The sequence below is a fragment of the Molossus molossus genome, unplaced genomic scaffold (genome assembly GCF_014108415.1).
Source record: "Molossus molossus isolate mMolMol1 unplaced genomic scaffold, mMolMol1.p scaffold_m16_p_20, whole genome shotgun sequence".
Taxonomy (NCBI): domain Eukaryota; kingdom Metazoa; phylum Chordata; class Mammalia; order Chiroptera; family Molossidae; genus Molossus; species Molossus molossus.
This window is the reverse complement of record NW_023425356.1, coordinates 32,851,088-32,903,075: the sequence shown is the minus strand read 5'-3', so window position 1 is coordinate 32,903,075 and position 51,988 is coordinate 32,851,088. Positions and strand designations below refer to the sequence as shown.

Sequence of the window (51,988 nt, the reverse complement as noted above, 5' to 3'; positions counted from 1 at the left end):
CTTGTTGTCTACATACAGACATTGTTTGTCTTTGAGTAATCAAGAAAAACTAGGAAAACAGTATTAAGTGGCAGTTTTTTCAGAAATCAGGATGAGATGCTGAGGTGTGTTCTGTGCCATCTCCCAGTGGTGTCAGGTCTTCATTCGCTAGTGTGACTTCTCAGTAGGTGAGAAGGATACAAAAGATCTAGAGTTCAATTTTCATCCTAAGGAATTTACAGCCAAGTTGGAATAGAGAAAACATGCAAGTCGACAATTGTGAAAAGACATAAATACAGTCTAATCAACAATTATTCCCTCAATATTTAAGAGTTCTTGAATACCTATGACACCAAATGAATCAACTTTGGGATTGCACTAGTTGAAGAGTAAAGGGAAATTTTTCAGAGTGGTGTTTTGAGCGCAGATAAAGCAGCCATGGAAAATTAAATGGTAGAGGATTAAGCATTATGAATGGACAAAGATTCATGACAAGTTCAAGAGTTTCTCAATGGCACTGAATCAGTGTGAAGAACCTTGCAGCCCAGCACTATGTCTCTGACAAAAGCACTAAGTGGTAGAAGGCATATTTGTTAACCTCAAGACTTGGTTTACTATTAACTATCTGAATTAAGACTGGTCCATTAGTAACTATCCAAGTTCTTCATTCACTACTTCCTTTTGTCTCTGCAAAGGGCACATGTGAAGTTACCAACCTGGGTTTCATGTTTTCCCCTTTAGGCAAGCTGTGGATATTTGTTGCTTGAAGATACATAGATATTCATCCACAGAGTATGGTGAACACTGAAAATGACCTTCATCACCCTGCTGATCTGTAATGAGGACATTATGAGGCCTATAACAACCAAATTGCTGAGCTCTCAAAAATAAAGAGGAACGTTCTTTGGAAATAAGTGGACTCCTCTGTAATAATGATGACTGAACAATTTAATTTCAACCCTACTAGAAAAACAAAGCAAATAAACCCAACATGTTGTTGCTTCAATTTATAAAGAGGAACTAAAACAAAATCTGAATATATCACATTAAAAAGATAATTTAAAATAATTTAACAGAAGATTCTTTTCTTTAAAAAAAACTTCTGTTTATTAATCATGTTCTTAATTTTTACATAAATCATGCCATTTAATTTCTTAGAGCAAGACTCTAACATAGCTATGTATTATAGCCATATTTTACAGATAAGGAAACTAATTCAAAAAGACTGAGAATACTTTCCAAGAACTTTCTTTATCAGCTGCATGTCAGTTTCTGAACCCAAGTCTAGTATAAATTCCAAGCTCTTTTTACTATACTAAGCTAATTTCCATTTAATGGAATCAGACTACAAAGTTTTCTGTGCAGGACCCTGTACCTGTCATTTGGGAGACCTTCTGTTTCTACTATGGTGGAAAAGACCCCAGACTACCTGCTCTCCCAGGAGGCCAACTCCTTATGTAATTAGAATTAGCCCTGTGGCTTAGCCACAGAACCCAATAATTCAGGCCTCGGTGTCCACATATGATTAAAGAAGGGTTTGGGACTAGAACGAGTTCTATTATATTTTAAGTTCAGAAATTCCAAGTTTTTGCAATCATGGCAAAACATGAAAAAATAGTATTAATTATCTTAAATAAAGGGCAGGAACAAGGTAAAAAATCTTAAGGGATGAAACCCTACTTCTATGGCCCAATTCACCATGAAAAGATCACATCAGCACCTACTGAATGAACAAAATACATGAATGAATAAGAACTTGCTACTTACCTTAGCCTGCCAAGAAGCAGTCCTTGAGACAGGGATTTGAGTGCATGAAATTTACCTGAGAAGTAATTCTAGAAGATACCATTAAAAGAATAAGGATAAAAATGGAAGAGAAGGAAATGAATACAGCTTGCATTGGTGAGCAGGTTATTTCTGTGGACAACTGAGGTTAACTCTCTTAGGGAACCTCGGTTAGAGATTGTGGAGCATGTCTCACGTATGTCTTATCTGTGAGACAAGAAAGCTGGCATTTTACTCTACCAATGTCCATTATGGTCTCGTATCTCAGGGAGGCCATCCAACCACTTGACTTTTCATCATGGAGGATACAGTGATTTTTCCTTTCAACAGTAGATTTTGTCTGGGTTTAAAGTTACCATCCCTGTGGCCAGGTTTCTGCTGGCCAAGCCACCTGTGGACTTACTGGATGCCTTATTCCTTGTCATGCTATGATATTTCTGATCAAGAAAGCCACTTGACAATGAAAAAAGGAAGCCAACCTTATAAAATAGTGAAATTGTCTCCCGAATGCTCAGTCCGTGGAGAAATAATACCTTATGAATTTTGCATATTGACCAACAGGACATAGTGTATCTTAAAATATCAGCTGGTAGTAGGAGCTATCCCAAGAGGTAAGACCAGTGAGACTAAGGACAAACATCATATAAAGACAAAGATGCCAGAGGAGCCTCAGCTATTATAGCCCCCAGCTGCCTGACTCTTCCCAGCTCAGGTACTAGACGTGTGAGTAGCAGACTTTCAGATGACTCTAGTTCCCAGTCTTTGAGTCACTCTGGCTGATACTGAGAAGAATAAAGTTGTTCCCCCAGAGCCCTTCCCAGATTGCTGCTTTATAAACAAAATAACTATTATCATTTTAAGCCACTAGGTTTGGGGGTAGTTTATTTCTCCTAAATGTTTTATACGTCAAGCTCTTACATTTAGATTTAAAATCCATTTTGAGGTCATTGTTTTTTGTTATTGTTGTTGTTGGTGGTGGTGGTGGTATTTGCTTCTGCTTATTCTAATTACTTTAATTTTCACTCTTCTTTTACTGCCAGCTTAGGTCAAAACACAAGTCAGCCAAAGAGAAGAGTGGTTGAAATAATGAATTGACAATCAAAATAGTATTATGCCATGTTCAACAAAGGAAGAAAAGAATTTCAAGAAAGTAGAGAACAATGACAGTTATCTGAGGAGAACTAAGGCTTGTTGCTTGAAAGACTGAATAGAAGGTGACCAATATCTCCTTTTCATCACATCTAAAGATCACTGTTCTCAAAGATTGATGACAAGTGAATGAAGTCTCCAAAGAAAAACTTAACATTTTTGTTGAATGTGTACTCTGAAATTCAGGTCTCCTCATTGAAACTCCCCCCCCCACACACACACACACACACACATTATAGGAAATCTGGCTTACTTCCAGCTTCTACTTCTAGATGTGAGGCGTGGGCAGAAGAACAAACCAACACACTTGTATTTTAGAATCAGTCAAAATAACAACATCTTACACTTCTAAATATACTTTACAATGTCTTGCATTGGTAGGCATCATTCCCCTATCTATTAGTAAACAGTTAAATCTTTAAAAATTTAGAAATACTTTACAAAACCCATTTTCTTTCTACCACAAAGTACAATAAGCCCAAAATGATTTCTAATGAACAGACACTTGAATATATCTGTCTGCTTTACCCTTTGAAACCTGCACACCTCAAAGTTTGAAATACCAACCATTTCCCCAAGGTAATCTGAATGGTTAGTAAATCACTGACTTACAGTTATCTGAGCAAGAAGTTGAAGACTGTAATGTTGCCTTGAGTTCTTTCTCTCAGAATAAAGTATCTTTTATCTCTGATATTCTGAGCCCCTTTCTACAACAGAATTTACCATAACACCCTTGCCTTAGGAACAATCACTCAGATAAAAATCCTCTGAGTTCTAGCAGTGTAGTTGGTGGTCAGCTAGTCAGGTGAGAATAAATGGGAATAGATGAGGAGGTGCAACAGTTGATTGTCCCATCAGATGATTAATAGCAGAATAAAGCTTCAGTATATATTTAATCTCATCCTTTCCCTTAGCTAGTCCTCAAGTTTGATAGCATGCCATAATAATTTTCTCCTCTACTTACCTTTACCATGAGAGACCATTGGAAGGGTGGTTCTATTGACCTATCCAAGAAGAAACACAGTGTTTATTGCACAAAAATGCAGAGCGGGGGTATAGAAAGACTGGGTCTGAGATCTTTCGGTTCTGGAGTGTCAACCTTTCTTGCTCAAAAAATGACAGCATTAAAACTTTCTGCTCTTAACTTATCAGAATGTGCCAGAGTCAAAGGAGCTAGATAACTGAGTTTATACAATGCATAAAAAATACCCACATGAAATCCAATCTCACCAGCAGTGAACAGCAACTTTGAGGTGGGCCATAATTTCAAAGAGTAATAAAAAATAAATTCCTTAAATGTATGCCATACTTGGGCACCTCTGGGCACAGCTTTTGTTTAGTGAGTAATACACCAGGATCCAAGCCATCAACTGCAATAAATTATGGCAGTTTTCAGGCCAAAACCCTGTTTTCTGGCACAGAGATATGTTGAAAATATATTTTTGAGCATCTTATTCAGGAAAAGATATCAAAAGAGTATAGGATATTTAGGGGACAGAAATACTAATTACAAAGTATACATAGGTACTGCAGATTATTCTTGCTATTCATTCCTTTTATAACAATAATATTACTAATTATAATAACAGTTATTGAGAATGTCTATGTGTTAACCTATATGCAAAATATTGATTTGTTAATTCTCTGAGGTAGGCACTATTACTCCCCATTTTATCAGAAATAAAATCAAGAGACAGAAAGTTTAACTAGCTGCTAATGGCTATATAGCTTTTAAGTGGCGTAGCCAGAATGTAAACTTAGACTTTGGAAATTTATCTATGCCAATTGAACGTGCACATTTCACATCCAGCATGTGCACCAAAAGACATGTACAGGAATATCCATAGTTGTGTAATAGCCAAAAAAATCGAAACAATCTCAACTCTATCTTCAGTAAAACAGATAAGTAAAATATGCTTACACAATGGAACAATATATAGCAATGAACGTGAATGGACTAAGCTATACACAACATGAAACAATCTCAGAAACAGGAGCGAAAGAAATCAGACACAATATGATAGACATTGAATGATCCCATTTATAAAAACAAATAACAAGTCAACACTCAGCTAGTAATCAGGGATGCGTGCTTATTTTGTAAAACGACAAATAACAGAAAGGAAGTGATCACCATACATCAGGAGAGTAGTAATATTTGGAGAAAAAACAAACAAATGTGATAAGGCAGAGTTGTGGTAAGAAATAAGTTCTGTAAGAGTGAGTTGGGACAGACTGAGGACTGGCATCTTTCTGGAGTACATTAATATATTTTGGAGGCAGACAGAAACTGAAAAGCTGGATAAGATAAGAACTATTATGCTATTAAGCCATGGTTTCCTGCATGCTGAGTCATTGTATATCTATGGATACTGTTTTAGTTTCCAAACACTCACGAAAGAGTTGAATTCAGAAGTGAAGCTTGATTAAAACCAAACACATTGGTATATCAGTTGTACTCTAAAACCGAATTTGTTGCAATTAAAACATAATACAAATGGTATTATTAAATATTTGTTTCCTAAAATATTAACCATAACAATGGCTTTCTATTAGCGCCCCCTTGCTGTAGTCAGATCTTCTCGGGGGTTTTGTAATTTAAAAATAAAGGTAGTTATGCATTTTCAGATGAGATTGCAATACTTTCTTCCTTATAATTTCAGAAGTAGGGATAAGAAGAAAGTCATTGTTCCGAGTCATTTCAAAGTAAAAAGAAAAAGGAAAAGTAGGGGTAAGAATCCCCTCTGCTCCATCTGATTCCCACTGTGTCCCCTTGACATTTCCTTCACTGTCTGCTCTTCCGGCTCTTCCTCCTTCCGAGATAGAACTCTAAGGAATTTTTGAGGATTTGCTTTCTCCTACTTACTTTCTGTTTTTAAATAAGTCTCTTGAGAGCACTCTAAATGTCCATAAAGAGTCATATACTTTAGGGATATAATGCTATTAAAGGTGTAAACAATTCTATTTAAGCATTCTATTAAAGGTGTAAACAATTAAAGGGAAAAATGATTAATTTGAATATAATTTTTTACATCGCCCATATATGAAACATTGCTAAGTAAATGTAAAGGATATTAAAATGTATAAGAAACTGCTTTATTAATTATTAAAAATAAAGCTATCAAATATAGATGTAAACAAAGATCAAATAAATTAAAAAAGAAAGAAAGAAAGAAAGAAAGAAAGAAAGAAAGAAAGAAAGAAAGAAAGAAAGAAAGAAAGAAAGAAAGAAAGAAAGAAAGAAACACAAATGTTCAGGAACATTTCATAAGTTAGGCTCCGTGGGAAACAGACTTGGAGATAACGGTTTGCAGGGAGGTGGTTCACTGAGAGTGTGTTCAGGAGCATCACCCATAAAGGAATGAGGGGAGCAGGAAAGAAAAGTTGAGCTGGGAAGCAGTTGCATTAGAACCTCCAGCAGGTCCCCAGCTCACTCTGAAACTAAAATGGCTCTTCAAAGATGTCCAAGACTACGTTACGGGAGGTAGGCCTTTGATCCACTGTATCAACCCATCAAAGGATGTAGGCTGCCCCCAGGGGAGAGACTGCAACCTTGGGTGAGGCAGTTCTCCCCAACCCCCAAAAAGCCTTGTACTTTTAAAAATGCAGGTTCCCAGGCCTCGTCCCCTGATCAAATACAACTGGCAAGGCTTCAAGGATCTGAATTATTTTTTGAACGCCCCAAGTGATTTCTCATATGCAACAAATTACAAAAACAGAGATGCTACTCACTCATTTCTCTATTCAGTTCACTGTCCATTGTTGTTTCAAAATAGAGCTTTGGTAACTATGGGTCTAGATAGCAGTAACTTTACTCCTTGAAAAGTGTCAAACTCAACTAATGTTTTAGTAAATCAACTCAATTCTTATAAAACGCTGATATATTTGGCTATTAGAAGAATAGCTTTGCAATTGGTGATGGCATTGTCCATTAGTTATTCACTGTCTCTTATAAAATAACCAGAGAGACAAATTGCAATTTTCTATTTTAACATTATTTTAATAAAAGCAAATAAGGTCCTCTTTCAGAGCTATATTTTATTTTATCAACCAAGAGAAAATATATAATCATTATATTTCCCATGAAAATAAATCCAAATAAAATAACCATATAAGTCTAAATTTTAATACGTTTGCTGTCACTTTCAGCATCTTTGTTCTATTGGTATAAGTCTAAACAATTCTTAAATTTTTTTTACTTTGTGTTTCTATTTCAGCAACTTTAAGTTAGACAGGCTGCCTCGGTTTTCAATGTATAGCCTTTTGGCAAGAAATCCACTGTTTATCACAGTTCTGTGATAATGGACTGAATTCCTTTAAGCATTTCTCTTTTAAGGTGAGCATGATGTTAAGCTTTCTCAGTAGAGGGTGCTAGAGAGACATTGCGGGAAGAAAGAACTCTCCTTTAATTTTCTGCTGCTTCTGGTGAGTTAGCAGTATGAGTGTGAGAATATCCAGTGGTGCTCTGCCCCAGCTATGTGCTCAGAATGCACGGTCCCAGGGCAATCTGGCAGGCCTGAACTGGCCTGCCCATCACCTACCTGTGGTTCTCCTGACAGGAGGTGCTGCTCCAGGCTTCTCTCCACACCTATACTCCTTCTGCATGCCTGTACACCTGGCCAACAGCTGCTGCTTACTTGCATCCCATCTCTGCCTTGAAGGCTTGACACAGGGGTCCCCTATCACGCTGCACATCTGCACATCTGGCTACCATCTATGTTAACCTTACAGACATCGAGTGATCCAGTGCCCCTGCCCCAGCTGCAGGCCCACATGAGTAGTCACCATCAGCAGCTCACTCTGCTCTGCCTGCTGTGGAGGGCTGGTTGCTGCAGGTCAGCTCTGATCCAGCAACTAGTGAACGTCTATGGCATCTAGTGAGTTGCAATTATACCTTTTCCTAAGAGATCTAAACTCCAACCTTGGAAAAGAGTCCCTTTTGAAGTTTATCCTTCCTTGAGCTCCTTTCCTCTGCTCTAGGATACCATCTAAACTTTTCCTATATTCTACAATTTCTCTTTTGTCACAGTTTAATTATTCTTTATATTAAACTTCCCCTGTTTAAATCATTGTGTGGTATTTATCGCCTGATTGGACTCAGATTGATACCTGCCCTTCAGATATTTTGATGTACATTAAAAATAGATATATTTTAAAACTTGTAATGCTCAAGTTTCTACTTGGTATAGAACTAGATGATATCCACATCAAAAAAATTATATTTTAGAAATAATTTTTTAAATTACATTAGTCCATTCAGAGTATTTAAATATATTTTGAATATAAGAGACTTCATCATATTTTAAAATCTGCAAATAAGTTTATAGTCAGTATGAGCTGATTATTTGCCTAAAATTGGTGAAAACATAGTATTAGAAACTGTACCTCCTGGATTCAAAGGAATTGTAGAAAATAACATATCCCCCTTTTAGCTCCCATAAATACAAAATGGCAATATGGTTTACCAGTTTCATTCTACTTGTGGTTATTAAACCTAGAATTTATTTTATTGTATTTTTCTGGAGTCAGAATATTTGACACCAGAGATATTATGGTTCTCTTGGGCTGAACTAAACTTTAGCACGAAATTAACATTTCATATAACTTTATACATTTTTTTTTAATCAGCACCACTGTGGACAAATTTCTGAGGGAAGAATGAAAACAAATTAGTCATAGTGGAAGGAAAAACATTTCACTTAAACCAAGCAGATGAATGCAAATGCCTTCTAGGGATGGGAGTAATTATTTCAGGAAAGAATAAAAGTTCTCCCAATGTTAATACTACAAAAATAATGGAAATAGACAAAGGAGTAGAGGGAGAAGACAGAATTCAAAAAAATGTAGAGAAGCAGTAATCTCCTCATCGGTGCATGGTAGAAATTCAAGTTGTGAATAAGCAGTCAGAAAACCAGAGAACCTTTCTCTAGAGAAATTGAATAGCAACAGAGAAGACACTAATAAACACATCATTGGAGAGTCCCCTTCCTGAGAGAGACAGGACGCTTGAAAACTCAGTGACTCAAACCAACTACAGTCAAACCTCAGATCTCAAAATTCCCCGTCTCCAACAATTCAATTCTTGATCAAGTTGTTCATGGAAAAAATGTCTCGGTTGTCAAACAAAAGTGTGGTTTTTCACCTGACAACACTGTCATGCTGACTTATCAGCATGACAAAAAAACGTCTCTCAGGCCACAAAGAAATGAGAGAATGTGTAAGTACCAGTCAGTTTACCGCTAAACTGCGCGTTGTTAGTATCTCTGGAAATGGTGCTGTGAATAGTTTTGTATTTTGGGTTTTTGTTTTGTTTTGCTTTTGTTGCTGGCAAGATGGATGATTAGCACTATTTTAAAATATAAAGAGGCATCAAGAGTGCTGATGTTGCTAAAGGTGTGAAAGTGCTCATGAGAAAATGATCACAGGCAATTTTAGAGGTAGAAAAACTGTTGTTGATTTGCATTAACAAAAAGCAGCTACCCCATGACAGCATTTCAGAGGCAGTGATATCTGGGGAAGCAAAGATGCCGCATTCTGACCTCCTGAAAGACACCCCTGGATGAGTACTAAAGGTGATTCATTTAAGCCTAGTTCAATAAATTTAAGAAAAGAAGTGTTTGTTTATAGATTAAACAGTACATTAGACATGTACTGTATATAACAAAGTTTAAAACAGGGAATCATTTGGAGGGTCTGGAACAGATTACATGATTTCTAATGGGGAAAAAATGATTCTGTTTTTAAACAAATTGTTTCTTGCACAGCTTACCAGAGTGAACTAAGTTTGAGAACCAAGGTTCCACTGTAGAACTTCATTTTTCTTTCATGAAAAAAGAGGCATTAGAGCATTTAGGATGGACAGCAGCTCTGCCCAACATTGTCAAGCAGAGACCAGATCCCTAATCTTGCTGGTGGAAATCATGTTCTTACATGGGATTGCAAGGAAAGCATCCCAGGGACCCACTTATAGGAGATTGTGATCTGGTAAGAGTTATTTGGATGGAAATAGAAGGCTGCCCCCAGATTCCCATTGTCTCATCTCCCTCCATCCTGCTGTGGAAAAAGTCCAGCCTTGTCTTCATCAAGCCCAGAACAAAGATTGTTGTCTAGAGATTCTGAGCCATATTAAAGCTTAGTCCTTTGGAGTCCACGTGGTCTGCCATGGACCGCAGGTGGCTGCTAGACCTTCATGGCTGCTACAAAATGCACAAACAAATAGGGCAAGTGCATGTTACCAAGCAAGAGGTGGGAGCTTTGTTAGGCTGATCATGTAATTTCAAGCTTGGGATAAACCAGGCACTTCTTCAAACTTATCAATCAACTTTCCAGGCTTTCATGGATTTCTGGTGGATCCCCCCGCTCACCAATTTATTTCCGAGATCTTCCAGAGTTAAGTGTCCCTTATCTAATTCTATCCTTTTCCCAGGCTAGACAAACAGGAGTCTATGCTCACCATCTTGGCTTTTACTGTGCATGCACCCAGCAGAGGAATTTCTCCTGCTATTTTTATTCCTCACTGCTATGCCCACTTTGGGGAATCGGGTCCAAAGGGCACAGGATGCCCTGGGGAGCGTGTGAAGCTCTAACTTCCTAGTGAAGCAGTTCCAGTTTTGGAGTCAGCTTCCCAGTTTATTATGCTTACTAATGTCTGATTCCCTTTGCTCTCTTCCTTCTTTAATATCTAGCTACCTATGCTAACACTTCCTCTTCATTGCTTCAACATCCCATGGGGTGCTCTTCTCAGCATGGCAAAGTCGGCTTATCAGCAACCTGTCAGCATTTCTTGTGGGGAAAGGGGAAATTGAGACCAAGAAGTTTTTTTTTTTAAAGAATGTGAACAGAGCCCTGGCTGGTTTGGCTCAGCGGTTAGAGCGTCGGCCAGCAAACTAGAGAGTCCTAGGTTTGGTTCCCGCTAAGGACACATACCTCAGTTGCGGTTCATCCCCAGCCCAGTCGGGGTTGTGTGGGTGGCAACCAGTCAGTGTGTCTCTCTCGCATCGATGTTTCTTTCTCCCTCTCTTTCCCCCTCTCTCCCTCCTGCTCTATCTGAAGATAAGTGCAAAGAAAGTCCTTAGGTGAGGATAAAAGAAAAAAAAGAAGGTGAACAAGAAGTTGTTCCCATTCAGAGGTTGCTCCAAGGAAGCTCCAGCTGAGGAGCCATGTGTCCTGTTGATATTTAAAATGATGAAAGTGGTTCTTTACTAGAAAAAGGAGGATTAATATAGGTAAACAATTAGCAGTCTCTGTTATATCCACACTTTAATTTTAAAAGACTCACCATTTCATCACTCTGCAGTAGGCCTACATCAGCCAAGTTTGTTCATATACACAGAACCATAAATAAGATTATTCAGGCCCCATTTTTATAAAAGTGTAGACAGTCAGAGTGCCACAGAGTCTCCTCCATTGACCAAGATGGCATCGGGGGAGGCTCTTACACTAGGCATGCCAAAAGCTAGGAAGATGAATGGACAGGACCAAAGGGTGCCAAAAGCTAGCAAAATAATAAATAGAGAAAAAGTCCTCCTCTCTCTATACCTATAAGAACCTTGGACTTGAGCAGGAAAGGAAAATGATCTTTGAGATGGGATTCCACTATCTTCCCAGGTTGCATGGTACCTGAATAAACCTCTTTCCTTTTGCATCAGCACCTGTCTCATGAGTTTGGCTTTTGTTGTGGCAAGCAGTTGAACCCACATTTTTGGAGTTGCAAAAGAACAACTAACCAATGATTACTAGCATAGGTTTGCCGGGGGGGGGGGGGTAAATAATATGTCTCTACTACAAATAGCTTCATGGAGACAAGAATGAATCTAAGTAAAAAGGTCAGGATAAATTTTTTAAAAGAAAGAAATGAAAAAATCTTTTGATAATGTTATTAAGTGTTCTTAAAAGAAATTTTAAAAATTCAACAAAAGGGTTAGAATATAAAGCCGAGGGAATTTTGGAGAAAAGTCCATGAGAACGAGGAAAAAGTTGATAAGCATTTGGTGTCTCCAGACACTGAAAAAATTTGATAGAGTGAAAACTTTATTAGAGCATTTAAGAAATTAGAACATTGGAAATGGAAAACTAAGCAAGCCAGCAAACATCACTAACAAGGGCACTATCACACCAGAACAAAACAAAAGCAAGTTTGTAAAGAAAGGAAACATGCTCACAGAATACTACTTGATTTAGTGCAGTCATAACATCCAAAAGTTATTAATGGAACTAAAATCGTGCAATAATTATTTTGGAAGAAAGGAGAAAAGGCAGATGATTAAATTAGAAGATGATTAAATCTTTGTGATTTATAGATAAATGGATGATTTATTTAAAAAATAAAAAATATATTACCTAAAAATATGGTGATAAATACCAGGGAGAAAATAAATACAAGAGGTGACAATGGTTCTCTGGGAGTAGGAAAAAGGAATTGCGTGGGGCTGGTTAGTACACTAATTTGTTAAATATTTATATATTTTTAAAATTAATTTTAAAGATGAAGTTGTAGGTCAAGAAATAGTTGCACTTGTAATGTGGTTTATAATAAATACAATTAGATACAAAAATTAAAATTTAGATTATGAAGTTTAAATTTAAAATGTAAGTTAAAAAAATGTAATGGACTTGAGCTATTGTTATTTTAATATTTATTTGTATATATTTGTATTATTTCAGATAATTTTTAAAGGGAATTTTAAAAAAGAATAAAAATTGGAGGAACAATTCATATCAGTGTGAAGGTCAAGGGCATGTACCTGGGTTGCAGGTTCCATCCCCAGCCCTGGTCCGGGGCCCTGGTCGGGGTCACACAGGAGGCAACTGATGGATGTGTCTCTCTTACTGATGTTTGTCTCTCTCTCTCTCCCTCCCTCCCTCCCTCTCTTCCACACTTTTTAAAAATTAGTGGAAAAATATCCTCAGGTGAGGATTAACCAAAAATAAAATCAAATCATAAAAGCCTCAACTATTTCTTTTCTATTGAATTTATTGGGTGACACTGGTTGACAAAATTGCTTAGGTTTCAGGTGCACAATTCTACAACACATCATCTTGGCACTGTACTGTGTTCACCAACCCAAGTCAAGTCTCCAGCCATTACCATTTATCTCCTCTATACCCTCCTTCTCCTCCCCCTCCACAACACCCTCACCAGTGATCACCACACTGTTGTCTGTGTCTGTGAGTTTTCTTTCTCTCTCCTTTTTTTTTTTTTTGCTCAATCCCTCTACACCCCCAACCCAGGTTCCTCACCCCACCCTGGACAGCTGCCAGCCTGCTCTCTCGGAGTCTGCCTCTATTTTGTGAAAGCCTCAACTATTTCTTCTGTACAACTAACAGAATGAAGCTTGAGATTGATAACTATTTATCTGAGCACATTAATAACATGAAAATATAAACATACTTAGCTTTTTCACTTTCCCAACCCACTCCAATATCCAAACCAATTTCTCTATATCAGTAAATCATTCTTAAACACAGCTACAAAAATCTACCAAGGATTTCTACCTATATAATGCATTTAAAATATCGACTATATAATTATCTAACAGTCAGCTAACTCATTAGTAAGTATAATTGCACACACTATGCAATAATACTACACAGTATCAAATACAAATTAGGTTTTAATCTATTCTAGAGGAAGCATGTACTATAACTTAAAAAACAATAAAATAATGTGACAGTAAATGATAATGTAATAGAAAAGTAATTCAACTAGTATATAACAAAATAAAATGAACAAAGTCATGTTTTTTAAATTATTACTTAACAAATGAAGAGTTTTCTAGGTGAGGTTGGTTGGCAAGGAAGGCAGACGGAGGGTTATAGACACTCTTGCTGATGAAAGAAGGTGAGTGAGAATTGGTGAGAGCCAGTGAGTGAATTACCAATTACATGACATCAATCCACATCTAAGCCCAAGGAACTGGTCAATGTTTTTGTTTCCAGATCCTACTAATGTTGGAAGTAGCTACAGACATAAACAAAATGGGCATCTGCTTGTGTTTCCTTTGCTTACAATTACACAGCTCCTACTAACAGAAGACTATGATGGGAAATCAATTTTTTTGAAATGATTCATCATCCCACTCCCCCTTCATAAGGCAATGGTAATTATTTTTCTGTGTGTTTTAAATTTTGGGTATGAAATATCCAGGCTCCTTTTCCTCCCTTCTCTCAAATCTTCAATGAGCACCAGGTTGAATAAGTTTCTCTCCTGTAAATTCTTCTCATATAGCTTTTCTAAGCCTTCTCAGGTTACCCACATTCTTAACAGTATTTTTCCTTTTTTTTTTTTTTAGATCATATTTTCAGTGAATAATGTGAAGATGGTACATATAATATCTGAGGCATTAAGGAATGAGAGCAGATGACAGCGATGCAACCCTATTCACAGACTGTCTCAGGGCATCCCTGTGGCTCAAGCTATATCCTCATACCCCAAACAAAAAGGGGAGAACCAATATTTGTTATAGTGGTTTGTTGACTTGTTGGTAAATTTTAGTTGTTTTGTAGGCAGTGTTAACAAATATTCTACTTGTGAGAATTCAGATAACAAGAGATGCCAGAATAGGCACAGAGCCCAGTGGGGGAAGGAAAACTAAATAGCTCACTCTCAAAAATGAAGGGAGTTACGTTAAGGCAACTAAAGCAAATGTTTGTAGGAGTCTGGTAAAGACAAATGAGAGATTTGAGTAGAGAAAGAGTGATAGAATAAAACCACACATTGGCAGAGAGCCATAGAGAAAAAACAACTGTAGAAGAGGCCCTCTGTGCTCTGCCCTGGAGGTTACCGTAAATAAGCCCCATAGTGCCATTGGCTACTCATGTCTCTGTTCCTAATGGTGATCCCAGTCCTTGGGAACCTTCCTAGCTAGAATATAGTATAGATTAGATGTGCTTGAGAGTTAATGTTGCCAGAGCAAGCCTTTACCAATGAGGAGAGAGAATTGGTAGATAGTACCAAGATCCTTGTCCTTGGAAAAACAACTCACAGTCATGTTCTACATGCTCTCAGAAGGCAGTCGGCATAATTGAGCTTCTGATAGCACCAGCAATGACCTCCTAATAATGATCTCTTTTTAGGCTGTCCTCCCTCCCTTGTCGTACTACTCCACTCAGGTACAGAGGAAATTAGTTACCCACAAACACTTGTCTCAGGGGAAACCCAATGTAAACATCAACCAAAATGAATTCCTAGTGGCAGGAATAGGTAATGGCTTTTAAGACCTTGAATAGAAACCTTCCAATTTAAGCTGGTTCCTCAAACAGTTCAAGCCCCTCTGTGATATCTGTAATTCAGTGAAACCATACTATACACCGTAGCCTCATTGCAATATATTTGGAGTAATTAAACCAAAGAAAAAAAGCCAATACTGCTCATAGAGTTCTATGTACAAAAGAGAGATGAGACAACCAAAGAGTATGAGATATGAATGAGAGAGAGATTTCAGAAGCAAAGTTGGAAAATGTGGTGAGTTGAAGGAATAAAGCCTCTAAAATACTCTGAGATATAAAAGTGACTCATATGGGGTTTCTCCTCATGTGTGGGGTAGTTGCTCAAGGTTTTTCATTTATTTATTTATTTATTCATTTATTCATTCATTCATTCATCCATTTATTTGTTTTTGTGAACCCTCAACCGGAAATATTTTTCCATTGATTTTTAGTTAGAGTGGAAGGGAGGGAAAGAGTGGGGAGAGAGAGAGCGAGCGAGAGAGAGAGAAACATCGATGTGAGAGAGACATACCAAATAGTTGCCCCCCACATGACCCCAGCCGGGCCGGGGATAGAACCTGCAACCCAGGTACGTGCCCTTGACCGGGATTCAAACCTGTGACCTTTTGGTGTGTGACAAGGCTTTTTACTTTTCTATTAATGACAATGAGGACCACATCAGATAGAGGACTTGAAAATACATAGGTGGCTGCCATGTGGGCTTCACATTCATCAGTCCTTAAGAGTTTGCTCTCTGAGGATGAACTAAGTGGGTCAGACACACAGATGTCCTCCGTGTGAGACAAAAGTCCAGAGGTGTTAGTGGGTCGTGGACCAAGTGCATACAGGTTTAGAACAGGGTAAAACTCCCTTCAAATAGGAAAGGCTTTGGGAATATGTTGATATTTCACCTAAAAACTGAGGAGCTGAGTGATTTGTGCATGTGGAACTATGAAATAAAAGTGATCCTGATGAAACTGATGTGAACTCAAGTCCATGTTCAAGACCATACAATAACATTAAAACTGTATATCATGGGTTTGTTTACCAACCTCATTTCACCAAGAGCTAATAACCACAAAGACAAAATTGTGTTCAATAAGTAACTTTTTAATGGAAAAAAAAGTGCACTTTGTATCCAAAAAAGCAAAAAAGTGAGGCATAAAATGATCAATAATTCTATAATCTCAAAGCACTAACAAAAAAAAAAAAATAGCAAATTATCCTTTCTAGATATTTATTACAATGAATTTTGGTGCCAAAAAGATGGGAGAGTTGCTAAACTAAAGGGATCCCTAATGAATGGAAGGTACCAAGGTACCTTTTTCTCCTGGGAAAAAACACAGCGGTGACTCCGGAGAGGATTTCCTCGCCTTGTCTAGCTGTAGTTTGAGGAGTTCAATTTCCAAAGTCAATTTATGTAACTCCAGAGCCATCTTCACATCCTCCACTCTTGGGAGACACTGCATGAGTTTTCTGCCTGGTAGAACTTGCTCACAGCCTTCAGGGAGCTCCTGAAAGAGACATAGGTAGTGGGTGTGGTTGAGAGGCTTCTCTCCAGGTCATGACAATGCAGGATTACAGGAGCAGGTCCAAGACCAGCTCCAGGACTGATGGGTGAGCAGGAAAACCAGCAAACACCTCGTCCACCACCATAGTCTTCCCAAAGGATATAGATCTGTTCTGAGACAGCTTCCCAGAAGACCTCTGTGGGGACAGAGGCTCCTTTGGCTAACCACCCAGAAATGGAATACAGTGTGTTATATAGTCTAGAATAGAAAACTAGGAAGTCAGTATGCCCAGCTTTCTGAGAACCTCCTGTCCTTAAGGGGCTTGGTTTGTCCTGTTCTCAATTGAGAGTATGAAAACTTGCCACCCTAATGGACCAGACTACTTCAAGAAAAAACAAGAGCATTCTTGTGAATGACTCGGAACTGAGTCCTGGCCAGTCAGATCTCGCCTTTGCTGGCTGGGACAGTGCTATGGGGTGGCACCATTTTTAGGTAACACAAAAACTCCTAGAATTGTTCCACTTACCCACTCACACTTGGGCACCTCTGGGTACCAGGTCCCGTTCTCTAAGCAGATGATACTTTCAGGACCAACCACACTATAGCCAGAGTCACACTGGATGGTGACATTTTCAGATTCAACAAACTGATTCTGATCCCCAGACAGCTTTCCATGTTCAACCTCTGGTTTCGGACACAGAGCTACAACAAAAGCACAGTTAAGCATTTGGAAATCTAACGAAAAGACATGATAACAGGCTAGGATTATTCAGATGAGCTACATGTGGGTGCTGCTAATTGTATCTTTTTAACCCTTGATAGCAGTCATATTAGCTCACATGTTCTGTGAGCATCGGCTCACACAGTCTTCAGAGCCAAGCATTTTATGTGATTACCTCATGTCAGTCTCACTTCTCTCTATGAAGTGAGCACTGTTATTATTCCCATTTATCTAGGAGAAAATGAGGTACAGAGAGATGAAGAAACTAGTTTAAGACATAACAAGACGTTAAATACCATGACCGGGCATAAAAAAAGGCACTTGAGCCTAGACTCTCAGCTGTCAAAGCAACTATCCCTCATATTGTGATCCCTACAAGACACTAAGGATATTTTTTCTCTTGCCTATTATCCTACCATGTGCAATGGAGACAATGGTGGTAAATAATTCCTGGAGTTGTTGATGGCAAAGTGATATTAAACCTGTGTGCATGTAAAATGCAGACCTGATCTTAACTCTTCCTGTCCGCACAACAGGTTGCAAACTGGGAATCCCACACCACAGGCCCCCATGGTTGGCAGGGGTGCCCTGCAGGGCATGGGGCTCTGCTGCAAACACCTGTCACTTCCTGGTGTTTGCAATTAGCCCCTGAGAGCCTACATTCATACCAGAGCAAGTTCCATGAAAATTTTGCTACAGGCCACAGTTACACCTGTAGACTATTTCCAGAAAAATACAAGAAAGTCGGAGGAGGCTAAATTTTGTAACTGGAAGAAAGAAGGGGAGATTAATTTTTTCTGTATGTCCCTTGTACTTTCTTACATTGGGTACTTTTTTTTTCTTTTAATCCTCACTCAAGGATACTTTTCCATTTATCTTCAGATAGAGTGGGGGGAAAGGAGGGAGAGAGCAGGAGAAAGAGAAAGCATCAATATGAGAGAGACAAACCGATTGGTTGTACCCCGCATGACCCCGACCAGGACTGTGGACAAACTGCAACTGAGGTACGTGACCTTGACCAGAACCAAACTCGAGACTCACTGCTTGGCAGGCTGACGCTCCCACCTCTGAGTCAAACCGGCCAGGGCTCAGTACTATTTAAATGTAGTATTTATTTAAAATAAATAAATTAAATGTTTTTGTACTCTGTCTATCTGAAAAGAAACTTTGTTCTCAATCCCTTCATGACAGTTCCACCCTCTTAGCCATGGGCTGGAGTTACCTTTACATTGAGGGGCTGGACCTGACCAGCGTGAATAACTGCAGGACAGTGTGGGCTTTCCAACCAGAGCATATCCTTCGTCACATTCATATTTAATCTCATTTACGAAAAAGGTTGAAGTTTGTTGGTGACGTCCGTGAGCAATGTAAGGAGGATAACTGCAACCTTGATGGTAAGACATGAAGTGAGAGAGCTTGAGCTAATAGAATGTAAAAAGCAATGTATCCTAGAATCTGTGTGGCTTGTAGAAGGCTTTGTCCTGTCTTGACATCTTCTCTGCCCACAGGACCACTTAGCCAAACACGAGTACCTGCACTACCCTCCTGTAAGCCTCAGGCTGAAGAACCATCATGGCACCCTACTAGACCACATGGTGGTCATTTCCATTATCTTCAAAAGTATAATCTGAATAAACAAAATTGGTAATTGGTCCAATATCCATATTGGTTGTTGACGAAGGATTAAAAGCAATCATATCCAAAAGGCCAAGTAGAAGCCATTGATCTAACCTAGATCCCTCCTTCTTGAAGCAAAGAAAGTAAATTTAAAATATTTATCATATTAACCAATGTCACTCCAATAAATTTGCTTTGAAATACATTAATATATATGTAGTAGAAAAGGAAGAATTAGTGCCACTCTTAAAGAACTAAAGATGCAGAAGTGGTCATTCCCCTCATATATCCATTTATTTCCCCATTCTGTCTACTACAAAAATCAGAACTCTGAATGATTACAGTAGACTATTGAAAAGTCAGCATTTTAGCTCCTGTTGGAGCTAGTATATCATACGCAGTTATCTTTTTTAGAGCAAATTAATATGTCTTCAGGTACATGAGGCCACTGATTGAGCAAAGGCCTTCTTGCCCATCCTATCAGGAAAGAAGATCAGAAATAGCTCACATACACATGGAAGGGTCAAGATCATACATTTTCAATTTTAGCCCTGGGCTATGAAAACTCACCTGCATCTCTCATGATAGTCTGAAATTTTCATGAACATCTGGACATCCACAGAATTTCATGTTAATCCGGTATATCAATGACATAATGTTAATTTTACTGAATGAACAAGAAGATGCTAGCATGATGTGAGATCATCAAAACTATTTCTGCCCTCAGTTTCTGGCACAGAACTCCTAAAACCCTTGCAATTTCCTACATTTTAAGAACACTAGGAGCATCTTTTGTTGTAATGAGGTCACTCTGGGTGGGGTCCTGGATAAATCCTATTAGTAGGGAGTTTAAAGAGCTTCCAGGTGGGTGAACATATCCACCTACTGGGAGGGTAAAGCACCCCAACTCCATGGGCACAGGGGCTCTATGCTTGGCACTGTCCCAGACTTTGCTCTATGTATCTTCATCTGGCTATTCATTAGTATCCTTTATCATATCCTTTAATAAACGGGTAAACGTAAGTATTTCCTTGAGGTCTGTGAGCCACTTAGCAAGTTAATCAAACACAAGAAAGGGGTCAACGGAACCTCTCATTTGTAGCCAAGTTGGGGGTAATATGGGGACCTACTACTTGTGGCTGGCATCTGAAGTGGGGTGGGACCAGTCTTGTGTGAGCCCTTAACCTGTGTGATATGATGCTATCTCCAGGTAGATAGTGTCATGACTGAGTAAATTGAAGGACACCCAGTTGGTGTCTTGAGAATTGTGTGATGTGGGGAAAACTACCCACATATTTGGTGACCAGAATTACTGTCAGTGTTATGTGTGAGTAGTAAAGGAGACACAGGAGAAGTACAAGATGACAAAGACTGGGTTTTTACAATTTACATGATGATGTTCCAGAGTACAGAAGGTAATAATTCAGAAGTTTGCCACATCAGTAAACTTGTTAGAGGTCCAGGTTTCAGGGCATGCTAGGCTATCACAACTACACTAAGGTCAAATTATTCTAAATTGCACATCCCACCACAAAGAAAGAATCACAATCTCTAAAAGGCCTTTTCAGATTATAGAGGCAGCATATTCCACACTTGGGAATACTATTCTAACCCATATGCTAGGTGACACAAAAGATGGTCAGGTATAAATGGAGCACAAGTTAGGAGAGGGTTCTGTAGCAAGTTCAGTCAGCAATCAAATTATCTCTATTGCTTGGCCCTAGGACCCTGCAGAATGTAGTGTAATGAAGTGGCTATGGTAGGAACAGATTCAAATGTCAATGGGACATTCACACCATAGACCAGTGGTTCTCAACCTGTGGGTCGCAACCCCTTTGGGGGTAGAATGACCCTTTCACAGGGGTCACCTAAGACATAACAATAGCAAAATTACAGTTATGAAGAAGTCACAAACATAATTTTATGGTTGGGGTCACCACAACATGAGAAACTGTATTAAAAGGTCGTGGCATTAGGAAGGTTGAGAACCACTGCCATAGACCTTCGAAATCCTGAAGCAAGGCCATGCGCTGCAGCAGAGAATTATATATTTATTGAAATATAATTTCTGGCATGTTGCTTAGTCTTGGGGTTTGTGGCCTAGAATGAATGGTTCATCTGTTAGAGCACTTAAGGACAAAGGTTGAAAGAGTGAGCACAAGGAGATCTGGGGTAGAAGCAGGTGACTGGGCATGTGGGAGTGGCCCGTAAGTGTCAAGTTTTTATTTTGCCTGTTAACACCAGCCAAGTACACCCAATTGAAGAGGCATTAAACAACCGAGTAAAAACAATGTCTCAGCCAGTTGAAGTCCTCCATCCTCTGTCATTGGCCTCAGCAGAGCTGTCACAAGAGGAAAAGGATAAAGTGGCCATGTGGTATGGATGAAGGACAAGCATCATCCCAACATCAACTCCTATTTATCAAGGTGACTAGCCATTGCTGTCACTGAATACCCAACCTGTCAGCAACAATGATAAATCCCTGATATGACACCATCCCGTGAGACAACCAAAAAGTCACTTGGTAGTAAGATTACTATAATGGATCCCCTTCCACCTAGGGACAGCTCTTTATTCTCACAAAAATAGACAACCCATACCTGGAATAAGATATGGGTTTGCCTTTCCTGCCGGCAGGACTTCAGTCAGCACTGTTATCTGAAGGATTACACAGAGTGTTTAAACAACTGGCATAGGATCCCACTACATGTCACTCATAGCAGAAGAGGTGTGGTATTGGGACATGACCATGAAATGCACTACTTATATTATAGACTGTGTCACCCAGAACCTGCAGACCTATTAGAACATTGGGACAGCCTGTTAAAGGCTTACCTGAAGTGTCAGTTGAGAGACAATACTTTACAATAATGAGTCTTTACAATATTACTTACAATATCTTTGAGAACACAGTATTCACTTTAATCAAAGATCGACCTTTATACGGTACTGGGTCCCCAACAAGGAAAAAAAAATGAAGTCCATGAGCCCAGAAACCAAAAGCCATAAGCATGAGTAGTCCTACTTATATTCATTCTAAGTGAACATTTGGGTAAAATGTGCTTCTAATCCCTGAACTCTGTCATCTGCAGATAGAAAATCCCTGGTAGGCAAAGTAGAAACACTTCAATAAGGGAAGATAAGGTTCCCACTGATTTTTAAACTGCAACTGATGCCTGCTCACTTTGATGCTCCTTTGGGCTCCTTTTCACAAGGCAAGAAAAGGAATCACTATTCAGGTAGAAGTAATGTTTTTGATCATCACTAGGGTTATGGAAAAACAATGGGAGAAGGAAGGATTGTGTTTAGCACTTAAGTGCTCTTGGTGAGAGTCTGAAGAAGGGCTTAGAAGCATCAGGAGAAAGGAAGTAAGTTTGGAAAAGCAGATTCAAACATATTAGTGAGTCTTGTTCTGCATGTTAGCATATGGACCAGAAAGAAAAAAGGAGAAGAGAATAAATACCAAGAAACAGAATGCAATAATTCAAAAGTCTGACTGATCTATTAGATGTGGCCTAATTTCACTGATTCAGAAAAGGAAACCAGGAAGGTCAAGAAAATGGGAACCATTGGGTGAACAAAGAGAGAGATTTGGGCTGGAAACAGTGCTGTTGAACAAATTTATCCACTCCAAGCATCATGCAGAGGAAACAAATTCTTTTTACCTAATTGGAAACCTTCCCTTAATAATATCCATTACTTTGATATGAAGAAACTTCTAAAATAGCATAATTTCATAAGCTCTTACTCTCTCCACATGTTGGTGTTTCAGGACTCCAGGTCCCATCTCCTTGGCAGGAAGCTTCAGAGTGACGTCTCCCATAACATGAATATTTAATTACGTCTCCAAAGAAATAGACACAGTTACTGGGCAAACCACGTGTTCTATTTTCAGTGATTTTGCCATTCTTCAGCTCTGGTATTGGGCAACATAACTCTAAAAAATAAAAAGTGAGGTTAATAGTTAGTAAAGTCGCTATGAGGAGGCTCCTAAGGCTAATAATCTCCTTTCCACCTTGGGAAGAGCTCACCACAGAAGAGAAATTGGGGAGGAGATATGTGATTTGCTAAAGTAATTCAACCCAGTCATTTCCCTCCAATTAAATAATTTGATTAAGGAGCCTTCAAGACAAGAGCAAACCTAGAAGAAAATGTAAATTTTCAAAATTATTCAAGAGCAATGACAAATGACATTTATCCCCTTATGGTTGCAGTAGGGTTACATAATTAATAAGCTTTCAAATAACTTATACTTCCCCAATTACAGAAGAAAGAATGTTCTCAAAGTTTATATCAGTTTCCGGTCCAGATGGTGGCATAGGTAAATGTGGTACTTGCCTCCTCCCACAACCATATCAAAATTGTAACTAAACTATAATTAAATTGATAAGATATTATTTAAAAGTAGTTTCTTAAACATGTATAAACATTCACTTATATTAAAAAATAAATATCTTTATTACATGTTATTTTTCATTCTTTAAAGAAGGTCCTCAAAGGCTTATATAAATCAATACTTTGCTGTTTAAGTGGTGGCAATAATTTTTGTTAAATATATTTTTAATTCAGTAATTTTATTAAAACCTTTTATTCTATTTCCCCACAATGAGTCTGAATAATTACAATTAAACTATAAGTCCCAATACAAAATGAATAATTTTTCAATAGGTTGACCTAAGCTCCCAGTTTTCACTATTTATGTATTTCACATTTTTCAAATTCCATTTTGTAGAATAAAGTTTCCTGTCATGGCAAGGTTCTGATAGATACGCTGAAGGAAATATTTTCTCCCTCTGCTGTCAATTCCACTGAGACCCATAAAATTGCTTCTACGTGTGTTCCAGCCCCTCGCTCATCTCAGAAAATGAAGGAATGCCTTCTACTAATGAGACAGGAGAAAGTCTCCTTTCTATCCTACTGAGGCAAGAATACTGGGTCACGGTCTGTCTGCTACGGACAGTCACAGGGCCCAGTTCTTTCAGTCCCATGCTCAAGAGACATGACACACAAGTCACCTTGCAGCTGATTGAGTTTGTGACTCTTTCACAGACTTCCTCGTACCAAGCACCCCGAATTCTGCAATAGGATTTAAAGGGCTAATGGGTATCTGACTCTGACTCTGGCAATAGTTAAACTGTATTCTCCTTCTACCATTATCAGTAATGAAGCTAATACTAATCAGCATGATGTTTGACTTCTGAACTGGGATTAGGAAGGTTATAATTTCTCAACCCCTCAAAGACCCAGCCCTTTATGGTCTCTTCTGGCAATAATAGTCATTCTGTTGAATTAATATAATTATAAATTTATCTTGAGGAATACAATTATATTCATTTAAGGTAGAAAATCCTAGAATACACTAGACATTTAATTTACTAAAATATTTTAAAAACAGAAACTCACCCTCACATTCTGCGTATGGGCTCCACTGCAAATTTTTCTGACAACTCACAGTCGTAGGCTTATCTCCAGCAGGTTTATAGCCCGAATGACAACGGTACTTCAACGAGGTCCCAGCTTCATATAGTTTGTCTTTTGTTGGGATTTGATAGCCATATCTTTCCCAGGAAGCATGTGGGATAACTGGTAAACCACGACAACTATCTGCTCATAAAAGAACAAGGATAAAGGACACTGTTACTAGGGATGCAACATGATCAATGAGCTAGTCCTGTCAAAGAGTGTGATGTGTTCATTTAGCCATTAACCAGCCTGCCATGGCTGATAAATCAGCCACCCTAAAAAACACACATAGACATGTGCCCAAATAGACCTGTGCGCAACACCAGAGAGGTTCTTACTAAAATTATTACCAAATGGTTTGTGTGTCATGCCAACTATCCAAAATGGTAATTCTCTTTCCTCCTCATTGTACTTCAGAAAGTTGAGTCTCTGAATCAAAGCATTAGGCTTACTAGGTAGATGTGGCCAGAAAACTGCCAGATAAATTCAAGTTTCTTATTTCCTGACTGACTGGGAAAAATAGACAAGTCATTCCCCTCATCCAGATGACACTAGACACTTATTCATTAAAGGGCTGATCAAGAACAAAAATACTCCAAGCATCTTCTGAGTCTGGACCTTGTGTCTTGTCCTCTTTATCTTCCCTAATACGACTGGGAATATAATCAAATATCTGCCAAGTTGAATGTTTATTACATTTTATCTCCAGACATTTTAAATGGTATACAGGGTAAGGTTCTTTTCTAACACTTTTATTGAGATACAAGCCATATAACATAAAATTCTCACCCATTTAAAATATACAATCTAATGGGTTTAAGTGTGTTCACAGAGTTGTGCAGCCATCATCCCTATCCAATTTTAGGATATTTTTATCAACCCCCAAAGGAACTCTGTACTCATTAGTAGTCACTCTCTATTCTCATCCCACCCCAAGCTCTGGGAGTCACAAATATACTTCCTCTATATATGGATTTACCCATTCTGGACTTTTCAAATACGTGGAATTATATAATGTGTGGAGTTTTTTGGTAACTGGTTTCTTTCACTTAGCATACTGTTTTCCAGTTTCCTCTATGTTGCAGCATATATCAGTACTTCATTCATTTCAATTGCCAAATGATATTTCACTATATGCATGTGGCACTTTCGGTTTATCCATTTTTTAGTTGACAGGCATTTGGGTGTTTGGCTATTATAAACAACATTGCTGTCAACATAATATGTTTGTGTGTGGACATCTGTTTTTATTCCTCAGGTATTTACCTAAGAGGGCAATTGTCGGGTCATAGAGTAACTTAAACTTCTGAGGAACTGTGAAAACTCTATTCCAAAATGGCTGCACCATTTTACATTCCCACCAGCAGGATATGAGGCTTCCAACTTATTCACATCCTCACCAACATTTGTTATCGTTTATCTTTATTATTATAGCCATGCTGATGGGGGTAAAGAGGTATCTTACTGTTGCCAGAAGACCACTTTACAAGAGATACTAAAGGAACTTCTTCATGGTGAAAGCAAGTAACACCAGTTGGTCATGTGAATCTTTGAACATACTTATAATAACTCCTTTGAACTTCTTTTCTGCTAAGTCCAACATGTGGGCCCCCTAAAGGCATTTTGCATCATCTTGTGTGTGTGTGTGTGTGTGTGTGTGTGTGTGTGTGTGTGTGGTGTGGGTCACTCTTTCCTGTTTCTTTGCATTTCTGGTCGTTTTGTTGTTGTTGTTGAAAACTGCATATGTTAGATAATATGCTGTAGCAACTTAGGATATTGATTCCCCTCCCCCACCTCAGGACCTGTTGTTATTGCTATTGTCTCCTTATTTGCTTACTGACTTGACTGTACAAGTGCATTTAAGTTTATTTCCCCCAAATCATGTAATGTATAATGGTGCTCCCAAGAGAGCACAACCTACTAGCAGTGATGACTGGTTTTTCTTTGTCTCTTTCCTACTAAGCTTTTTGCTGGTCTGCCTTTATCAGTATTACATACAGCTGTTAACCTTCACGAATTATTAGCTGATTGCTCTGTTGTTTTTGACAACTCCCTGGGGGCATAAATTGTTTTGCAGTCAGATCCAATTAAAGTCAAATTCCTCAGCTGGGGCAGGGAGGGCATTGATAGACTTTGAGGCTGGCTACAAATCTTCTATGGCAGAACCCTTGTGCTATGGATCAGGAGATGAAAACACATGGGAGAATTGTTCTTTACCAGCTGCCCCACCACAGTCTTTCCTATGGTGTAGGAACTGTGGGCAGGAAGGAGGGGAAGTAAGAACTGGTACTGTCACTAGACTGTGCCCATCAACAAACATAGCTATTCCACAGCCTAGAGCCAGGGAGAATGAGATCTGCCAGTGTTCACTGGCTGTCAATTCTTCCCATAATAATCATTCTACTCTAGGAAGCTGGGAAAGATGGGAGGTGGCTCTTAGCTGCCAAATCCACTGGAGCAGCTCTCCTGAAAGGCAGGAGAGGGCATCTGAATTTGTCACCAGATGCTCAACTTGGATTCTCTCTACACAATGAAGGTCAGGGTGGAGGAAGAGATGCTAATGTCTGGCTGCTGCCACCTGAAGCATGGAGCTCTGGACAATGCCATCACAAGATGTTCACTGGAAGCCAAATCCATTCTAAATAGCTATTCCACCCCAGCAAGTTGGGGAAGATGGAAATTGCCACTCATGAGCCCACTGAAAATAGTCCTCCCACAAGACTATTGGGGACATGGGGATACACCTTTGCTCTAATGTAATGCCCTCCCACTGTTTGTTCTAAGTCTCCATACATTTTGCTAGATAAATGCTTATTAATTTACAGTAACTCCTTTTATCAATCTCCAGAGACCTTAAATGGCTGTCATTGTTAATTATGACCACTTAATAGACTGAAGAGAGATTTTCCCAAGCTCTTTACACCACTATTCCAGAAGTCCTCAGGGCAAGGTTCTTGACATTGAATGAGGATACAAGTAAGAGCACAAGGCATAAGTGGCTTCCTCTCATTTCTAGTTGTATGACTTTGAGCAAGTCACTTAACTTTGATAAAGAGATTCCTCTTCTATAATAGTGTCCACAATTCTTGGGAGGATTCATTGAGCAAATTCTTGTTATATACCTAGACTAGGGCCAAATTATCATTATTACTATCTACATTATTGTTTTATTTGTCAATCACAGTTTACAGTCAATATAATTCCTTATTAGGTTCAAGTGTACAGCATAGTGGTTAGACAATCATATACTTGACAAAGTGGTACCCTGATATTTCAAGTACCCACCTGGCCCCATACATAGTTATTACAATATTACTCACTATATTCCCTGTGCTATACTTTGCATCCCTGTGACTATTCTGTGACTACCAATTTGTACTTCTTAGTCCCTTCACTTTTTCACCCAGTCCCACCTCCCATCCCCTCTGGCAACCATTAGTCTGTTCTCTGTATCCATGAGTCCATTTCTATTTTGTTTGTTTGTTTTGTTTTCTTCTTTCGATTCCACATATAAGTAAGATCATATGGTATTTGTTATTTTTCACGATCCACATGAGTTTATAATTTCAGAATGTCGGAATCATAGTCAGTCTATACAGTACTTTTGTGTAAGTTTGAAAAAGGCATTTTTCCCCACTCAGGACACTTTATTGACCTTTCAAAACAATAATCAAAATACAATTATTTTGTCAGAACAAAAGAATTTTCTATTAACTGCAAGAAAATGGTTGAAATCAATATACTGACGCACAATGTCTACAGTGCTAATGTCTGCCCTTAGAATGTGCATCTGCCCAGCTACCTGTGGCAGCCTTTTGTGACCTGGATGACCCTGCACAGTGTACTGTAATCAGTGTACTGTAATTTTGTTTCTTCCAACAAAAATAAATAAATAGATAAATAAGAAAGAAAATCACCAATCTAAATTTAAATTTTTACTGTGATTCAAGTAGGCTTAGGCATATGACTATGCCCTCAGCAACATTTCTGGGTATCTTTAGATGCCAAACATTGAAATTCCTATATGGCTCATACTTACTTATCTCACAGATGGGAAGAGGGGGATTCCAGTTGTCATCAGCGTCACAATGGACTACACTGCTGCCTTTGAGGGTAAAACCTTTATTGCACTCAAATGAAACAGTGTCTCTGTAAATATAGGTGGGTCTGAATCCAGTGGCTATCCTTCCATAGTTAATATTTGGCTGAGGACAGGTGACCTCTAAAAAATCATAAGAAAAGAGGAGTGGATTGTAAAAGAGAAAATAAGGCTATTACCGCTATTGCCAATTTCAAGTATAATGCAAAAGCCTGATATAGCACATGTCAAGTAGATACAAGGAAAACATGTTTAAAAGTATTATACACACACACACACACACACACACACACACACACACTCAGTAAAATGAGGTCTCTGGATAACTCCAATGTCCTCATACTTCTCAAGAAAAACTGGCTATATATAACCCAGAAGAAACACCTATCTCAAAGTCTTAAATCTTCCCCTTATAATGACCTACTTTCTTGGATGATTTTGGTGTTGGGTCAGCGGCCAGTGGTAATTATATGATGTTCATGATGATGCAGCAGCCGAGGCATCAGCGATTGCACCCTCACAGGTGAAGAACAAACTACCCCCGCTCCAGCCGTCAGTCAAGTCTTACCACCTTATTTCCTCTACAAACCCTCAACTTCTTTCCAGGCCCACTGCCATGGCTACAGTGGGAGCCATTTTCACTTCTTGGCTGGATGGTGCCTATGGGTTAAAGGTCATCCTACTTCAAACTGTCAGCCATTCTGCTGCCAGTTATCTTTGTAAAATGCAACACATTAAATCTTCTGGTTAAAGCCTTTCAATGTCTATCACCTTTGTACCAAACGCCTGAGAGAAACACACAAGGCCCTTCACAGCCTGACCCTGATAACTTTCCAGCTTCAGTATCTGTCATTCCCACCTCCTGCAGTCTAGACTCCAGGCATTTTGAACTGTTTGCAATATCATGCTCTCTCATCCCGTGATTTGATTGTGTCCTGTGGGGAGTCAGAATAGTTAAGTGATACTGTGTAGGCACTGAGGAGGTAAGAAAGATGAGCAAACTAACAACACCACAATATATCTTTCAGCTCAATTACTGCTTGCTTTGTCCTGCTGACCGTTAGTAGGTTTAGCTTGCCCTGTAGGGATAGGTGGTTGACATTATAAGTGCTAACCAAAATTTCTAGCTCAGATTCTTGATCAGACAAGGGATGACATTCTCAAATTCCTTTAGGGTAGGTAGGGCCTACACAGTACTAGTTTTGGACTAAGGACTGCAATGTAAAGTGATATGTGGTTACTTCCAGGTCAAAGCTCTTAAAAGCCAGAGCACAATTTGCTTTTCTCTCTTCCTCTACTGAAGACATTGTAAAAGTGCCTTTTGATTTGGAGGTGCCACAGATCAACCTGGAATGATGAGCTGGTTGCTAACTAACACCCAGAGAGTCTCTCGGACATGCCTTAGACTCGGTACGCATGAGATTCAACTTCTACTTCAAAAAGCCAATGAGATATCGGTGCTGTTTGTTACTATAATGGTACAGCATACATCAGTCTTGGATGACCAAATAAATGACTTTCATCATTGCAATCATGATTAAATGAATCATTTCATTCCCCCTGTAAATGTATCTTCCTTGCTCCTTTCAAGAAAAAAATTCAAAGGAGAATTCAACAATTCAACTGCAACTTACTTTTACAAGTAGGAGGGCTGGGGCTCCAGACACCTTTTGTTTTGTTCTCCACTGTGCAGGAAATGGAAGGTTTACCTAACAGTGAAAAGCCAGGGTCACAGCTATAGGTGACAGAAAAGCCATACGTGTAGACATCTTCATTTCCAGCATTGTGCCTTCCATTGCTGATGTCTGGAGGGGTCTCACAGTGGGCAACTGGGGTGAGTAAGTGAAGAGGAAGAAATAATTAGGGAAGGTATCTTTCCAGATCTCATATGCATGATGCAAATTCTCATGGAGGGTTCAAAAAGCAGCACACATGCACAGGAGTTTTATCACCTATCATAGTAGAAGGTTATAGTCAAATCAGAAAAAGTCTTTACTTACTTACACATTTTGGGAAAGAATCACTCCAGCCAACTGTTCTATCTTGGATCTCACAATAACTAGTGGTTGGACCAACTAAGACATATCTGAATGAAATAAGATAAAAAATGTTAATGGCATTGTCCCTACCCTAAATTAAATTACATAAAAGCATCTGAATGAGTAGAATTGTTACTCAATATTAAAAATGAAGAAATGATGTTTTCTCAGATAACACTTCTCACTGAGCACTCCATTCAGTAAAATTTCACCACTGAAATGAGATGTGTTTGTTCACATATTCTTTTATTCTGTAATTTATTATGGAGCATGAACTAGATGTCAGTCATGGAGTTCATCCAGAGTTCAAGCAGGACAATATAGGGCAAAAACAAAAACAAAAAAAACTCATTTCAGTGTGGTATGCAGCTTGCACGAGAATACCAGCTAGATTACTGGCTCCAAACACTCCTGGTTTAGTTTCCTTTTGATTTCCAGATGCTTCCCTCTCCTGTACACCATAAGCTCTCTGTTCACAGCCCCCATTTCTATGCTCTTGACAATTTCTAAGTTTTCTGCCCTCTACGTATTATGGCAACAGAAAAAAAAAAAAAAAAAAAAAAAGATTGTTAGTATGATTTCAAATTGTATTATTATCAAGGAATAACTTATAATATAATTGAACACTAACATATATGCTACCTTCAAAACTTTAAGAGCCCTTAGAGTTTATTTAATCATAACTTAAAGAAAATTTTTTTTTTAGAAAAGGGGACTTTTAATAAGATAAAATTAGTGAGAATTAAGCATGACTTTATTTTGAAATTTTTTTAAAACACAATGTTTTTAACCTAGCTAGGGAAACAAGTGAAAAGGACTATTTCTGGTTATTGCAATAGGAACACATCAATGTTCCAACAGCACCACAGTGCTGAATCTTCTCACTTTCCTTCTTAGCAGCTACTCACAACAAGGGAAGTTGAATAAACATGAAAAATTAAACAAAATGAAACAATAACATGAACAAACATAATTAGAGGGGAAAATGTAAGATGACATATAGATGACAACAAGCAAAGGAGATTCAACACACACTGAATTGGAGAACCTGAAGAAGAAACACAAAAAAGAACAAAATAGCTATTTTAAATGTGTTTCAAGTGATCATTGCAAAAGTAGACTAATACTTTAATCTACATTTTAAAATTGTATATTACACAGCAAAAAAAAAATTAAACAAAATGGTTTGAATCAAAACAACTAAGAGCAGGATTTAGATTTCAAAAATAAAGAATAATATTTTTGGACAGCCCAACAAAGGACAAGTCACTTTCAAGAATAAGAAATCCAGGAAGGAGTCAGAGTTCTCTACATCCACTAAAACAGGATATGCAGCAACATTTATAAGATAGTCAAGAAAAGAAAGTGTGAGCCAAGGACTTGATATCCAGCCATGTGACCTTTAAATATTAAGGCCTCAGATAGTATTGAACCTGCAAGAACTTAATTAGTAATTCTCACTTTCTTTTAGGAAATCACAGACGACAAACTACAGCCAACTATGCTATAACATGGAAAATTTCAGCAAAAGCAAAAACACAACTGACAGTGAGCACAAATCAAAGGTGGGGTGACTGAATGAAATATAAACATCAAATGCTCTGACAATGTGGAAATAATATAACTAACAAATAACAGGAGAATGAGGAGAGAATGGAAAACAAAACACACTCCCTCATTGCCTCATCTGGATGAGTTGTGAGTGCAATCAAGTTACAGACATATATGAGTATTTAACAGTAATGTTAAATATAAATGCTAAAATAATACAAATGACATGAATTTACTAGTAGAAAAGACAGAGTAGGGTGGGAACAGGAGGAGAGAATATAATGTAAGTTTACTGTTGCTCAGAACAAGAAACAAAAATTTTTGACATCAGGACAACTTTTATTCAACTATAAAACGCATATAGAAAATGAATAAATCATGAATGCATAGCTCAATATATTTTCACCAGATAAACACATTCCTATAGTCTGCCAGATAAACAGAACATTACCAGCATCCCAGAAGCCCCCTTTTTTTCCTATACTGGGGTCTAACCACCCCCAAAATTGGTTACTCCTAGCATGATAGACAAGTTTTGCTCTATCTGAGGATAAATGCAAAAAATAAATAAATAAATAAATAAATACATACATAAAAATAAATAAAAAAGAACCCTTATCTTTTTTTAGCCTCCTCGTATATTCTAATTACTTTTCCAGAGTTACTGCTCTTCATTCAATCTAATATGTGACCACTTAGGCCTAACCTCTTTTGGGGTCTTTATTTCCTGTGAAGGCTCCCATGTACGTGTAAACATTATATCTGTATGCTTTTCTCCTGTTAATGTCTTATGTCAACCTAATTCTCAAGATCAACCAGAGATTCTAAGAAGCAGAGGTAAATTTTCCTAAAATTAAGTAAAAAACTAATCCAATACTGATTTTTAAATGTGCCTAATTTTAAAATTCATACAGAAAAAAAAAGTATTGTCAGAAAAATTCTGGGGGAAAAAAAAGAGTAGTAAGTATAACTATCCATATTGGCTATTAAAACATAAAAAGCCTTGCCCTGGCCAGTGTGGCTCAGTGGTTAAGCCTGCGGTCTGAATGGTCAAGGATTTGATTCCTGGTCAAGGGCACATATCTGAGTTGCAGGTTCAATCCTTGGCCCAGGTTGGGGTAGTGTGGGAGGCAACCAATCGATGTTTCTCTCATATTGATGTTTCTCTCTCATATTGATATTTCTCTCTCTCTCTCTCTCTTTCCCTCCCTCTATCTAAAAATCAATGGAAAAATATCCTCAGGTGAAAATTAAAACAAACAACAACAAAAAAAAACATATAAAGCCTCAATAAGTAGATGGCTGTGAAATGGGTATATGAATATATAGGCAAAACAATAGGATTGAAGAGAAAGTCCAGAAACAGACCCCAAAACATATGGAAATTTAGAATAATAAGAAAAACACTCTCAAATAATTAGATTGAAGATGGACTTTTTAATAAATGATGATGGAAATAACAGGAAAGCCATTAGAAAAAGATATACTAGGATATGCACCTCATATACTGTATACAATATATTGACTCCAAAATTATAAAAAGTTACATGGCTAGAAAGTGGTAATGCGGTTTTCAAAGAAACCGCACCCAAAATATTGGCTGTGCTTGGAAAGAAGATGCTGTGCTTCTCTCTCAGTTGAGACTATATCCTGTGATGTTTTTCCAATAGTAAGGGTGCACAATCCCTAATTTCTTGTTCCTTTTGTGACCAAGGACAGTATTTTTAAGTGGCTGAAGTGCAAAGTACATACCGCGGACACAGAATGCAGCCCAGCTGCCTGGTCAGTGTGTTAAATCCTGGGCCATAGACTCCATGGCCACAGTGATTTACTGGACCCCTTTCTCCATTAGTTAAACATACCAGAAAAAATTAGATCCATTTTTAAGTTTATGAAAATATAAAAGTAGAATAAATCTAGGCAAATAGTTTTAAATTTTCTGTTGGGGATAGCCTTTTAAATTAAGATCTCAAAGGAAATTGATAAATTTGACAACGTAAAAATAATTTCTCTTTGAGAAGAAAAAACATACCAATAACCAAGTCAAATGAAACATAATATACTTTGGGAAAAAATTGTAGTTCATATCAAAAACAAGGTCTAAACCCTAATATACATAGGTCCATATATATGTATATGGTGAGGCAAAAGTAGATTTACAGTTGTATACATGAAAAAATAATACAATAATTAATAAATAATAATATAAAATAAACTGTGTGTTTTGCATACCCATAACTGTAAAACTACTTTTGTCCCACCTGGTATATATATCTCCTAATAATTAAGAATAAAAAGTTAAGCCAAGAGGAAAAAGTAAGCAGAGGACATGCCAAATAGTTTAAAAATAAATACAAACATCTCTTAAACATAAAAATATGCTCAGCTTCATAGCAAGAGAAATATACATTGAAACTATAGTGAGATTTTATTTTTACCTCTTAAATTAAAAAACAAAAATTTTTAATTGACAAGTTTTCAAAAGTTTGACAACACACTTAGTTGGAAAATTTATGGAGAGACAGACATTAGTATACTCTGCAAAACCATATAACCCCAAGGGAGAACAATTTGCAATCACTTTCAAATTTTCAAATACATCTATTCTTTGACCCAGGAACTCCCCTGAGGAAATTTACCCTACAGATATAACTATGTATATACAAAATAATATATGTACAAGATAAATTCATCAGAGCACTGTTCAGCATAGCAAAGGACTCAAAATATCCACGGATCCATCAAAGAGATTATTAATCCACGATATATCCCACAATAAAATTTTATGCAGTTGTAAAAAGATTAACAAGGAAACTTTCTATGCACAAACATGAAAATATCTCCTGGATATACTGATAAGAATAAAGCAAGATTTAAAAATTACGATTGTGATTGAAAAGGTGCAAAATAAAAATATTTGCTAATTTCTTAGCTCGTATTTGTAAAAGTAAACACAAGAAATGTGCGTTAAAAAGGTATAAAAACAGAGGGATTCCAAAATGGCAGTGGAGTGAATGGAAGCTACACAGACGGTCTCCCAGGACCAAACTGGAATTACAACTAAAACACAGACAAATCAACGGGAAAAAGCAACAGAAAAGCAGCCTGCGAGGACCATATAACCAGGGACACTGACTCGATCCTGGTAGGATTGCAAAGGCGTGAGACAGGGGCTAGGAGCCCACGGTCAGCAGCATGGCAGCGGCCTTAGCTGGGAGCAGCTGCCCTCGGGTTACACTCCCAGGCGGCTCCACAATGCAGAGCTGGGACAGAGGCTAAAATAACCACAGCCACTCACCTTGGGCTCCGGCAGAGGGAGGGCAGACTGGACTGGAACTGTGTGGGGACACTCGGGATTTGGAGGGCACTCAGAGCTTTTGCTAAGCTGCAGCCATGCAGGATGGTGGCCATATTGCTTCTACCCAGGGCTCTGGAGAGAGGCAGCAGCCCCTCCCTCGGAGATCCAACCCCACCCTGTGAACCACTGAAATGCAAGGTTCATTAGCATATGCCCCACCCTCGGGAAATCCCCTTACACTGAGCACCTGAGGGAGTTTTGCAATCAACTGACAACCCAAAACTCTTCAAGTAACCTAGACTGCTAGCCTCTGGGCAAAAAGCTAGAGGATAACAGTAGCATCCCTGGGCTAGAAACTCTAACCAGGAAAGTAAGACTTGACAGTGGTGTTTAACGTGGGTCCTCACTTGCTCATCTAAACCCAGGAGAGGGAGCCACAAACAGCAGAACACCAATACCACAGGGAAAACTTGGCAGGCTCCAAAGCCCACTGTGATAGCCAAAATAGTGAAACACAGAAACAAAAGCCAAATGAAAGAACAAGAGACCTCCACCAAAGATGAGATCAATGTAGAGCAGTTAGGCATGTTAACAGAGCTAGAAGTCAGAGCCATGATCTTGAGGAAGCTCAACAGCATGAGTAAGGATATAGAGATGCTGAAAATAAACCAATTGAAAATTAAAAACCACCAGGAAGACATCAAGAATGATATATCAAAATAAAGAACACATTGGAAGGTCTAAAGAGCAGAGTAGAGGAAGCTGAGGACCACATCAGCAAATTAGAAAACAGGGTAGAAAAAAATCAACCAATCAGAAAACCAAAAGGAAAAAAACAATTAAAATACAGGAAGACAGCTTAAGAGAACTGTGGGACAACTGGAAACAATAATATTTGCATAATAAGAGTCCCCAAAGAAGAAGAAAATGAGCAAGAGTTAGAGAATATATTCAAAGAAATAGTGACAGAAAACTTCCCTAATTTGGTGAAGGAAGAAGTCATTCAAGTTCAAGAAGCACAGAGAGCCCCAAGTAAGAAGATCTCAAACAGACCCACACCAAGACAGATAGTAATTAAAATGCCAAAATTAAAGACAAAGAGAGAATCCTAAAAGCAGGAAGTGATAAGCAACAGGTTACCTACAAAGGAAACCCTATAAGGCTCTCAGCTGACTTCTCACAAGAAACACTATAGGCCAGAAGGGAATGGCATGAAATAATCAAGGTCATGAAAAACGAGGATCTGAATCCAAGACTACTCTACCCAGCAAGGCTGTCATTCAAAATAGAAGGTCAAATAAAGAGCTTCCCAGACAATAAAAAGCTAAGGGAATACATTAATACCAAACCAGCACTACAAGAAATGTTAAAAGGACTGCTGTAATTAGTAGAAGAAAATAGGAAGAAAAATATAACCAAACTAAACAAAAATGGCAAGAAATAAGTACATATCAATAATCACCTTAAATGTAAATGGACTGAATGCTCCCATAAAAAGACACAGAGTAGCTGATTGGATAAGAAAGCATGACTCATCTATATGTTGTTTACAAGAGACCCACCTCACAACAAAAGACTCACATAGGTTGAAAGTGAAGGGATTGAAAAAAATTTTTCCAAGCAAATGGAAAGCAAAAAAAAACTGGGATAGTATACTCACATCTGATAAATTAGATTTCAAAATGAAGACCATAAGTAGAGACAAAGAAGGCCACTACATAATATTGAAAGGATCTATCCAACAGGAAGATATAACCTTGATAAACATATATGCACCCAATATAGGAGCACCAAAATATATTAAAAATCTTGTGGAGGACTTCCAAGGGAAATCGATAGCAATACAATCATAGCAGGGGACTAAAACACCCCGTTGACACCACTGGATACATCCTCTAGACAAAAAATTAGCACGGAAACAGAGATTCTAAATGAAGCACTAGATCAAATGGATTTAATAGATATCTATAGAGAATTACACCCCAAAACTACAGAATTCACATTCTTCTCAAGTGCACATGGGACATTCTCAAAGATAGACTATAGGATAGGACACAAACTAAATCTCTACAAGTTCAAGAAAATTGAAATCATATCAAGCATCTTCTCAGATAACAATGGCATGAAACTAGAAATCAATTGCAACAAGAACATGCAAAGACATTTCAACACATGGAGGCTAAATAGCATGTTATTAAACAATGAATGGGTCACCGAGGAGATCAAGGAAGAAATTAAAAACTTCCTGGAAAACAATGAAAATGAACACACAACAAAACAAAATCTATGGGATGCAGCAAAAGCAGTTCTGAGAGGGAAGTTCATAGCATTACAGGCCTACCTCAAGAAACAAGAAAAATTTCTAATTGACTGTCTAACCTCACAACTTAAAGAATTAGAAAGCAAACAAAAAGAAAACCCCAGAGCAAGTAGAAGGAAGGAAATAGTAAAGATCACAGCAGAAATAAATGACATAGAGACCAAAAAAAACAATTCAAAGGATCAATGAAACAAAGAGCTGTTTTTTGGAAAAGATAAACAAGATTGATGGACCCTTAGTTAGACTCACCAAGAAACAAAGAGAGAGAACCCAAATACACAAAATCAGAAATGAAAGAGGAGAAGTAACAACTGACACCACAGAAATACAAAAGATCGTTAACAGCTACTATGAACAATTATATGTCAACAAATTTGACAGACTAAGCAAAATGGACAAATTTCTAGAAACACAGACTCCCAAAACTGGACCGGGAAGAGATAGAAAACTTGAAGAGACCAATAACAACAGAAGAAATTGAAGAGGTAATCAAGACTCTCTCAGCAAACAAAAGCCCAGGCCCGGATGGCTTCACGGGGGAGTTTTATAGAACATTCAAAAGACAACTAACACCCATTCTCCTCAAACTATTTCAAAAAATTCAAGAAGAAGGAAGACTTCCAAATTCATTTTATGAGGCCAGCATAATTCTAATTCCAAAACCAGAAAAAGACACTACCAAGACACAAAACTACAGGCCAATATCCCGGATGAAATAGACTCCAAAATTCTGAACAAAATACTAGCAAATCGGATCCAGCAATACATCAAAAAAAATTATATACCATGACCAAATGGGATTCATCCCAGGAATGCAAGGCTGATATAATATTTGCAAATCAATAAATGTGATACACCACATAAACAAAATGAAGAATAAAAACCACATGATATTATCAATAGACGCTGAAAAAGCATTCGACAAAATCCAGCATCCATTTCTGATAAAAACGATCAGCAATGTGGGAATAGAGGGATTATATCTCGACATAATAAAGGCCATATATGAAAGACCTATAGCCAACATCATACTTAATGAGCAGAAACTAAAAAACATTTCCCTTAAGAACAGGAACAAGACAGGAATGTCCACTTTCGCCACTCTTATTTAACATTGTACTGGGAGTCAGCCACAGCAATCAGACATGAAGAAAAAAATAAAAGGGAGCCAAATTGGAAAGGAGGAAGTGAAACTGTCATTATTTGCAGACAACATGATATTATACTTAGAAAACCCTAAAGACTCCATCAAAAATCTACTAGACTTAATAAATGACTTTGGCAAAGTAACAGGATACAAAATTAACGTCAAGAAATCGACGGCATTCGTATACACCAATGATGAACTCACAGAAAGAGAAACTGAAAAAACAATCCCATTTACCATAGCAGCAAAAAAATTAAGATACCTAGGAATAAACTTAACCCAAGAAGTAAAGGACCTATTTGCAGAAAACTACAGGATATTGAAAAAAGAAATAGAGGAAGATATGAAAAAGTGGAAGCACATATCTCGTTCATGGATTGGAAGAATTAACATCATTAAGATGTCCATATTGCCCAAAGCAATCTATAGATTCAATGCAATCCCCATCAAAATACCAATGACATATTTTACAGAAATAGAACAAATACTTCAAAAGTTCATATGGAACCAAAAAAGACCCTGAATAGCCACAGCAATTTTGAAAAAGAAGGACAAAGTAGGTGGGATCACAATACCAGATATCAGGTTATACTACAAAGCGACTGTAATCAAAACAGCCTGGTACTGGGACAAGAACAGGCATATGGACCAGTGGAACAGACTAGAGAACCCGGAAATGAACCCAAGGCAATATGCTCAATTAATATTTGACAAAGGTGGCAAGAGCATACAGTGGAGTAAAGACAGCCTATTTAATAAATGGTGTTGGGAAAATTGGACAGCTACATGCAAAAAAATGAAACTAGACCATCAACTTACACCATACACAGAAATAAACTCAAAATGGATAAAAGACTTAAATGTGACCTGGAATCCATAAAAGTTCTAGAAGAAAATGTAGGCAACAAAATTTCGGACATCATATGCAGCAGAATTTTCACTGATACATCACCCGAGGCAACAGAAACAAAGGAGAAAATGAACACATGTAACTACATCAAACTCAAAAGCTTCTGCACAGCAAAAGAAACAATCATCAAAATGGAAATGCAACCCACTGTATGGGAGAACATCGTTGCCAATGATACAACAGATAAGGGGTTAATTTCCAAAATATAGAGAGTGCTCATACAACTCAACAAAAGGAAGACAAAGAACCCAATTTAAAAATGGGCAGAGCTGGCCGGTTTGGCTCAGCGGTTAGAGCGTCGGCCTGCGGTCCTGAGAGACCCGGGTTCGGTTCCCGCTAAGGGCACGTACCTCGGTTGCAGTTTGTCCCCAGCCCTGGTCGGTTGTGCGGGTGGCAGCCACTCGATGTGTTCCTTTCACATCGATGTTTCTCTCTCTCTCTGTTCTTCTCTCTCCCTCCCACTCTACCTGAACAAAAGATGGAAAAAGATGGAAAAATGTCCTTGGGTGAGGATAAAAAAAATAAATAAATAAAATAAAATAAAATAAAAATGGGCAGAGGAGCTGAATAGACACCTCTCCAAACAGGACATACAAATGGCCAAGAGACATATGAAGAAATGCTCACCATCACTAATCATCAGAGAGATGCAAATTAAAACAACAATGAGGTATCACCTCACACCTGTCAGAATGGCCGCCGTCAACAAATCATCAAACAAGTGTTGGCGAGGATGTGGAGAAAAGGGGACTCTAGTGCACTGCTGGTGGGAATGCAGACTGGTGCAGCCACTATGGAAAACAATATGGTGTTACCTCAAAAAATTAAAAATTGAACTTCCATTTGACACAGTGATCCTGCTTCTAGGAATATATCCTAAGAAGCCTGAAACACCAATCAGAAAGAATATATGTACCCCTATGTTCATAGCAGCACTATTTACAATAGCTAAGATCTGGAAACAGCCCAAATGTCCATCAGTAGACAAATGGATAAAAAAGGTGTGCTACATATACATAATGGAGTACTATGCAGCTGTAAGAAAGAAAGATCTCTTATCCTTTGAGACGACATGGAGGGACCTGGAAAGTATTATCCTAAGTGAAACAAGCCAAGCAGAAAAAGACAAATACCACATGATCTCACTTATATATGGAATATAATGAATATAACAGTCTGAGGAATGGGGTAGACCCAGAAACACAGAAGTAGGGTACAGACTGACAACCCTCAGAAGAGGGGGGTGGGGGGGGTGGGAAGAGATAAACCACAGAACTTATATGCATGGACGCATAACCAATGGACATAGACAACAAAGCTGGGGACGGGGTGGGGGGGATGGGGAGGAGGGTGTCAAATGTAAAAAAGGAGAAACATCTGTAACAAAAATAAAATTTTTTTAAAAAGGTATAAAAACAGATCCCTGTGTAAGGACAGAAGGAATGATGTGGCTGTCAACTGAGTAAAAGCGAGGATTCTGTGTATACCTTTTTACATCATTTTTATTTCTGAAATAAAAACCATATTAGCTATTAATTTTTTTTTTATTGATTTTACAGAGTGAGGAAGTGAGATGGAGAGAGAGATAGAAACATCAGTGAGGGAGAACAGCAATTGGCTGCCTCCTGCATGCTCCTACTGTGAATTTGGCCCACAACCTAGGCATATGCCTTGATTGGGAATCGAACCAGTGACCTCTGGTGCATGGGTTGATGCTCAACCACTGAGCCACACTGGCCAGGCTTAGCTATTAAATTTTTTAAAGTGTTGTTTCTAGGTGGCCTTATACTCACCCTTCTAAACAGTTGAATTCTATATGTGATCCAAAAGAGTAATCTGTCTTAATGATCACTTGCCCATTATGTAATTCTCCTGGGTTGCTGCAATGTTTCTCTGAGAGAAAAGTTAAAATGAGGGTTAGTGATTTCAAGTACTCACAGATATGACATTAGAAAAGAAGACTTGTTGATTAGCCTTTGCCCTTTGTTTCCAGAAAGACCAGAGGTTCAGATTCAAACTTCTCATCCTGACTCATTGAATTTTTACTTTAGAGATATAATACATTTAAAAATTGATCTTATTTTTTTTCTGGTATATTTTACCAATAGAGAAAGGGGTCAGTTAAATACTATGGTCATGGAGTCTATGGCCCAGGATTTAACACACTGACCAGGCAGCTAAGCTGCACTTGGTGTCCACAACATGTTCTTTGAATTTCAGCCATTCAAAAATGCTTGTCCTTGGTCACAACAGGAACAACAGGTAAGTAGGGATTAGACACCCTTGCTATTGGGAAAACATCACAGGATATAGTCTCAACTGACAGAGAAGCACAGCATCTTTTTCCAAACACAGCAGATACTTGGGTGAGGTTTCTTTGAAAACCGCATTGCCATGTTCTAGCCATATAAATTTTTATAACTTTGTAAAGAGTGAATCTGGTTTTCAACATATTAAAATTGAATTTGTAGTTAATGTCTGAAAGAATTGTTTGCTAAGTGACATTGTAAAGAACAGACTTACTTTTCAATGCAACAAGGTAGTTCCTAATTTTTCTGTTTTATTTATTTATTTGTTTGTTGGCTAGTTTATGTTTTCCCAAAAGTGGCACACATGTAAATTGGAATCAATCACTGACAAACTGGGTGGTTTCTTAGTGACCAAAAGTTTTCATTTGCATTCAGAGAGCTTAGTTCCAGAGACAACTTTGCAAAAAAGGAAAAGTACGCATAAGAAAATAAATGTTCGTACTTACTGACACAGAAGTTACTGTAGTACCATGTGCCTCCTTTCTGACACATAAGTATCTGATTTCTTGAACCTGTCTTACTGTAGCCAGGGCGGCAGGTATATTTCAAAATAGTTCCAACTTCATAGCTTGTCTTATTCAACTCTTGTGTTGGAGAAGCAAAGGGTAAATTGGGTGGAATACCACAATCGCCTGGACCGAAATGACAAAGAGCACCCAAAGTTATAGGTTGGGACACGGCATCTTAGTGTTTTCAGTTCTATAATTTTTAGAGTAGAAACCCCTTTTCTCCTCTAATCAAGAAAAAGAATAACTCCTATTATCTCTATGGTTCAATGAATCCAGCAACCGATCAGTAATACGTTTGTTGATCAATGATAATGGTAAAAGGCAGAAATTTTTCATCCTTTCTCTATTATACATAATTTATTTTATAAGGATGGCAGGCATTATTTCATCAGCCTATCAGATTTTCCATCTCTGTCCACTCAGATGCACCTGTGCAAAGTCAAAAGTCCGTGCAATTTTCTTCAACAGAAATATAGTATTTTCATGAAAAAGAACTTTATATAATATTAGTTGCCTCAGGAAAGGGAAACTGGGCGATTGGGAGATGAATAAGAATAACATACTTAATTTTTACTTTTTTGTACCTTTTGGATTTTGAATGATACAAAGGAGGAATATGAAGCCCTTGAAATATAAAAATCTTTATCCTGCTTTCCTAACAAGAATCAAATACAGAACCGATTTAGCTTTTAAGAGTCCCAGTAGTACACACTTCCCCTCTTCATTCTGGATAAACCCTCTGGCAGTGAAGACTGTTCAATCAAGCTGATACATAATATAGATTTGTCTCACGTCATGGTGAAAGACAGATTGGAAAATTCTTAAAGAAGAAATCTAGCAACAAGAGGCTAGAAAACTGCCTCTTTCAGGGGTAAAGCAAATTTCCCCTAAATTCCAAGTAACTATAAATCCCCTTAAATTCCAAATTTCAAATAAATCCAAATTCTTGGTCAAACAAACCCTTGGTTGTTGTAGACAGATTTCTGCTAAAAGCTTAATCATCTCCTTGTTAGTCTTAAACATGAATAAGTGGATGATCTTGAATGTTTTTTTGCCAATTTAAACTTGTCTATTACTCACCAAGAACAGTAGCCAATAGAGCAGCCACCAAGGTCACTTGAAACAGAGTTGGATCAGAAACTCTCCACAGCCTAGAGAAGAGCCAGGTTGTCATTTTCCTCTTTCTATCAAGAGTCCCATTTGGAGCTCCCGAAGAGTACGTGACCTGAGACTTCATTTTTCTGCTGAAAGAACTCAATTTAATAAACAATCATTGAATCCTTACTTGTTATAAAGCACTAGGACAAATGCTATGGAGTCCATGTCTTCCTGAAAATTACAGCCTAGACTGGAAAAGAAGATATACGCACAGATGTTACAACACAAGACAGTGGGTGTTAGCTTTTGGAGCAGGAAGTGTTGGGGCAGCTCTACTAAGAAGACAGATTAATTCCAAGTGGAGAAATAGGAGGTGGCAATATCTGAATTAGGTATGCTTTAAAAGGTAGAGAATGGATGCAGGAAAATTTGAGGAAACAGTAGATAATATTTTAATGTGGCTGGAAAATAGTGTCTGAGATGGGGAGATGGTTTTTAAGGAAAGGGTAACTTACAGGTGTGTCTGAAAGGGATATACAGGCCAAGTTTAGGAAGTTATGAATGCTACTCTTTGGGAAATAAGAGTTCCTGTTTTCTGTTTTGGATTTTGGGTTTGGTTTGTTTTAAAGCTAAGGTGTGATACATTGTTGTGCTTGAAGAAGATCACTATGGCAGATGTATAGGTGAGAGATTGAGCAAAGAGAAGAAACAGGGAGGCTGATTTAGAAAATTAATGCAATTAACCAGGTGAGCCACAGAGATTATCTGACCAAGGAAATGACAGAGGATTTAGAGGAGGTAACAAATGTAAAACAAAACAAAAAGGCAGGAACATGATAAGACAGAGAAAAGGAGTTGGATTGCTATATATAGTTTTGGGAGTTTCTCATGACAACTGTCAACTAAGACAAAGCATCAAGTAAGTTGCAGCTTTGAAAAATAGTTCTATGTCTAAATCTAAATATAGATAGATAGATGATAGATAGATAGAGATATCTAAATATGTAGATACATAGAGATAGCAAAAGAAATGTACTTTCATTATTTAATTAAACTATTGAAAGATTTGTTTAAAGCAAAATCATGAAGAATATTTTTGTCTTCACCACTTCCTTTTCCTTGGGAAAAACACAATGTACCTTAAATTTGCATTAGAAATAGTCCTTGTCTTTAAAGGAATATATAAAGTTTACTCCCAATTAAGTGTTGAATTTTTCTTTTGAATACTCATTCTTTTTTCATTAAATGTATTGGGGTGACACTGGTCAATAAGATTATATAGGTTTCAAGTGTACATTTCTATGATGCATGATCTGTATATTGTACTGCATGCCTATCATCCAATGTCAAAACATATTCTGTCACTAGAAGTGTTGATTTTATCTTTTACTCTGATAACTCTGTTAGATCCAGATGAGTCTATGCTCCCATAATTCTTACTAAGTAAATTTTCATTTAGATGAAGGAAATCACCTCAATATGTTCCTTAAAGATGTTTCTATCCCACACTAGTTTATGGTGACCTTTCACACTTTGTGGAGGGGTCTAACTTCATTGAGCAATGACCCATAGAATCTTATCTTTCCAAAACTCAGTTCTGACAAAGCCATTCCTCCACCAGTTGTCAATTGTGGGTAAATCCACTTCATCCGGGCACATCTTATCCCATGAACTCTGTACAGGGTTGGTAGGACAATTCTGCCCCAAAAGTAAATTCAACCTAATGAACAAGTTATCAAATGATTTTCTTACTAAAAGTGTGTTTACAGAATTTGTATTGAATGAATTGAGGTGCTTTTAAAAGGTTGGGAGGAGCCAGAACCCACATTTTGGGGCTTCACATACCTCCTTTCTGTGTGTTTCCCTCTGTCTATTTTCCTAGTACATCCCTTCCAATCTCTAGTCTCTTTAATGAGACTGAAGACGATTGTGGTTCAGGCAAGTTCCACATAATAAAAACCAGTCCACATGAAATTTATAAAATATGGTAAATTTCTCCCAGGCAATAAAAACTGTTGTGAACCATAAAAAATATAGAAACAAGCGTTTTTACATTTTGATAAGCCAGTAAATTTGGCAGGCTTGTGAACATCTGTGAAATTGAAAATATTTAAAAATATCAATATATTGGTAAAATAGAATTTTACTATAAAAAAATCAGGATAATAGTATAAAGTGAAAATTTCTCATATGAATCGTTGCAGTTGTTATTATATATTCACAAGAAAATATATATTCATTGAGTATACTCAGGAATATTTTATAAAATATAAAAACACTCCATAATATTAAATACTTACCCTCAGAAAACTGAACAAAAATATATGTAAAATGCTACTACAGCAAAGATATTCATTAGATATTTTCAAAAAGACTATATTAACAATTATGGAATATATTCAAAATGAATACTTTTAAAAATTTAATTAATATATTTTTATTACAGATGTTTCTCTCCCCCCCCAACGATTCCTCCCTCCCTCTCCCTCCCTGCCCTGTCCCCAGCTTTGTTGTCCATGTCTATTGCTCATGCACACATGCATATAAGTTCTAAGGTTTATCTCTCCCCCACCATCCCCTCGTCTGGGGATTATCAGACTGTACCCCACGTCCACATCTCTGGGACTACCCTATGCCTCAAACTGTTATGTTCATTATATTCCATGAGGAAGTGAGATCATATGATACTTGTCTTTCTCTGTTTGGCTTGTTTCGCTTAGGATGACACTTTCCAGACCCCTCCATGTCGTCTCAAAGGATAAGAAATCTTTCTTTCTTACAGCTGCATAGTACTCCATTGTGTATATATACCACAGCTTTTTTTATCCACAAAATGAATACTTTTTAAAACAATGTTAAGTAAATTGATAATTTGATGAATTCAGTATGTTGACTTCAGTGAACTGATCCTTCGGGAATTAACATTCACTTAATTGGGTTCTGGTGACTAACTTTTCCATAGTTTGATCTGATACCCATGTTCCAACTGACCCAAACAACCTGGATCTCCAACACTTCCAATTTCCTCCCTCCTACCCTCCCCATATCCTCTGTTTTCTTCCTGTTTTCTCTTTAATTTCTACTCATTCTGCCAGTCCTTTCTCCAAGGTTTCCTCCGGTCCTCCAAGCCAGTCTCTACATTCCAATTACAATTTAGTGTTTATAACTTTGATTCCGACTTGACTTACAACTAACATTGGATGCCTGTCTTCACCACTAGACTGTAAGGGCCCTGAAGTCAGAGGGATAGTTCTTAGTCATCTCTGCCTTACATGGTAGCTAGCACTCTGCCTCACACAGTGAAATGCTCATGTCCATATTTACTCTTACAGTGTTTCTCTTGTCAGATTTTCACTGGCTTTAAAACAAGGCACACTGTGTCTTACTGAGCATCGACCCTGATGATTTTACTCTAGGTTCTTCCCCATCTGACAACGACCTGAGTCATCATATAATTAACCCGTCAACAGAGGACAGTAAAGAGGGGAGGAATAAACAAAAACTAGTTCTCCTTCCTCCTCAGATCATGACAGGAGGTAAAAGGCAGCCTCACATCCAAACCCTACGCTGTGAGGAGAGATTTATATCACTCATCAGGACAGTATGTGGCCAGGCCCTGGGGCACAGAGGCCATGTGAGTTGAATCCTAGTTCCAACACATGAGAACAGTGCCCCTGGGCAAGATACTCATTGCTCTAAGCTCCTCTAAGCTTCAATTTCCTCTTTTATAAAATAACAACTGTACATGTCTCCCAGAATTTCTGAGAAGGGGCTTGGCTTGGTGCATGAACAGCACATAGTAAATATTCAAAAGGAATGTTAGGGAAGACAGTGGCAGAACTGAAGCTGCAATGTGCCTCTGACAGCACCAGAACTCTTAGAGGTCAAAACATCATTATAATAACGATGTACAATTATAACAACAAATGGCTGAGCCCCAGCACAGAGGAAAGCTCACTAGACCTGGGCCTAAGCCCTTGGTTGGGTTTTCACTGTGGCCCTTGATAATTGTGAGACCCGGGGCCACACCCAGAGCAGAGATGCTGGCCAGCAAGGGGGCCTGTCCTGGGTTTCTTCTTCCCTCACCCTTAACTGTCTTCCCAGAGGGATTCATCTACTCCCACCACTTTAATTATCATCCATGAATCAATCACTCACAGACCTCTGGGCCCAACTGTCTCCTGCAGGTACAAAACCTTACATGCTCCATAAATTCAATTGTTAATAAAAATATTATTCTGCCCTATTACTTCCCATGTAAATGTTGAGCCTTTCAGGCCTGCCTCCTTTATTCTTGTTGCTAACTAGTGGAATTCCAGTGCTTAGCCTGAAAAAAGTTGGTGAAACACATCTCAGAAAAATAAGGAGGAAGCATTTTCTCTTCCCTGCAGCTGCAGAAAAGCAGATATCTGCATCATAAAACTGATCTTGCAAACGGTTTTTTTCTAACAAAGGAGCTGTTCCTGGACTTTAGAGGTTGTAGCTTTGCCAATCGAACATAAAATTTAACCCTGAAAAAGTCTATCATTCTGATTGTTATCTCAGCAAATAATTTTTTTTTTTTGGTCTAGAATAATATTTAAATTAACATTTGTTTTTGAAAGGTATAAATATTTGTCAGTTTTCTTTGTAAATCCAGAAATAAATTATTACACTTTCCTTTTCACTTGCAATTCTAAAAGTAAGCCAAACTTTTTGACTCAAATGTTTTTCATTTCAGTTTATTGAGGTGTGACTAATTGTAAGTTATTTAGAATGTACAACATGATGTTTGACATACTGTGAAAGGACCCCCCACACACACACTATCTGGTTAGTCAATACATCCATCACCTCACATATTTATCTCATACTTTTTTTTGCAAGAATGTTTAAGTTCTACTCTCTTAGCAAATTTTCATTATACAATATAATATTATCAACGGTAGTCATCATGTTTTCGTGAGATCCTCAAACCTTCTAGCTACAAGTTCGTACCCTTTTACCAGCTTCTTTCTATTTTTCCATCCCTATCCCCACCTCCAGCCCTGGCAACCCCTTGTTAGATTCTTATTTAAGAAAAAAAAAAAAACACTTTGTAAAATGTATGTTATACTTTCAAGGTTCTGATTGGTATTTCCGACTGCTTCATTTCTATCTCCCAGGCACTTGGATCCAAAAGATCCCACACGAAATGTACTATCTTCCTTTGAACAGTACTTGACCACTGTGCTTTCTATTTCCACTGAAGTAATCAATAGTCTCCACCCACCCTCTCAGACCAGAAATCTGAGCCATTCTAGCCTCCTCACTCTTGGCCCCTTTTCATATTCAGAAACATCAAGTCCTGTTACATTGGCCACAGCAGCTTAGAATCTGTCCCTCTATTCTACAGCCCACATCCATAATCCAAGGTTAGGATCTCATCCTTTCCTTTTCCCTACCCCAGACCACTGCAAAAGCCTCCAAACATCTGTTACCCAGCTTCCACCACTGGTATGGTTATAATCCTAAAAAGCATTTTACTTAAAAACTCTCATGGTTCCCAATTCCTTAGGTCCCCAAACCTCTCTCTCTCTGCTTCTGCTCCCTTAAGAGATCCTGCTTCAACTTCATGAAGGTGCTTACCTTTTCCAAAACACACCCTGGCATTATTTTTAAACAACTTCAATCATTTATATAGATTATCTCTTGTGCATGAATGCTCTTACCTCCAATCTGGAGAACATATGTCACCTCTTTGATGAGGTACTGCCCAACACCACCAAGAAATATCAGTCTCTTTTATGTACCTCTAGTACATTTCTGATACCTTAATTGTAATACCACATTATTCTGTATCTATTCACTTTTGCCTCCTGAAATAGATTGTAGGTCTCTTGAAGACAAAGAAGTTATTCAACGTTCTAGCCCTAACCTGCTATTGTATATGGCATATAAAAGTTATCCAAAAAATGTGAAATAAATAAAACTCAATTTAGTTCTATCTTTTTAAGAATGACGAATTGCCTTACTGAGGGCCAAATGAAATAACGTGTGCATTGTGCTTTAGAAATTTTGAAGAGATGATACAGTGATCTGACTTCCCTTACTAGTTCCCAGGATACGTGGTAGCTCTGTGGGCCAGGTGCAGCTTTGGTGGTTCACTATCCTATTCTTTGTGGTCCCTGTGCAGAACTCAGCAGACCACAGAGCATGGAGAGGGAGGATAGGACTTGGGAGTTGAAAAGACCTGAGTTTGAATCCCAGCAATATTATCAACTAATTCTGCGATCTTGTAGAAACTATAGCAGCCCCTTGGATCTCAGTTTCTCATGACTAAAACAATGACATTAAACTGAGATCATCTTTCTATTCTCGACAAAGTCTAGAATTCTGAAACTGCCCACTGAAAAACTAAGACTTCCCTGACAAATGTCCTCAAATTTCAATGGCATCATCCCCTTTTAAATTCTTAGGGAAGTGAAAACAACTCAAGAGCCGTAGTCAACATAGTGGGTTTCTTGTAAAAAAAAAAAAAAAAATACTGTCCTGTTGGCATTAGCCAATGCAGTACAATTTGAGAGGCACTGAGGAAATCCTCGGCCCCCAAATTTCTTCTTCCATTAAAAATTACTATTTAAGTTAATGTATTTATTTTATCTAAACTCCTCCTTTTAAATTTCAGATACCTTTGTAAAGAATAATATTTTCTCCAGTCTCAAGTGGAATGTCTCCTTGTTTACACCCACACTCCCAGTCACATCACTTGCAGACTCCAGAAAGAACACTTGCTTTGACACTTTTCCTCCCACCCTAGAATCTTTACCTAGAAGTGCCTTCCTTCTGTGTTCAGATTACATTCAAATGTATCTCTGCACTTACTACAAACCTTCTTTGATGCTTCTTTTTCTTCTGGATACTTTGCTTTTTATCCTCCTTGTACTACTAGAGAGAGAGTTAAAATAGGAGTCGACCAAAAGGAAAGTGGTTGAAGAAATAAAATCAGGACCAGAAAAGTACTATGCCGTACCCAAGTAGGAAGAGAATTTCAAGAATAAATAGTAATCAACATTGCAAGTGAGGGAGAGAAAAGAAGTGAGGATGACTAATGCTTTCAGATTCAGAAACTAACTGGAAACTGACCAATATCCTCCTTGTTATCAAATATAAATGTCATTACTGTTCATGGTGAAGGAGATACAGAGGGGTTAATAAAATCTCCAGAGGAAATTGCATTCTTGTAGACTATGAAAACCAGGTCTTCTTTGAACCCCTTTGAGAAGTCTTGCTTACCTCCTGCCTCAACTCTCCTACGTGGATGGTGAAAAAAAAAAAAAAAGAACAAACCAACACACTCAACTTTTACATATAACAATAATAGCAACATCTTACTTCTTTTTGACTTCAGTTTATTTTGAGTATGCATTATTATTCCCCTATTTATAAAAATTGAGGCTCAGAAAAGATTAAGTCATGCTATGCCCTAATGCAGTACTCCTGAAAAGATTCCTGCTAATATCACCCCCAAGTGTTTATCTATGGCTTGTCCTAATCTTGCACTCCTCAAAGGCCAAACCACCAGCCTTTCCCCCAAGGTACAAGTAATCCACTGACCTGCAAGTAGCTGAGGAAGAAGTAGAAGATTCTATCATGGTGCCTTGGGTAGTTTCTCATGGAAGAAAACTGCCTTGATCTCTAATAGTCCTCGTTCCTCCCCAGATAAGAGTTTACCAGAAAACCTTGAAGCTGTCTAGTAATTGCTCCACCAAAAGTCCCGTAATTCCAGCCATGTTATTGGCTGATCAGATACAGGGAATAGAAATGGATGAGCAGACTCTCTGCTGGCTCAGTGAATGATTAACAGCAGAAACACAGCACCAGTGTTTACCTAATCTCCTTCCTCTTCACTAAGCCTCACTCCTCACTCTTGATAAGATGTCATAATCATTTACTTTCTCTTTGCCAACCATTTCCCCTAAATGAAAGTGTAATCTGAATTTGATGCCAGAATTCTTTTTTTCTTTTCATAAACAAAAAAGGTTATGAAAGATGCAATCCAGCTAGCCTGGAAACCTCATCTGGAGGAGGGTTCAGACAAAGTTCACAAATATCCATTTGCCAGGATGCTAGGTCCAGCAGGCTCTCCTGGGGCTCAGTGACCTTGCCCTGTACTGGTCTCCACCCCACCTCAACAAAGTACAAAATGTGGGGAGTTTAACACATTTACTGAGTTCCTGACATGTTCCAAGTTGCCTGCAATGATATTAGTACTCAGTAGATGTTAACTACTACCACCACCAGTACTACTAAATGCT

The 51,988-nt window shown here is 38.0% G+C and overlaps 1 protein-coding gene across 3 annotated transcripts; it reads right to left on the bottom strand.

The window, feature by feature from the left end:
* Positions 1 to 16,251: 16,251 nt before the first annotated feature.
* On the bottom strand, positions 16,252 to 51,562 carry C4BPA (complement component 4 binding protein alpha). Of its 3 annotated transcripts, none has more exons than XM_036273653.1 (12): positions 51,288 to 51,562; positions 43,695 to 43,867; positions 42,552 to 42,737; positions 41,590 to 41,689; positions 30,532 to 30,617; positions 30,166 to 30,360; positions 28,472 to 28,654; positions 24,373 to 24,573; positions 22,718 to 22,906; positions 18,575 to 18,739; positions 17,158 to 17,333; positions 16,252 to 16,634 (listed from the first exon to the last, which is right to left on the bottom strand). In XM_036273653.1, exons 1-12 carry the CDS (start codon positions 51,323 to 51,325, stop codon positions 16,416 to 16,418), a joined length of 1,911 nt encoding a protein of 636 aa, XP_036129546.1. In that variant the 5' UTR covers positions 51,326 to 51,562; the 3' UTR covers positions 16,252 to 16,415. The 3 variants fall into 3 exon arrangements, with proteins under 3 accessions (XP_036129546.1, XP_036129547.1, XP_036129549.1); XM_036273654.1 differs by having other exon boundaries at positions 43,695 to 43,855; XM_036273656.1 differs by having other exon boundaries at positions 43,695 to 43,765.
* Positions 51,563 to 51,988: the final 426 nt, after the last annotated feature.

Bases quoted from the DNA above. Each gene is read 5' to 3' on its own strand.
- C4BPA (XM_036273653.1), bottom strand. From the start codon at position 51,325: ATGATAGAATCTTCTACTTCTTCCTCAGCTACTTGCAG. The intron at 30,361-30,531 runs GTAAGTAAAGAC...TACTCACCCCAG, and splicing joins TTCTTTCCCAAAATGTGTAA to TTGCCCACTGTGAGACCCCT. The intron at 28,655-30,165 runs GTAAGTTGCAGT...ATGATTTTTTAG, and splicing joins CAGCCCTCCTACTTGTAAAA to AGGTCACCTGTCCTCAGCCA.